Source organism: Mixophyes fleayi, chromosome 2 (genome assembly GCF_038048845.1).
Source record: "Mixophyes fleayi isolate aMixFle1 chromosome 2, aMixFle1.hap1, whole genome shotgun sequence".
Taxonomy (NCBI): domain Eukaryota; kingdom Metazoa; phylum Chordata; class Amphibia; order Anura; family Limnodynastidae; genus Mixophyes; species Mixophyes fleayi.
This window is the reverse complement of record NC_134403.1, coordinates 85,614,812-85,686,900: the sequence shown is the minus strand read 5'-3', so window position 1 is coordinate 85,686,900 and position 72,089 is coordinate 85,614,812. Positions and strand designations below refer to the sequence as shown.

Below are 72,089 nucleotides of genomic sequence, written 5' to 3'. Positions count from 1 at the left end.
AGTGCATCAGGAGCTTTGGTTCTTATGAGTGCCTGCAATCCTCCATAACAGCCTGATATAGAGTAGGGATGTGCATCGGCCACTTTTGGTGTCTCGTGTTTTGTGTTCGGATTTGCTTGATGTTTTGGGTTCGGATTTGTTTCGCAAAACACCTGTCGAAAGGTTTTGGTTCGGATTTAAGGTTTTGGATTCGGATTTATTTTGAAAAAAGCATAAAAAGTTCCAAAATCAAGTTTTTGGGCTTATTTTTACTCCTACGCTATTATTAACCTCAATAACATTCAATAACAATAATTTCCACTAATTTCCAGTCTATTCTGAACACCCTCACACCTCACAATATTGTTTTTAGTCCAAAACGTTTCACCGAGGTAGCTTTCTGGACTGCATAGTGGAGTGGTCCCGATACCCAATTTGGTAGCGGGGCCACAATATATCACCCTAAACTGGTCTCAATTCCACCAAAAAAGTATCTGGACTGCGTAGTGGAGTGGTCCCCACAATATAATAAAAAATCCCTCAACTGGTCTGAATTCCACCAAAAAAGTATCTGGACTGCATAGTGGAGTGGTCCCCACAATATAATAAAAAAAAAAACAATTGTTCTGAATTCCACCAAACAAGTATCTGGACTGCGTAGTGGAGTGGCCCCCACAATATAATAAAAAAAAAACAATTGTTCTGAATTCCACCAAACAAGTATCTGGACTGCGTAGTGGAGTGGCCCCGGTACCCAATTTGGTACCGGGGCCACAATATAATAATAAAACCCTCAACTGGTCTGAATTCCAGTGCACAGATGGCGGACACCAGATGGACGTCTAAAACCAACATAGCAGTTAAGGGCGCAGTTCCTCTTTTTTGTGACTGCACAAACAATTAACGTAGTAATAGAAATGACAGTTGTTTTTTTTTTTTTAAATAGAGAAAGAAAGAAGGTAGTAATAGAAATGGCAGTTATTCGAATCCCCAGGAGAGTCTAAGTGGGGTGAGCCACAGAGAGATTATTTCTCTCAGTTTCTCTAACAGGTTGTCAGTGTTGTGCCTCTTCTTAAAACCTGTGATACATAACTACACACACTTGGCAAAGCTTTTACAAATTATCTGTGGCACAGGAGAGTACCACTGGACTGTACTTTAATAGCAGTACCTATTATTTTTGGGTACAGCAACAGTGAATGATCGTAGTTAGCCTTTTAAATAGCAGTACAAGCTAGATTTTTTAAAATTTTGTAATATTTTTTTCCAATTATTTTTGAAAAAATTTTTATTATTTTTTTTTAAATTCATTTTTTAGAATTTTTTTTATAAATTTAGATTTGTTTTTTTAGAACTTTTGGATAACTTGGAAATAACAATGCCCTTAGCAGAACAGACCACAGGACACAGGAAATACAGAAAGAAAGAAGGTAGCAATAGAAATGGCAGTTCCTCTTTTTTGGAACTGCACAAACAGTGATGAAAATGAAGGTGGAGCTGGTGGCATGCCACAGTCCTCTTCAGAGGACAATCTCCTGACCAGCAGGTCTTTGCACCGCTGTAGACTTGTGTCCGCCGGAAACAGAGACACAACATACGCTTTAAACCGAGGATCGAGAGCGGTGGCCAGAATGTATTCCTCTGACTTTAAAAGACTGACCACCCTCGGATCCTGGCAAAGCATACGAAGGGCTTCATCCACAAGAGCTACATGCTTGGTGGAATCGCAATGGTGTACCAGCTCCTCCCTCACTTTCTCCAGCTGCTTGTGCAAAAGCCTGATCAGGGGAATCACCTGACTCAAGCTGGCAGTGTCGGAACTGACTTCTCGTGTGGCAAGTTCAAATGGCTGCAGAACCTTGCACAACACGGAAATCATTCTCCAGTGCGCTTGACTCAGGCGCATCCCCACTGCTTTTCCTATGTCGTAGGTGGCTGTGTAGGCTTAAATGGCCTTTTGATGCTCCTCCATCCTCTGCAGCATATAGAGGGTGGAGTTCTAGCACGTCACTACCTCTTGTTAATTTAGATTGCAAGGCTTGTAAATACTTTGAAGATAAAAAAAAGCAGGCTGCTCCTTCATTTGATGATTTAAAATAACTCTTAAATTTTTTGTAGGGGGGGGAGGAGGGCTTAGTTCCTTGGGTGAAGCTGAACCACTAGTCATGAACACGGGCCAGGGCCTAATCCGTTCCTTGCCACTGCGTGTCGTAAATGGCATATTGGCAACTTTACGTTTCTCCTCAGATGATTTTAAGTTTCTCTTTTTGCTACTTTTACTGAACTTGGGCTTTTTGGATTTCACATGCCCTGTACTAGGAGATTGGGCATCGGGCTTGCCAGACGACGTTGATAGCATTTCATCGTCTATGTCATGACTAGTGGCAGCAGCTTCAGCATTAGGAGGAAGTGGGTCTTGATCTTTCCCTACTTTATCCTCCAAATTTTTGTTCTGCATTATATGTAGCACAAGAGAGTGTACCCCGAAGCCACACACACTCGGCAAAGCCTTTAAAAATTATATGCGGCACAGGAGAGTACCACTGGACTGGAGTTATACAGCAGTACCACTGGACTTATACTGCAGAATCAGTGAAATTTGTAATATGGCAGTAACAACAATGGACTTATACTGCAGAATGAGTGAACTTTGTAATATTGCAGTACCACTGGACTTATACTGCAGAATGAGTGAACTTTGTAATATTGCAGTACCACTGGACTTATACTGCAGAATGAGTGAACTTTGTAATATTGCAGTACCACTGGACTTATACTGCAGAATGAGTGAACTTTGTAATATTGCAGTACCAATGGACTTTTACTGCAGAATGAGTGAACTTTGTAATATTGCAGTACCAATGGACTTATACTGCAGAATGAGTGAACTTTGTAATATTGCAGTACCACTGGACTTATACTGCAGAATGAGTGAACTTTGTAATATTACAGTACCAATGGACTTATACTGCAGAATGAGTGAACTTTGTAATATTGCAGTACCAATGGACTTATACTGCAGAATGAGTGTACTTTGTAATATTGCAGTACCACTGGACTTATACTGCAGAATGAGTGAACTTTGTAATATTGCAGTACCAATGGACTTATACTGCAAAATCAGTGACCTTTGTAATATAGCAGTACCACTAGACTTATACTGCTGAATCAGTGAACTTTGTAATATAGCAGTACCAATGGACTTATACTGCAGGATTGTTTTGGGATATTTTTTTTTTTTATTATTATTTTTTATAATTACTTTTTTTGTAATTTTTTTTAATTTGGGAATAATGGGGAAATAACAATGCCATTAGAAGGACAGAGCACAGGACACAGCACCACTGGACTGAACAGGACACAGCACAGGACCCAGCAGCAGCACTGAACTCAGAAGGACAGAGCACAGGACACAGCACCACTGGACTGAACAGGACACAGCACAGGACCCAGCAGCACCACTGAACTCAGAAGGACAGAGCACAGAACACAGCACCACTGGACTGAGCAGAGCACAGAACTGAACAGCACAAGATATAGCAGGACAGAGGACCACCTAACACACCCTCCCTCTACCCTGATCAATGCCTGATTGAAGATGGCGGCGACTAGCGGGGAACTTATAGGGTCCGAGTATCGCGAGATCCGACAGCGGGATTATGACTCAGAGCCTCGGTTTTAGTTTTGCAATTGGCGGGAATACCCGGATCTGGCTCGGATCTGGCTCGGATCCGCAACGTTCGGGTGGGCTCGGATTTCAGAAATCCGAGTGCATTCATCTCTAATATAGAGTGACCACCATCAGTACAGACACCAAAGCACTTTGTCCAGTCTAAGTTGTTTTCACTCATAAAAGTGTCAATGATCTGAAATAAGTCTTGTGCCTTTGTACCTGCAGTGATACTTTTACAAAAGAGAAGGTCTTCCACAATATTGTCACCATCAACAAATCGTGTATTGTTATACACGTTTTGTTGATGGTGACAATATTGTGGAATACCTTTTCTTCTCTCAAATGAGCATCCTTGTTACTGTCTGTTGCCTCATCTAGTTGTAGTGCAAATTCCTTCCCTTTCATTTTTTCAATCAGCTGGTCATTCAGATTTTCAGACATATGTTGTATTCTGCGACTCATGGTATTGTTGGATAAAGGTACCTTTTCCGCTGATTCCCCAACCATAATGGTGACCATATCCACTGCAGCCGGTAAAATCAGTTCTTCTGCGATGGTGTGAGGCTTTTTACACTTCGCAACTCTATATGCCACCTTGTAAAATGCTAGCAGAGCATTGCTTGGTATGGATGCTTGTTTATAAAATGTACCTTTTTGGTCTTTCAATTCTTTTAACTTTCTGATGAAGTAATCGCGTGATTTATTAGCTATGTCAGGGTGATTGGTCTCTAAATGGCGTTTTAGTTTGCTTGGAATTATGCTTTCTGGCGACAATATTTTCAGGCATAATACACAGTGGCCGCTCCTCCTGGTTGACATCGACAGATGTAAATCCGAAGTCTAGGTAAGTATCGTGGTATCTGCGATGTTTCCTTTTCTTCACAACTTTGCCACTGGTGTGTGGTTCGCCATCCTTTTCTTCACTAGCGCGCTTCTTTCCAATGTTCAAAAAGTTTTCTATTCTTGTTGCAAAAAAATAATTCTGTCCTGAAGCAATCACCAAAAAATAATTATTATTAGTTCAAGTCAAATCCTGTGTATCTTCTATAGAAGAAGTATTTCCCAGAATAGTGTTGCCACAGTATTACTGAGTATTACTGTATAAGTACAAAGTATATCACCTACTGATGGCTCTCATCCATCTGCACCAGTTACTGGTCAACTAAATTAATGAGCGTCTGGGGATACCTACATTAACGAGCGCCTGGCGATACCTAATAAATGAGCGCCTGGGGATACCTACATTATCGAGCGCTTATCTCACTCAATACAAAATAAACAGTGGCCTTATGTGTTAAAATGTATCTCAATCCCAAGCATCTCACTTAAAGGAGTGACAAGGTATTCATAAAGCACCATAAAAATATATAGGAATGTTCAGGGAACAAGAATATATATTTTTTTAATTCAATGACTTTTGAATCATATTTAAAAAGCTATAAAACATTTCATAAAAAAAATATGCACATACAATCATATTGTGATGTACATTTATAAGTAGAAGATATAGGTAATAATAGTTATTGGTAATGGAAGAAAAATTACATGTACAAAAAGGCTGTTTAAATAAATGCAGAGTATGTCCATCACACTGTGCCCCTTCATCATCACATGTGCCCCTTTATACTTTCAGCATGTGCCCCTTTATATATAGTCTTCTGTGACCTGTGCCCATTCATTTATAGCTCTGTGAGCTGTGGCCCTTTTTTATGGCCCTCTGTACCTGTACCCATTCATTTATAGCCCTCTGTGACCTGTACCCATTCATTTATAACCCTCTGTGACCTGTGCCCATTCTTTTTTAGCCCTCTGTGACCTGTGCCCATTCATTTATAGCCCTCTGTGCCCCTTTTCTAAACAGCCATCTGTGACCTCTGTGCCCCTTTTCTAAATAGCCACCTGTGACCTCTGTGCCCCATGGAGAATCACTTCTCCTTGTTTTGCTCTTCCCCTTTCAACTTTTCCGTTTATCTTCTTACCTTTTACTTGCCCTTCTTTCATCTGTTCTGTTTTATTCTGTCTTCTGTTCTGTTTTGTTCTGTTTTATTCTGTCTTCTGTTGTTTTCTTCTGTGCTCTTCTGTTGTTGCTCCTCGCTGCACTGCTCTTCACTGAAGATGTGCAGTGCACGGAGAAGTTTTTTTGTTTTCCGGATGGAAGGCCGACGACCAAGCAGGGGGAGTGTGGCAGGCAGAGGGGGGCGCTTGGCGCCCCTCCACCTTGCCCATCTGAGAAAGAACAATGCAGCTCACCGACGGCCCGCGCCACCTCTGTGACCTCAGTTTGGGAAACGCCGCTCTAATGTGAAGCTTTTTTTTAAACCCATTGTTATTGCCCAAGTGTTCAGAGTCACTTATATACTCTTTGCGAATACCTTGTGAACAGTTACGTCTTACATGGTCAAACTTTAGGCATGCATAACATTGCATATTCACCCATTTCTCCGGTAGTGAAGCTGTAGGGGTGATATGTGTCTGTCTGTGCACACTGTCATATGTGTAATGGTTATCTTGTGGTCTGCCATTTACCACAACATATTCCCAGATCTTCAGTGACTTCCTATTTTTCAGCAAATCTTTTTTGTACTCTTCTATAACCATTGCTGCGTCTGCAAGCGTTGGTTCCTTAGCTGCACTTAAGTAAATTGCTGTGTCAATGTATGAAAACTTTTCCACAAACATGCGTATCATGCCTTGTGGAACTTCTATACCTTGACCTTTGGTTACTTTTCTATACATGGCTTCAAACCTACCACATAGAGACAATAGCTCATCGTGAATGGTTGGTTTAAAGTTATATAGGCTCTCTGGGGTAACTTCCACATGACCAGTTGTCAATTTCATGAGGACAGAAAGTCTCTCTTCCTCATCGTGAAATTGACCATTTTTGTGAGTAGTTTTTCCAGCTGCTGCGGGGAGTGGATAACCATAACTATACTATAATGGAAACATGCAATCATGTGTCATTACCATAACTTGTGTCACGGGCACTAGGAGTCTTTGCCCAGGATATCACCAGATGATGTTCTTACCAGAGTAATATAGCTGGTACTATGGTCCTCTGGTAGCAGGGTGACAACGGAACAGGAGAATCAGCAGATGGTGAGAGAATGCTCAAGGAAAGTCTATGACTAGCAGCAACTGGTAATGACTTAGATGTATGTACACGAGGAACCAGATGGACAAGTAAACGTGAGGAGAGTCAGAGGTCTGCGTATAGCAAGTTGTACCACTGCTATAGTGAGGAGGAATGTCCAGGAGTAGAGAGGAGGTAGTGAAAGTCAGTGGTCTGCGTATAGCAAGTTGTACCACTGTCTATAGTGAAGGAATGGATTCCAGGTGCAAGTAGGTAACGGGGAAGTCAGTGGTCTGCGTACAGCAAGTTGTACCACTGCTTATGTGAGAGGGTACTTGAAACTGGTGCCACAGGGAAACAGGAGTCAGTGGTCTGCGTTCAGCAAGTTGTACCACTGCTATATATATGTGAGGAGGGGCACGAGGAGATGAATGGAATGGAATGCAGAGGATACACGGGCACACGAAACTTGATCCCACGATGATAACCACAATACAATAATAACTGACAAGCGCTGCTTGAAGTATACAAAGTCACTATAGAGATCCAGGTAATAGGAAACAAAGTCAATAGTAACAATAGCTTCAGTAGATGGAAGACTCCGGAGATTAACACAACACAGTCCAGACGGATATGCAATACAATAGCAAAGTCAATGGAGAGTATGCATACCGCGGTTCAGGAGAGCAGGCTGTCAAGGAGACGTGCAGGGATACCTGAACGGCTGAACGCCGGCAGGAGGAGAGACCACTGGAGGATGGAAGCAGTAATCAGGTTGGTGCAGTGCACGGAAGGTAACCGGTAATCAACGGAGCAATACTCAGGAAGCAGTAGTAAGTAAAACTGGAAACATGATGAACACGGGAGAGTTGAGGCTGTCTGGTATCCGGCAGTAGTAACTGAGGCAGCGGAGGGGAGGCACGCTGAACACAGGAGAGTAGAGACGGTCTGGAACCCGGCAGTAGTAACGGAGGCAGCGGAGAGCAGACACGCTGAACACAGGAGAGTAGAGGCGGACTGGAACCGGCAGCAGTAGCAGATAGGAATCAGCTTAGTGCAGACACGATGAACACAGGAGAGTTGAAGTGGTCTGGAAACCACAGCCGTAGTAGACAGGAATCAGCTGGAGCTGAATACACGAGGAAACACAGGAACACCTTCAGAGGCTCATGGGGAATGAGACTCCAAGATCAGGCAACCAGGTAATGATCACAGGTGGTTTAAATAGGGAGGGTTGCCTGATCATCCAATCAATTAAAAGCAACAAGTACTGAAGGTTTCATAAGGGCTGCACATGCGCAGACCCTCAGGATGGCGGACGGCGACGGTTCCTGAACACAGGAGAAATGGCACTCACAGTCCGGTGAGTGACAACTTGTTTGTGGTATAGTAGCGGCATGTACAGTTTCCCAACTGCTGCCTAGGCCAAAAACTTGATCACAACAAAAAATTATTTCTACAAATTATAACAAACCAGTGGACTCTCAATCATATCTTCATTTTAAGAGTGGACACTTTCGCCCTTGGATTAATAATATCCCCAAGGGCCAAATGAATAGAGTCTGTAGGAATTGCACTAAGGTTGAAGATTATTTGACACAAACAGATATTATGGAGACCAAGTTTTTGGAGAGAGGATATCCCCAAAATTTGATAGAAGAAGCGAAAAAATCCTTATTAGAGGTTGATAGAAAAGATCTATTGGTGTCTAAAGAAAAATTTAGAAATAAGCAGGATGCGAATGGGCAAAGAGAAACCCTTCCAGTGTTCATCTTGAAATTTAACAACAAATCGTATAGGGTTAGAAGGACCATCAATGATAATTTTACGTTTCTGCAAGGTGATGGGATTCTTATAAATGTTCTGGGGGATAAACCACAAATAGTTTTTAAAAAGAACTGCAGCTTAAAGAATCTACTGGCCCCCAGCTTTCTGAAACCTATTGATAATATAAGGACATGGATTCCATCAAAGCCCAATGGATGTTATAAATGCAATAGAAACACTTGTTTTACGTGTGGATTTATTGAGAATGGAGCAAAACATGTGAACATGTTAACGGTTCAGAACATATTATTTCTAAATATATCAACTGTGAATCAGTGTTTGTGGTGTACGTATTGAAGTGCCCATATGGCCTTCAATACGTGGGAAGGACCACCCGCTCCTTAAAAGACCATTTTAGGGAACACAGACTTAATATCAAGAAAAGAGTATTAAATCATGGAGTCTCAAGACATTTCATGGATAAACACAATGGGGACCCCACAGGGATTAAACTTGTGGGGATTGAAAGGTTTGAGGCCACCAGTAGGGGTGGAGATAGATTCCAGAAACTCTGCCAAGGAGAAGTAAAATGGATATTTAAACTTCAAACCCTGTTCCCTGAAGGCTTCAATGAAACTATTGAATTTAATAACTGGTATCTTTAATTTAAACTCTTTAGGGAATGGATGTAGTTTTTTAAAAATATCTAGTGACAATAGATGGTATATCCAAATGTTGATCTGTGTGTATATTTTGATATTTGGGGTTCATGTATGTAATCTTTCTCTATCTCTTCTATTTAAAACATATATCTATTTAATCAGTCTATATTATGATTATAATATGGGTATTTAGTATAGATCATATATGGAGCTATTTATTTAAATATCAATATCCTTTATGTATGGAAGATGATTTAACTATTGAAATTTTTGATAGTACTTCTATTCATAATAGAACAATCTCCTCCATATTTGTATGTCAGCATCAATGTAGTCATCTAATTAGTTGAAAGAAGGGGAAGATGACTACTATCAGCTGGATTATAAAGGTATTAAGACTTCTGGTTAAAAGAGTTAAATTTATTAATCTCATCAAAGTCTCATATGAATAAGGTTATCTGCAACGAATGCAAAATAATACTACCAGAATCTTTTATAAATGTATGAATGACTATATTGTATTGACTCGAAAAGTTAGAACAAATTACTTAACTGTTTTTATTGGAGAATAGTGTATTTTCCCTTTAAAACTGAAAAATGCCCTAATTAGGGGTCTATTTAAACACGGTGATTAAAGAAATAACGATGGCTATGAAAAAGTCCTTACTCAAAGGACGAAACGCGTCGCTACTTTATCACTGGATCATCTAGACCACCCAGAGTAGATCCTGTCTCATATACTCCGCAATTCTGACCGTTTATTCTTGTAACTATACTTACCGAATAGCTCTGTGGACTTCAAAGCGGAACACAGTTTGAGCTACAGTGTAATCATCCGGACATCTGAGAGGTGCACACCACATTCCGACGGAGATATTCTGAGTACAGAGATGCTGAGACCGAAATCTGAACTTTCCCCCATGTGGACATCTAGAACTGCAAGTATTTGCTAATACCCACTGTGTGAGATTTGCAACACATTATTGGAGGATATATGTTCCCAGGAGATTTATCGGGTATTCATCTCAGCAATCTTGACATTATTACCATATATTGGATATTGGAATATTTCCTGGTCTAAGAGACATTTATTTGGGATTCTATTTATGTGGTCATATTATGTGATATACTGATATTGAATATATATCATCTGTTATCAGTTTGTAACTATTTTTTAGATGATTTCTGGAGATTATATGTATTTTATACATTTCCACATTTTTTGCAATCGTTGCAGATTATATATCCAATTAAAGATTTATTGGACATGCCTTGTTTCATATTACCCACTGGATGCCTCTCGATTGCACTGTCATTTTTTGTTGTGTTTAGTTTCTACATAGGGGAGTGATACTATCCCCAAACTAGCATTTCTGTGACATCCTACTGGGGTTTATAAATATCATTAGCGCCAGGTATCTGTTATTTAGTAACAAAAACTTGATCATCCAAAAATTATGCATGACCATTAGATCTATTCCACATGGGTGCTGGGGAATAAGTTAATGTGCGTGCTACAGGGTATCGAGGGTCAGCCACTGGAGTGGTAGGAGTAACTATGGGCATATTATGTCCCATACTCTCTGTTTCACTGCTTCTCTTATCTGTTATATATACCTGCTTTTTAGACATGGATTTATTATGTGTTGTGGAGAGGGGTGATAACTCATTGATAATTTATTGCATATTGGTTATCATCTATGCTCTATTGATTAAATCACTTTGTGATTCGGCAATCCCTGAATACATTGATCTCTGTATACAGTTCTGCCAATTCCTTATCAACATCTGTGTTATATTTTTCTCTCTCTAATAATTGAGAATTGAGCATACAAAGCTGCTTTCTCCTATCTATATTGGCCATATCTGTCTTCCAATTGTGCTTCAAGTATGGAAACCCTTTTAACCTTTTCAATGCAGCACTGGCAATGAAAATTTCCATCAGCGCCCTTTTTGTTTTTAACAAATATCTCAGTATGTTCACATATCCAAATCCTATCTTCGTAAGCATGTACCAATTTAACATTTGGAGATGTTTAGCTTTTTTTTTGTTGAACACTGTTCGCCTGTTAATACACAGCATATCATGTGTATAAGCCTGTTCTAAAAGTGTTGCCCATAAATTTTCAGCAGATGTGAATGTTATTGGGTATCACTGGGTTAAACATACTATTTACTGACAACTTCTCAATGGTAATACTCACCTGTCCAGATACAGAAGTCATTTTTGTTCTGTGTTCAGTGTTACTTCTCCCTACTGTAATACTGGTCCCTTTAAGGTTCAGAGACTTAAAAATGGTGCATCCAGTAAGATCCTCTTCACTTCAGGAACGTCTTTCTACACTCAGCAGGACCCTTCCAAAGGACTGTTGCAACTTTGAAAAGTGAATCCACATTTCTCACAAATGCTCACAGTGCGACAATCCATACCTTCTTAAAGAAATAAAACAAGGAGTATCCAAGAAACTTTAAATTTTAAACTAGATTTGTTGTAATTAATTGTATTTCTTCTAGGCCTCAAGTAAAACAATGTTATCTGTCCAAACCTCTTTTCAGAAAAGGCGTACGCTAATAACACATAAGTATCACTTCCTTTGTGTACCTATGCTATTCGTCCCCGCCCCTCTCCTGAATTAGGTTTACAATATAACAATTGTCACTACTATATCCTAGTATGAATACCACAATTAAAACAGTTGGCCCAATGCTCACCAATGTAAAAGGATCCGTATTTACGCCTTCCTCTTATTCTGTTCTCAGATTCACTCGGTATAAAACTCGCAATTTTATGCACTTTTCCTTAAACAATGTTGCCTTACTCAGTCTTTTAACCACACTAAATAACACTTAAGCTTTACAGAATTATTTATCCAATAACCACTGTATATTAGCAGTACTTCACAATATATATTCGTTATATATATTATATTATGTTATTATAAATAACCAATACTCACAACATATGTATGTATTCAAATCAAAGTATTTACTGTTAACAGAGAAAACCCTGCATTCACAGTTCACGCATATATATCATTAACATTGTTCAACATAACATAGTATATCAATATAAAATTAACCCTAGGTTCACCACCTTTATTCCTTACACTATCCTTGCACTATTTTCTTTACATGTTTCTTAAATAAGAATTAGTATTTAGTATTTATAATATTGATTTAACTATCACAGATATCAACAATAGTTATACAGTTAGCTAAATCAACATTACAAACACATATAGCTTTCTAGATATATATTATGTTAGATCTAAAATTCTGATCCAAGTTTGCCTGTGGTGTGTCAAGTATATCTGGAAGCGCTTCAATCAGCTGGAGAGAATTGACACAGACCAAGTTCTGTATACAAGGAATATTCTCTGATCTATTGATACAAAGATACAAGTTTTTATAGCCTACTGAATAAATGAATCCTACTTATAAGCATACAATAGTCTATGGGAAACGCTGCTAATTAACTTTCTCACATATTCTTGAGGTGTTTACTTTCTCCCCCTTCTAAGGACAGATGAGTCTATTATTCTTATCTCAAGGGGAGCTGGAGGTTTATCTCCTGTGCCATGTCCAACATCAAGGACACAGCTTCCACACTATGAGCTGAAAATGAAGCTACTTTTTGTTCTCATATCTTGATACATTATTCAGGAGTTCTCTATGTCAGCTTAACCCCAAGGCCATGGGCTTACATCTTGTAAAACTGCATATCAGCAGAAAATAATATTTCTACGCAAGTTACAATAAATGGCTGAACAAAGGCTTTATGAGGCCTCAACAAAAAAATCATATTTAACAATTATTATCAATGATACTTATCAAATCCTTTTATCCTGGATCCAATTCTTTGTCTGTAATGTAGGGAACATTCTTGTAGTATAGAGTCCTTTTCTGTAGTGTAGTATATATATTCTGTAGTGTAATTTATTCATATAGTATAATATATTCCTATCCTTTTCTGTAGTGCAGTGTATATTTTCTGTAGTGTATTCCTATAGTAACCTTTTCTGTAGTGTATATTTTCTGTAGTGTAGTGTATTCCTATAGTATAACATATTCCTATCCTTTTCTGTAGTGTAGTGTATATTTTCTGTAGTGTAGTGTATTCCTATTATAGTATCCTTTTCTGTAGTGTAGTGTATGCTCATTGTCCAGGAGCAGGCAGGCAGCAGAGAGCAAGGAGGAGTCCCGGGTCTGGCTTTTCTAGTTCAGACCCGGAAACTCCCAGCCTCCCCAGCTGCAATGTGTGTGTGGTTATTCACCACACACACGTGGACGCTGTGTGTGGGCTAGGGGTAATGATGTCATCACCCCTTGCGTCTTTCCCCACTGTGTGTTCCGACTCATGTTGGCACGCACAGTTACTTGACTTCGCGTTAGAGTGTCCATACACGTGCCGATCACGGCGCGTGAACTGTAGGTACTGCGCAGGTGCATGCGCAGTTAATCCATGTACGTGTGTGCCCGCCTTCACAGTGACATAGTAGGGAGATTGAGCCTCTGCAGTGGGGAGGGGGGTAGAAATACATGAATGCTCATTGTAAAGCTGGGTACACACTACAGGTTTTGTCCAATAATGGGCTCCACCAGCCGACATAGAACTGCTCGTTCAAAAGTCGAGTCAGTGTGTGTAGTGACACGATGGTCAAAAGTCTGTCCAAATGGACCAAATGCCTCATTTGGTTGGTTGTACCGGTCAATATTTTCGTTCCAATCTCCTTTCCGTTGTGTAGTGTGTATAAATTTCCGACCAATCCATGATACTTCCTCGACCTGGGGGGCGTGTGTATGTAAATTTGTGATGCCTGTACCAGTCCCACGTGGTGCGGTATCCGCACATCATTGACTTGTTTTTTTCTATACATGTGTATTGCACCTGTCTGGTTGCAGACTATTACACTTGTGTAAAGCATGTGTGTTATTACCCTTTGCATCTATATTGGGAACCTATTCATATTTACCCTTTATAAACTTTTACCTTTATAAACTATTAAACTTATAAAGTCATATTAACCTTTATTAACTAATATTTATAAAATACCCAGAATAAACCAAACAGTGGTAATGCAACAGTTTTAATGCAAGAAAAAGTATCAAATTTTTTATTGTAGAATATGACAAGTGAAAAAAATAGTATTACACTTAAAAGGTGCTAGTGGTTTGTGGCAGAACAGTTCCAAACAGCACATACATTTCAACAAAAGTATTCTCAAGCTTTTTAAAAAAAATTCTTGATGTCGGTTATATTTCTTTTCATTTCTTTAAAATAACCCTGGAGCTTTAGAACGTTTTTTTCTCCCTCTGAACTTTCATTAGATATGACGATGGTATCTAGCAAACAAGAAAATAAAAAATGTTTACCATTAAACTTCTATATCTGTAATAAAGTTAATAAAAGTCTTAATCCAACACCAGAAATAGTCTCAATTGCTCACCTTAGACCCTGCTCGAGATCAGTTTGTGTTGTGGTCCCTCTGGCACAATCGGTACAATAGTGGGCTTAACCTCCATAGATTCTGGAAAACAGGCACCATTTTGATTTTTACAACGGTACAGGTATGTGCCCAAAGCATTTGTCTACGCATGTTCATTGAAATACCTTTGTGTATAACTTGTGTATAACTTCTTTCATATCTTGGTATTCGACATCAAATTTTTCTTGTTTTATAACAGGTGTTACATTAGTGGAACCAGTGGCATCTAAACAGGCCTTCACACCGTTAATTCTTCGTTCTGACAAAAAAAATGTATGTTACAAATCAGGCGTTTGCATTGCTTCATGTGAAACTATAATGGAATACATAAAGTCCTTCAAATAGGTACACTGCATATGCTACTCACTTTTTTTAATGTTTCTACGAATTCGCTCCAGCCTCCTTTCCTCTTTATTTTAAGGTCTGACCACCTCTCCTGGACTTGGAATTTATTTCTTTTCTTTCCAAGTTTTTCCTTCAGTTATCGCAGTAGTTTTTGCATTATCAGTTCCTTTCTATTATTAACTTTTCTGTACTTTCGCTTTTGACAGTCGTAATCATACTGGTCCAGTACTTTTACCATCATCTCCACCTCTCTTGGGCTCATTGACTTTGCTCTTTTAACTGCAGTACATTTTATTTCTTCATCTTCTTGAACAGTCTGTAACAGTGAGCACGTGACAGTCTGTAATTAAATTTATCCCCCACCTAACTTTTTCAACATTTTTTGGCCTTTCCAGCACCATCTCTGACTGGGTCTCCGTCTCCATAGCTGCTACACCCACTGTCACCTTCTCCTCACCCACCATCTTCTCACATTCCTCTGCGACAGACAGGCTCCTCTGTAATTTTATACACTCAGACATGGGCGTTCGTTTCTGCTTTGGACCAATCAGCGATGATGCCCGCAGAGAATGGAGAATTGTGGGTGATGCCTATTCGTGTATAATAACCTTGTGTATGGAGATTTTTTGCTATAGCTTTAACCCGTACAGGACCATTATATACGGAGGGATTTTACAATCGTTATTAGCTGTACATTCGTTCACATATGCGGTAAGTTCTTTCTGATAGGTGCATACATGTGTACTTGCATTGCTTTATTGTACACCAGAGATGTAGAATATGTTTATTTTTATTGTAGCCAAACAGAACACAATGGCTTAGGAAAGAAATGCTGAACTAATGAAGGATTTTATTGAGACCTACAGGGCTCACTCATGTTTGTGGAAAGCCAAATCCAAAGATTATTCAAACAGAATGATGCCTAACATGGCGATGCAAAAGCTTGTAAAAGCATGTCTGCCACATCACCCTGGAGCAACTGTGGAATGGGCAAAAAGCAAAATCCAGAACCTCAGGACTGTATATAAAAAAATAATAAAATAAGGTTGATGCCGCCAAAAAATCAGGAGCTGCAGCTAAAGACGTGTATGTGCCAAAGCTATGGTACTTTGATCTGTTACACTTTGTGAGGGACCAAGAAACACCACGTACGTCCACTAGCAGCATGCCCACAGACAGCAGTTCATCCACAGAGGTAGAGCAAGCATATCATATACCTGCAAGCGGCACAGTAAGTACAGTACATTATGATATTGTCATGTAACAGGTTTATTCATGTTAAAAGATTCAGCAAAACAATGAAAATACATAACATGTATATAAACACTTGTCATAAGCAATCATTCTGCCATGGCACACACCATCCCAGTTGAAATACGTAAGGTACGCCTCCCGATTTAATTTAGCCAATGTACTACTATTTCTAGAGTGTCCACACTCAACTAGCACGGTTTGGAACAAGTAGTAAATTCTGGAGAGGACATTCAGCTTTACCACATTAATTCTACATATAAACAATACATAGTGCTTTTTTCAATGGGCTAAATCTTGCTCAGTTTTGTTTATTAGGGATTGGGAAGTTGGCTTTATATAGTTAATCATACGTTTTGGTTATGTTAGTGCCTAGATATTTTAATGAGTCTCCTTTCCATTGATAACTCTTCTATGTGTTTTTAACATATAATATTGTCATTGAAATAAAGTAGGTTGTTTCTGAGATAAAGGTTAAAACAGTTTTAAGATTGCTGTCCCGCACCAATGAGACAGTTATTTATACATATCTTTAACTGCTATGTACTCAACTTCCAATAATACTAATTATTCCTAAAAGGAAATGAAGGTAGAGAATATAGCTTTCTTTGTAGAGATTTGATTTATGCTTTAATACATTTGGCTTTTACATTTTATCGGGTCCTCAGCTAATTATTAGTGAATAATTCTTCTTGCTGACTATTATTGAAGAAGGGAGTATGTCATTTATGGCATGCTTATATATGAGGATTCTCAACTTCTCCAATTAATCTCTAATGAAATCACCGCTAACTGATGAAACACATTAGATGATAAGGATTGCTTTTGAGAGAGGAAGAAGTCTAATTTGTTTGCTGAGAACCGCTAACAGGCAATGAGCGTGCACGTTTTTTACTGCACAAAGACAGTGAGCCATTAAAGGGTGGCTACCCATACTTTATTGTTCAAGATATTTATGAAATCATTACTTCTGAATCTTACCACTTAGCAGAGGATGTATTCTTCACCCTTCATATTCTTTAGAATTCATAATACAAACTGTATCAGGCTATTGTTTTCCAACTGAATTCTGTATAAAGGACTTCCTGTGTTTTATCTTGGGGCACTGGTAGTTCCTAATTAGGAAGTAATTTGCTATTTCTTTGTGGTTTAGAAATTTGCTGTAAGATTTTAATTTGTGAATACTACACATCCCCATTTGACTCAGCCTGTGATTGTATGGGGTATATTTACTAAAACGTTGGTTTGAAAAAGTAGAAATGTTGCCTATAGCAACCAATCAGATTGTAATTATCATTTATTTAGTACATTCTACAAAATGACAGCTAGAATCTGATTGGTTGCTATAAGCAACATCTCCATTTTTTCAAACCCACAGTTTAGTAAATATACCCTTATATCTCATATCTAATTATTTTTGGTGTTTATTGTATTGTGTTTTGTGCATATGGTATTTTTATTAAAGCTGTTTATTTTCAAAGTCAATTCAATGTTGTTTATATGAATTCAACAAGTTTGGTTAATTTTTACACACACCTTTTATGTATGTTTTATTTATTACCACATTTAGTGCTGTTCTTGTTGAAGTTTTTAGTGGCGTTGCTGTAAACAGTGTTGGACATAGTGTTATGTGTAGTTTAGTGGTGTGTGCAATGCATATTACTGTAGAAAAGATATATTGTTATAATTAAATGTCTACTAATGAATGTAGATCAGTAGTACACAACAACTTTTCAGCTGCACTCACAAGTGTTTTAGATCACAGAACTATGGCACACTAAGAAGCTTCCCAAAAAAATGTATTACATAACTGACAAAAAGAGAACTCCCAACCCATATTGTCACTAGGCATCTAGTAATGGATCAATCTCTAACATTTCTAATTAAATGATAAAAGAGTGCCCATAGTGCAGAATATAGTAACCAAATTGATTAATAAAAATTGTCAACTTCAATGGATCTTCTGGGAGATATTCTCAAAATAGGCAAATCAATGGCAGAAGTTCTTTAAGTATTAGTAGCCCTAGAACAAATGGGCCATCCTTATAAGGAATGTAGCAAAATAATTTATAGAGACAAAAGATTAACAAAAAACTGCCCACAATTAGAGTAAAATGAGAGTCTTATCTGTAATCTCCAATCCAGCTGGAGATGGATGATAACAGTTGTTGTTGGCATTCACACTGCAAGGTAAGCAGCTTAAGGGATCCATTTCCACAAGAGCATCTCTTCATTAAAACATGTCAGTAAAAACAGAACAATGACAAAGAAATGGTTGGGGAGGTCACCTTACGTGTTTTCCCCATTCAGATTTCATTGGGGGTGTGGCCGTTCATGTTTGACAATACATATTTATAGTCTGCAGTTACATAATCAGTATATTCTTAGTACTTATAAAAGGTGAAATTTCCCTTTAAACTCTAAGCAGTTTTAATGTCAGTTTAACCTGGTCTGAATATTTTGAAGATTTTTTTTATCAATTGAATCTTAATATGTTCACTCTTAAGCCTCCTTGGCTCAAAACTTATTGCAATATTTTCCCTGCAATACTCTTCTATAGCTAGTTTATCAATTCACACTTGTTACCTGGTTGCTCTCTGTACCACTAATTCAGTTCTTGTCTAAAAACTCCCTAAATCCCGTACTAGGTATCTCATATGCCATCAAAGCTGGCATATGGCACTGGCAATGCCCGGGGGGATTTTGGTGCTGCAGCCTCTACACAATGAGCCACAGACTCAGTTACCTACTACTACTGCACACTTTTTAATTTTCATCTGTGTAGAACTGCTACAGGTAATGGCATAATGACCTGCTGCTAGTAATTAGTTGCCAGCACATGAGGCTTGTTTCAGGCCACATAAGCAACAGCACCAAACACTGCAAATTTATTAAGTTTTGTCTTTGTAATATATATATATATATATATATATATATATATATATATATATATATATATATATTGTGGCAAGAACCCGCTACTGCTGAAGCACACACAAACAACTTCTTCCTTTTTATGTAGCTTTATTTGTCAGGATTGTAAATGTTTTGACACCGTATACTTTCACAGCAATTATGGAGACCCTAAACGCTAGCTATACATAGACCAGCTCTCTCTCAAGACCAGCCAGCTTCACCAGCGTTGGTCTCAGTGAACAAATGACACAAACAAGCTTTTATACATGATACTCCTCCCCCAGCCTTAGCTTGATGGACAGGGGACACACCCACCTTCTCTTTAAGAGAAAACGCCCATCACTGGCTCTGTTTGAACTAACAGACATACTCTGTCTGTTTGCTGAGAGGAAGCAGCTTTCAAATCATGTAAGTTAACCAACTTTAAACTACACATAAGTTTTTACTTGGTTTAACCTGAATTTAGGTGCATAACTGCGCCAATGTCTTACTCTGCTTGTATGTTTTCTTTGCATCTTGTCAGATAAATGCCTCCCTTTGTTACAATATATTATATATATATATATGTTTGTCTTTAAAATATATAATATTATATATAAAATAAAAATGGAGGAGGAGGCGCACAATAGTGTAGTATATTGATATAATATTGGGATCACACAAGAACCCACAGTAGGACCGGAAACACCAGTGGAGAGGAAACCAGGAAACAAAGACTGTAATATAACATCCAATGTGCAGATGTAAAATACAAGTTACAGCTTGTTCTCAAACAGAGTCACAGTGAGTGAACTTGCAGAATTTCCATATATTAAACACCCAGGACACACTTATGCAGATGTATGCGTACCAGATAGCAAAACTTTTAAGCTTTGTGTACGTAGATATCCTTCATCTGGTCATAAATGGGTCACACGACTGGATACATAACTGTCAGCCTCAGAAAATAGGGCACACAAAGACCAAGGATGTAATAGCGGTAATACACTTTAATAATAAAAAATGTAGTGACTTACAAATCAAGTAGCATTCATAAAGATCAGCTCCCAGTGCAGTAGGGATAATAATAGCAGCTTCTCAACGCGTTTCGTCTGTCTCCACAGACTTTTTTCTCCTGATGAAGTCTGTGGAGTCAGACGAAACACATTGAGAAGCTGCTATTATTATCCCTACTGCACTGGGAGCTGATCTTTATGACTGCTACTTGATTTGTAAGTCACTACATTTTTTATTATTAAAGTGTATTACCGCTATTACATCCTTGGTCTTTGTGTGCCCTATTTTCTGAAGCTGACAGTTATGTATCCAGTCGTGTGACCCGTTTATGACCAGATGAAGGATATCTACATACACAAAGCTTAAAAGTTTTGCTATCTGGTACGCATACATCTGCATAAGTGTGTCCTGGGTGTTTAATATATGGAAATTCTGCAAGTTCACTCACTGTGACTCTGTTTGAGAACAAGCTGTAACTTGTATTTTACATCTGCACATTGGATGTTATATTACAGTCTTTTTTTCCTGGTTTCCTCTCCAGTGGTGTTTCCGGTCCTACTGTGGGTTCTTGTGTGATCCCAATATTATATCAATATACTACACTATTGTGCGCCTCCTCCTCCATTTTTATTTTATAGGTTATTTCCATGCTACACCGCTTGGTAAAGAGGATTGGCAGCCGCCTGCACATGGGAAGTGTCCACTGAAAAGAACATAGACTTTATACTGGACTATTGGTGATTTGTTACAAGCGCCAATTGCTGTATCTTGTATTTTTAAAATATATATATATATATATATATATGTAAATTAATCATACAAGTTAATTAATGGAATGAACTAAACTGATAACAGAATGTTATACTTACTAACCTTAAGCAATTATCTATAAGGTTTCATGATGTCATACATGTTTACTATTCTTGTAAGATTTCTATTTACTTATGAAGTCTTATGAATTCCTAGCTCTGCTTCTCTTTCAACTTAAAATACTATTTGTTTAACTTATTTAACTAATTATCTACATTTATCTAAAACAAACTTTTCAGGATATCTCCTCTTAATTCCAGCAAAACATACACACTCCCTAAAAGTGTTTTATGACCTTCTTCTTATAGACGTTCTGCCGATAAAATATAAAAAAATAAGTATTTAAAAGAAACCTGGAGGCCATACATGAAAAATATCTAGCATGTATGTATGGCCTCAGACATAAATGGAAGGGAGTTGCCATTCTGATAGCAAGGCATCTTACTTTTGACCCCTGAGGGCAAATACCTCCTTAATTTTTCCAAACACTCAGTGAAACCTTTGCCCAGCATAGGAGAGGCAAGGTAATCATTGTAGGATATTTCAACATAATCATCAATAGCAATTTGGATAGGTCTAGATCCCTCCAGTGGGCCCTTCAACAGACCGCAATTAAAAATGCCTACATGAAGGGACTATACTTTTTTCTCTTCAGTGCATAATGTACACACTAGCTTGGATATAATTTTTCTTATTTGTGAACCAGCCCAGAATATAACTGGCTCCACCGTATTACCATGTTCCTTGGCAGACCATTCTCCTGTTACAGCTGACATTATATGGCCTCTCTTCTAGATGCCATGTCCAATCCTGGTGAAATTTGCCTTAATGTGTTTTGCTCAACCCTCAAATGAAAATACAATTAGAAACAGATCCGTAGACCCACTTTGCATCTCATTCATCCCCAGAGACCTCCCTTATGCTGCTGTGGTATGCTGACAAAGCATTAGTTTATTATTAGAATTATCTCTTATTTATGAGGCGCCAGAAAGGGTCCGCAGCACTGTACATAGGGCATGGGACAAAACAGTACATGGCATAAAGGGCAAAAAAAACCAAAGTGCAATAAGTACAAACTCAGCTGAAACTCAGCTGAGAACTGGTGCACAGGACAAACACGTAAAAGTAAGCTCCAGTGCAAAGATAAAATGGAAAGGGGTGGCGGTAGGTGGGGAGAGAACAAAATAAGAGGCTGAACCTGTGCCCAGTAGTGTGGGTGCCACTAACAGGATCAGAGCAGTGATGGAGATGTGAAGGCAAAGGAGTGGAGGAGAGACAGGGGCAGGAGTCAGAACTTGAGGTGTAGAAAAGATGCTGGGGGGCCGAAGGCAAAAGTAAACAGGAGGAAGAGGATACAAGGATAGAGGGCACTGCTCAAGGGAGCTTGTAGTATAAAGGGGAGGAGGAGACTGACAGGAGACACAGAGAGGGAAGATAGGGTGAGGGGAGGAGAACTCTGAGGTAGAGAGTTGAACAAGAGTAAGTAGGAGTGGAGGAAAAATGAGGTTGAGGTATAATACAGTAGGGTTAGTAAAGAAGGATAATGAATATAGGATAGTTTGGCAGACTAGGAGCCTGATAGAATGGGGGGAGATCGTTCCAGAGAAGGGGAGGCAGAGAAGTAGTTTGAATGGAGATGAGGAAGGAGAGATAAGGTGCAGTGGATTTAGAGAGGTCTTTATAAGTGAGGGTGATGAGTTTGAAGAGGATTTTATAACAGAGGGGGAGCCAGGGTAGAGCTTGATAGAGAGGGGGGTTCATGAAGAATGGTGGGAGAGGAAGATAAGTCATGCTGCAGCGTTGAATATAAACTGAAGAGGAGCGAGATGAGTGTGGTGAAGGCCAGTAAGGAGAAGGTAGCAGTAATCAAGGCGGGAGATGATCAAAGAGTGGATGAGAGTTTTGGTGGCATCAGTGGAGAGGAAGGGTCTGATCCAGGCTATAGTGAGATGATCGAAGCTGCAGGATTGGGCAAGGGATTGTATGTGGGGAGTGAAGGAGAGGGAGGAGTCAAGGGTGATCCCCCCAGTGATCGAACTTGGGGAGAAGAGGAGATGATGATATTACCAATAGTGATGGAGACGATAGGAGAGAAGGAGTCTCTTCACAGAAGCAAGATAATAAGTTTAGATTTGGCCATGTTGAGTTTAAGGAAATGCTGGCATATCCAGAAGGAAATGATAGTGAGGAGGAAAGTAACAGTAGAAGAGCAATAGATTTGGGTGTCATCATTTGGGTGCATCAGCACTATATAAAGGCCACATTATAACCTAAGCATCTTTCACACAAAAAGAGAATGCTGAAAATCTTGAATCTCTCAAAGTTAGACTTTTAGATTTAGCACACAAAAAACTTCACCTCCAAGGACTATGCAATGTTGACAGCAATATGATTTGAGTTAAATATTCTGTTAACAGCTAGAGCATATATATATATATATATATATATATATATATATATATATATATAATCTATATATCCCCAGACATTAATCCCATTGAGAACTTGGGGTCAAACCTCAGGAGGCCGGTGGACAAACAAAAACCCACAAATTCTGACAAACTCCAAACATTAATTAGGCAAGAATGGCCGGCCATCAGTCCGTATGTGGTCCAGAAGTTGATTGACAGCATGCCAGGGCAAATTGCAGAGGTCTTCAAAAAGAAGGATCAAGAGTGCAAATATTGACTCTTTGTATAAACTTAATGTAATTGTCAATTAAGGCCTTTGACACTTACGAAATGCTTGTAACTTTACTACAGTATATCATAGCAACATCTGACAAAATGGTCTAAAAACACTGAAGCAGCAAACTTTGTGAAAACCAATACTTGTGTCATTTTCAAAACTTTTGGTATGACTGTATGTTGAGATTTACATATATATATATATATATATATATATATATATATATATATATATATATATATACCGTCTGTAAATTTATTCCATTGAATTTATATGATTACATTATTGTACAAGTGATTCATAGATATAGATTATGTGAGGTTTGTGTAATTTGGCGTGGTTAAAGGGCTGCAAAGGCAACATCATAAGAGGAAAAGTATAAAGCTGCGTGTGGATAATGAGCGTATCTAGGAAGAGAATACGAAGATAGCGTGAGCAATTAAGGCATTACTGAAGGGGCTTTTTTACCCTGTCCTCTCCACACACCTCAATACCCTAACATGTAGAAATTCTAAAGATTCTTTGCTCAATCTTGTGGCTGGATAAGTGTCCGTTTTGGTCCTGCTCTGTCCATGAATTAGGAAGCAGTTTGGTAAGATGTCAGTACCAAAAGGAATTGTCATGATTTGCTGTAGGAATGCCTTCGAAACCCATAATTAACTGAGTGCAGCCACAAAGGGGTGTGCCTTGTGGATTACATATGTGGGGAATACTTTGTTGTAAATCGCTGTTTTGGTTCACAAACATTTGATGTTATTCTACAACAGTGCTGCATGGTTTTTTTTTGCTTGTTTATATAGTTTCATATGGATCGTCAATGAAAGAAGTTCATGTCAACATGGAATTATTAATCATTTGGACCCACAATAAAGTTGAACACCAAGGGCTAGATTTACTAAGCTGCGGGTTTGAAAAAGTGGGGATGTTGCCTATAGCAACCAATCAGATTCTAGCTTTCATTTATTTAGTACCTTCTTCAAAATGACAGCTAGAATCTGATTGGTTGCTATAGGCAACATCCCCACTTTTTCAAACCCGCAGCTTAGTAAATCTAGCCCCAAAAGTTTTTCAGACTGTTGTTCCTTTTTCTTTTCTGATTGATTTTCTTATTGTGAAATGCAGATATATTAGTGGTATGTAGAAGACTTTTGTGCTATATAGATTAGTGAGAGGGCCTTAAGTTTAAACTCATTTTATTTGTCTGTTGGCACCAGGGCCGGATTTACCGCTAGGCAACCTAGGCACCTGCCTAGGGCTTAGCAGTAGCAGCTCTCGGGGGGCCCAGCTGGGGGGGGACAAGAGGAAATAATAAATAAAATAAAAAAATCAGCCCCTCCCCCCCCCACACGGGGCTAGTGTGGTGGCTGGTCTCCTCCCTCCTCTGTGTGTCACATGGGACGTGCACCACATGACAGGTGCCGTCCCATGTGTGAAGGGGATGAAGACTCCACGGCTCCTAGATGGAAAAAGGTAAGTTGGGGGAGGGGTAGGGTAGTATATTGTGTGTCTGTGTGTATTATGTTTGTGTGAGGGGCCACTGTGCATATTATGTGTGTGTGAGGTGCCACTGTGTGCATGTATTATGTGTGTGTGAGGGGCCACTGTGTGTGAAGGGGGGGAACAAACTGATATCTTGCTTAAGGGCCCCATGAGGTGTAAATCCGGCTCTGGTTGGCACTTATACCTTAGGCAGTACATTCCTTACAATTAAAGTTTCTACAAACATAGTCTCCCTCAAACTACGTGTCACCTACTCTTGTTACTCTTCTTAAATTTTACTATAACTTCGCTTGGAAGTCTAACATAAAATATCTTGAAATATGAGGCTACGAGACCCATTGTAAAGAAGAGTTTACCCAGGTTCTCACTTCCATTAAGACTGGCCTATTCACCTGGTAAAGATTGAGACTATAATGGATAGGGAGGATAATAGTGATTAAAAGGACACTGCCAAGTCCTTTAACTCTTTTGAGACATTTCTGGTGCAAGCACCTAATTCCTTGGGTTCAAATACATAAATGGTTGGTACAATTCATTTGGAGGGATAACCCCCCGAAAAAACCCCCTAACATTTGCTGTCTTTAGTATTCATCCATAAACAGAGGTTCCACTCACATAAGATATCATTTGACTTCCCATCTAAGCCACATGTTTTGGGTCAGATTGATTTGGAGGCATCACTTAGTGGTGTATGTTCAATGGTCTCAGTTCTGGGCATAACCAATAAAAACAGATCATACTCACCCAGTTATTCTTGCAGAATTTTATTTTCCCTGACAAAACAAGTGAGTTGGGACAATAGCAGAAGAATTAGAATGAATATTGCACATAGATATGAGCTATGGGAAGCAGGACCCTTTGTATACCTCCAACATTAACACTTTAACTGGCTTACAAGAGAGGAAATATCCAGGCACTAACATTTTTTTTGAGGTGATCGATCATCGCATCCTCTTAAATAAAGGTATGATTTCTACTCTACAATATACTGTTGATACCAAACCCCTAAACATTAACAAAATTGGGAAATTGGCACTTGTCAGCCATGGATAAAATCACAGCTTATCTAAACAATAAAACTCAGAAACTTATCCATATTTGGGGAATTTTTTTCTGTTGCAAAACGAATAGTCCCCACGGTGGCTTTCTGATCTTATTTTATAAGTCAATGATTGTCAGACATCTCTTTTGATCAATTGACTCTATACCACAGTTCTACATTCCTGCTCTAACCCCCCCTTCACCCATACTAATAACAAGTTCAAAATAACTTGATTTATTAATACCACTCTTCTGAACTATTAGCAATGGAAAATGGTTATAGGGCTCTTAAACATGTATTTTTTTTGTACTTGTCTATAACCTGTAATTTACATGTAGTACCCCTGTGAACTAGAGTAATCATTTTATTCTCACATATTACAATGAAAAGAGATTAAAAAAGGCAGTGTATGAAAGCTACCATTCACTAGTATCCTGAACAAAAACAAAACATGTGAGCAAGTGGTCAAGCTGACCCAGTTGAGTATTTTATGCACGCATCTTGAACAGCTCTTATTTACTTGCTCAAAATAGTAAAGAACGTCTCCCATAAAGTGGCAGCGCTCAGAAATTTAACATCTAGTTTGTACACTTAATATTAGTCATCAGTTTTAATGAGATGTTTCAGATTTCTATATACTTGTTTAACGTTGGAAAAATCTTTAACACACCATTCAACTTCATTCTGTTATAGTGTGTTCCTAGGTTAAAACAGTTTCATTTACTGTTATAAATATGTCCACAAATTAATAACATTGTTAAAATAAAAATATGCCTGAAAAAATGAAACCATGTTCTTTCATGAATAAGCCTAATAGTCCCATATGCACTCTCATAATATAGCGATTTGTTTAGAAATAAGTAAATGTAAACTATTAGGCGACAGACAATTTATTAAATGTTTTGCTTCCATTGCTAGCAAGGAGGAAATCCTTGTTGGAAGCAAGCACAGACCTGCCAATCAGTGGTGAAACTCAACACCATTACTAAATCTTTCCCTTAGGGGTAGATTAAAAACAAAAAAAAAAAACCTTCTAAAAAGCAAAGGTGGAGGTGTTGTCCATTTCAAACAATCAGATTCTTTCATTTTTTTTAGTACTACATAAATGAAAGCTAGATTGGTATTGGATCCTCCTCCATTCTAGATTGAAGACGACTATACACAATAAAATATGAATTCCTCTGTCATGCAAAGGTCAGTAAATTTTAAAAATTATTGCCTAAAATTTCCCACTTAGAGCTCATATGGACCCCAAGAAGCTAAATATGAATATCAGAGTGGGGAATTATTGTACCTGCTGCCATGTATTAAGCCAAGAAAAGGGAAACTATATACTTAAAAATTATTTGGTGAATAGCTAAATGTATAAATTAGTAGTAATGGGAGATTTTTTTTTTTTTTTTTTTTTTTTTAAAGTCACCATATACAGAATTACATAAAATTTGAAAAAAAAGTGGGCCTGCAGAACAAATGACATTATGCACTAATTATTGCACAATTAAGCCTAATCATTTTGAAGGCCTTTAAAGAATATTGAAAGCAAAATACTTAGGTGAGTTTTTTATTCTACAGTATAATTTATCTAACAATGTATTCAACGATTCACATTGGCTGTTGTGCACAATACTAGCTTTTGAGCGTTTCATTGGCTGGAATAAACATAACTGTTGCTGGGTCCTTCTCCCTTTCGATGCTGCAAGAAATGTATGGCCCCCAAGAGGAATTTCAGTTACTGCAACTTTTGGGACCACCTACATAAATGTTTAGGAGAGTTTTTATGTTTCTGCTGCCGGAGGTGTGGTTGTGCCACATTGAGAGCATGTTTAGAAAGCAATGGGGTACGTGTATTGCCACTTACCCTGTTGGTAAGAGCACATGGCAATGCAGAGCAGCAGCAAGAGGAACACTGCACATATAGGCCTAGTACTTTGTCTCTAGTTCCATGTCAGGAGTCCTAAAAATTGGAGATGAGGAGTGCCAGAGGCTTATGCAATAGAGCAAGACAGGTGCTACTGAATACGAGACAATTCTACTGGGAATGCTCCTGAAAGTCAGTCGATTTGGGAGATCTAAAGAGAAGATCCCTGGATGAGACCCAGGAGAAAAAAAAACAAAAACACAAATGGTTGGCAACCTGGATAAATGGAGATATACACGTTCTAAAGCTCTAACTGGTGCATCCCCTTGCAATACCTGCAAACTTTAATGATCTTATTTTAAACAGTAAGATTTATTTATTGGTTAGTTATTGAACATTCAACATGCATATTCCCACATGCATTTAAAACATATTTCTTCCCATTCTTTACAAACTCCATCATACATCTTCTTCTTACTTCATTCTGCCACTGAGATAAATCTGTGCCTCAATCTTTTCCTCCAACATGTCCACTTCACATTACAGGAATGCACCAGTTCAAACGTATAGAAATCCAAACAGGTTTTTACAAACTGCAGCATGATTAGCTACCAGCTTGACCAGGAGTACTTACTTGCCTGTTGTGACAGTTCCATTGCCGTCAGCGCATTTCATCACAAAAGAGAACCATTACTCACAGAAATCACCTGGACCAAAACTTTTCAAATGCAAAAAAATGTTTATTTAAAAAAAGGTAATAAAAACAAACCATCAGGTCTGTTAAAAGCTTTACTAGTTGCCCACCACAAAAGTGAGGCACTCCATCAGAATAGCTCACTAAATGCCACTTTTTTTTTTGGGTGTGAAACCAAGTTGGGCTGTTGACAAACTCACTGGTCCATTTTCTTTAATGATTGACCCCTGATCATATTCAATCACAGGTTCAAACTCATCAATTATAATCTGTAAGCTGTCTCCTTTCAATTTCCATCTTTTCATGTACTGGCTATCCTAGTCAAACTTTGCTTCATCCTTCACCTTACATTCTGTTTATGTCCCTTCCTTGATCACCTTCTGCTGCCTTTGAAGCAGTAGACCATTACCTTTTTTTTTTTTTTTGTAAAAATCATGTGCCAATTTGCCTTGGTTCGTATGCCACATATCCTACCACCCCCCCTCACCCCCCTTAACCTTTTTCTATGCTTTCCACCACTCAATTTTCCATCAAAAACTTGGTACTTAATTTGTACTGCACCTTTTATCAGTTTTGTTATGGTATTTACCTGTACAAATTGTATTTTAGCTGCATCACTTGTAGTCTTTTTACATTTGTTGTGCTTTTATTACCTCATATGTTGCATAACATGAACTAATTTGTAATCTGCAATTTCATTACTTGTGGAATTGGAGTGGGATTCTAGTAGGATTCTTGCATCCATTTAGGAGCACTAACGTGGCAGCATCACTTAAAATAAATTGTATGGCCTCAGTTATCATTTGCTTCTCTAGATTAGTGGTTTAAACATTCTGCCTGTAGTTTGTCGTCTTCATTGGAGGTTATTATTTAAATATGTCCCTTCCAGGACCCCCTTACCTTAAGTCAGCTCACCAAAATCATGTTCTCCACCCCCTCCCAAGAAGCATCTGTACAGATATGACAGGACTTTAGATTGCAGTATGCGCTTGCTCATTGCTTCATGTAACCCCTTCAGATGTGCTATACATCGGGAGCATATTAAATTAGGAAGAGTGGTCCTTTGGCCTGTACAAAACAGTCTACAATACTATATACATTCTGCTGTACTAGGCACCATTACCACGTGTTGTGCTCATTTAAACCATTGGTAGGCTTTAGGTTAAGTGTATGTCTGCACGGTATGGTGACCATATCCTGCCTTATACCCAGAACATAGAATAAGTGCCGAAGAGTTCTAACAATTACTTTATCGTAAACTCCACAACACACTTAGTGAAAGCTGTGTACAGTGCGAGATATGTGTCTTCACATTGATAAAGAGAACCCCTGTGACATCATGATGGATTTCAATTTGGTAAAGGAAGTAGCTGAAGCTGCAGGAGACACCCATCTCTGATCTCTTCTTCCCATCAGCACGTAAACATCTAGTATAGTAGCTGCTATCTCTGCTGTCCGATGCAGGTAACACAATCTATTAAGTCCAGCATTAGGGAACACCGTCTTTCTTGTGTAAAATTAATGTGGGTACATAAAAAGGATTAAAAATTTTCTCCCCTTACCCAAAGCACCACATATGTAAAATGTGGTGCGGTCACAAAGCCTAAGTGTTTTTGAGGTTAGAGCATCTTCAATAGTCCTTGCTTTAAAAACACAAATTTCAAGAAGTAAATCACCAACAATAAGCCACAACTTTATTAAATCAATAGAAATAGTATAAATCTCAATTCCAGCTGCACCGACCCAAGAGCATGACGAAAGCAGATCACTCCGAGGGAAACTCACATCGTCAACTCCTACGAAGGAAGAAAAATATTGTTACAAGATAGAATAATGTATTAGCGAGATGCAAAGTTTGAATTGTGACATTACCACTCCTACAGAAATTATGAACACAGTTAATGCAGACCTGGGCACATGGGGCAGGTAATTGGCCCTATAGCATGCAGGTTTTTGCTTGAAAACATAAGCATCTTGTTGACTGATGCCCGGAGGCAGACTAAATGACTGCCCTCAGTCATATCATGGCAAGTTATGTGGAAAATGATTGTCAAGAGTGTGATGTTCTTCGTTTTTAAATCATTCTGAACAACTGTTCAATGCAGTGAAAATCCCCCCCCCCCCCCCCCCAACACACACACCACCTCTACTTACTCCCAAAATATCACCGCCAGGGTGACAAAAGGAAAGCCCCCAGGTGTAGCAAGTACTCTGCCCCTACTTATAGGTCACTTACATGTAAAGACCAAAAACAAACCCAATATATCTGTGTGTGACATTCTGGATGATCTTTAGACATACACATTTTAGCCTTATAACCGTTAGCACTTACCATGATGGCGTTTACTATGTCGTTGCTGTTGTTCTTAAGAGCGCGCACAGCCTTCGCCCGGGACACATTAGCCTGTGACATTACAAGCTCAATGTCCTTTACTTCCACTCCAGTCTCGTCAACCTGAGAGCAAAAATAAAATGATAAAAGGGTTATATACTTGCAGACACAAAGGGGTAACAAATGTTAAGCGTATACAATTGTAAAACAGCATTCAGAACTTGACAATGCCGCTCTTTACTGCAAGTCATTTGCTGAAATATCTACAGTGACAAAAGGTTTAATTTAATTTGTTTCCCAATAGGTCAGTAATAAAAGTAATAAAAGATAAGGGGTTCTTTCAACATGTCATGTTTGTACTTTGATACATTTGAGATGTGTAGATATATATACACACACACTGTCCGCTTGCTACATTATCCTTCCACGGCCTATAGGAGGATGTGCTTACGCGCAAATACTATACTGCGGGTCAAGTGAGATTATGGGGGACATTTATGAAAACTGTTCTATAGGTAACTGTAGAGAAAGGTTGTGTTGCCCACTGCAACAAGATCACAACTTTAATTTTTTTAAGCTGTACAACAAGAATGACGGGGGAAAAAAAATAATAATATAAGTGACCTGATTGGCTGCTATGGACAACTCCTTTTCTATAGTTACCTCTACAACGGTATTCAAACATCCAGGTATTACCCAGGACAAAGCTCATAACTGGGTACAATAAAGGAGTAAACCTAATAAAAATCACTGGTTGATGTACAGCTACCAACATCATGGCAGTAGCAGTTTGTGTATATAAGCTCACTGTTGAAGAGTAGCCTTATTATCCTAAACATTCCACTGCATGTTCGTAGAATACAAATGCACACCCCTGACCACACACTACCAGTGATAACAACCTGTTGCATCATTTTACAGCCCTCTAACATTCAAAATGGACGCACGTTACCCGTAATCTCCGTTATGTGTTAAGACAATACATTCCCCAAAGACACATACACCTATCTGTAACATGTCAGCAGGCACTTTAAAGATAAACAAGTGTTTCCAGCTATAAGAAACAAATCTAACAATAAAGCAGGAAAGAGCAGAGGGCTGCCCTTTATCCATCACTGTGCTATGCTGTACACTGCCATGATGGTCTGCTACAGGTGTAACCAATGATCAAAGTGGAAATTTAATAGTAGGGAAAGTGATAAGTGAATGCAATTCGATAGTGTTACAATGAAAGCAGTAGGAGTTGTGGCAACAAGAGCATGGAACATTTTAGTGTTGCACTTTCATTTCCCTCCCCCAATATGCAATCCCTAATTATAGGGTACACCCCAGCTTTCGAAACAGATACCCAGAGGAGATCTCACCTCTTCCTCTTCGCTCTCCTCCTGTACTGTGGGAGTCTGTGTGTTTTCCTGTATGTTCGATACGGCTTCTCCCTGTACCTTGAATTTTTCGGCTGCTGCCAGCTGGGCTTGTTGTGAGAGATCTTCAATCTATAAAAAGCAGGAAGGTAGCATAGAATAAAATTACATTTCTTAAAATCTAGCTTGAACCAGTGCATTATATTTGAATAATGGCAGCAAACTTAAAGATATTAAGGGGCATATTCAAATGTTAGTTTTTCCGCTGCGCGGAAAACTATTACCGTTAATACGGTAATAGGTAGCTGGATTTCAGCTCGCGGCTCAGGGAGCTGCGAGCTGAAATCCAGCGAGAAAATTACCGTATTAACGGTTTTTACGCGCACTATTACCGTAGTAACGATAATAGTGCGACGAGCGTGAGATTTTGGGCGTTTCCGCCGACAATTGAATATGCCCCTAATAATCTTATAAATGCTGACAAGAAAATAACACCACGAAGCAGCAATAAAGCCATGAAACCCAGAAAAATAGATCTCCTGTGGCATCACACACCTTGGCCTCTCCAAAGACAATGTAAGTGTCCGATGCCGGGCTCTTGTAGACGTCTGGCTTTGTAATGACAAACAGAATGTTTTTGGATTTTCGGATAGTGACTCTTGTGACTCCAGTGACCTGGCGAAGCCCCAGCTTTGACATAGCCTGAAACGCAATGGAGAAATATTTTAACATTCTATGATTTAAATGCAAAAATGGCACTATCATGTTGTCTATTAAGTTTTGTATTTTCATTCAATCATTGCATAAAAAAATGGACTTAATAGGATTTTGAATTGAAACCTTTATTCATCCGAAAACGCATTTCATAGGACTAATGATTATGTCATTAGTATCATAACTAGCTATAGTTTTTCATTAACTACTGTGTTTCATTTGAGACAGTAGCAGATATAAGTGGCAGATCCTAAACATAACGGTGGTGTCAGATGCGTTTCTAAACTTAGAAAAGCACTGCACTATGCAGCCCATGTACAAACACGCTTGTCCATTCAATTAGACTTGTTGATCCCTCTAACCCGAGCACTTTAAGCACTGCAGATAGAAACGCTTGTCCAACTGCAATATGAATAGCTATTACGGACCACAACCTTTGTATTGATTATAGAAAGGCTTCAACCAAAGTTGTTGTACATTTATAAAAACAAAACAGTGGATGTCAAAAAATTATAATGAAAGCATAGGTAGGTTCTCATTTCATATCCTATTCTTGTAAAAAAAAAAAAAAAAAATGGTCAAAAAGAGGATTTATGTACTTACGTTAAATCCGTTTCTCCGATTCCGTCTGCGGGACACGGCTTACCATGGGTTGTGGAGGGAGCTTGGGGAGTTGGCACCTAACTAGTTAACTTTTAGTACTGCCGACAGACCCCTCCCCTCTACAATCCCCCTGCCTCTTCCTTTTCCTATCAGTTAATTAAAAAGCCCCAAGGAGAAAGGTCAATCAACCAAGAGCATACAGAGGAAAAGCAGAAGGGAGGGATCGCAGTGTCCCCCAGACGGAATCAGAGAAACGGATTTAACGTAAGTACATAAATCCTCTTTTCTCTTTCATCCAGTCTGGGGGACACTGCTTACCATGGGGACGTTCTAAAGCAGCCCCTTAAGGGTGGGACTACTCTGAAAATCCCGCTCGTAAAGCACTACGAGCGAAATTTGCATCCGCGGATGCAAATACATTAAACTGGTAAAAATTTGTAAAGGTGTGGACAGAGGACCAGGTGGCTGCCCTGCAAAGCCGGTCTGCAGAAGCCCCATTTCTAGCTGCCCACGACGCCCCTATCGATCTGGTGGAATGGGCCTTAAGTCCCTCCGGCACAGGACGGTTAGTCTTTATGTAAGCTTGCTTGATGGTTGACGTAATCCATCTTGCAATGGACTGTTTTTTGAGGCTGGCCAGCCTCTCTTATTAGCATCATAAAGGACAAACAGAGAATCAGTACGTCTAATCTGAGAAGTTCTTTTGACATAAATGCGGAGAGCCCTTAACCACGTCTAACTTTTCCATAGGACTGTTGATCCGAATGGGAAGTAGATGAGAAGACCGGAACTACAATTTCCTGGTTAAGATGGAAAGCCGAAATTACTTTTGGAACGAAGGAAGGGAGGGTTTTTAACACCGCTCTGTCCTCGTGGAAAACCAGGTATGGTTCCCGACAAGACAGAGCTCCTAATTCCGAAACCCTACGTGCAGAGGCAATAGCCAAAAGAAAAAGGACCTTCCAGGTCAACCACTTCAAATCTGAAACAAGTAATGGCTCAAAAGGAGGCCCTTTAAGCATATCCAGTACCAGGTTGAGATCCCATGGTGCTGTAGGCGGAACATAGGAGGCTGAATATGCAAGACTCCCTGGAGGAAAGTCCTAATATCTGGTAAATTCGCTAATTTCAGGTGAAAAAATACTGAAAGTGCCGATACCTGGACTTTTAGGGAACCTAACCGAAGCCCTGCTTCTAGGCCATCCTTCTGGCTCGCATCATAGTGTTCACTACGCTGGAGGAAAAACCTCTAGCCCTCCAGAGGCTGGCTTCAACAGCCATGCCGTTAAACTGAGCTGAGGTAAATTCTGGTGTCGGAAGGGACCTTGCAGAAGAAGGTCGTCTCGAGACGGAAGACGGAAACCCTGTCCTTCCGCCATAGAGATTATGTCCGCGTACCAGACTCGGCGCGGCCATGAGGGAGCTATTAGAATTACTGGCAGACCGCCCTGCCTTACTCGTCTGAGTACGCAAGGAAGCATGGGAATCGGAGGAAACAGGTATCCAAACCAGAACTCCCATGACATCGTCATAACGTCCACTGCCACCGCTAAGGGGTCTCTTGCCCTTGCGCAAAACCTTTCTGTTGTGTCTGGAGGCCATGAGATCTATGTCCGGAAGACCCCACCTCTGAACCAGAGACTGGAAAACTTCCGGATGGAGTGACCACTCCCCCGGCATCATCTGGTTTCGACTTAGGTAGTCCGCCTCCCAATTTCTTATTCCTGGAATGTATACTGCCGATATTGCTGGAACATATTGTTCTGCCCAAACCAAAATTTGAGCTGTGCACTCCTGGTTCCTCCTTGCCTGTTGACATATGCCACGGCCGTGGCATTGTCGGACTGAACTCTGACTGGGTGGCCCTGGAGGAGGGACTGGGCCCCCCGGAGCGCCAAAAGACTAGCCTTCAACTCCAGCACGTTTATTGATAGGGCTGATTCCTGAACCGACCAAAGTCCCTGGAGCCAGAGGTGCAGGATTACTGCCCCCCAACCTTTCAGGCTGGCGTCCGTCGTGGCTATGATCCATGGCCATCGAGCGAAGGATCTGCCCACTGTCATGTGATCCTGAATCAGCCACCACTGAAGCGATTCTCTCATCCCTGGAGATAGAGAGATCCTCTGGAGATCCAAACGTAGGTGGGATCCTGACCATTTTGTTAATAGATCCCACTGAAAACATCGAGAATGGGCTCGACCGAAGGGGATGGTCTCGAATGAGGCCACCATCTTTCCCAACAGCCGCATGCACAAGTGCATTGAGGGGCTGGGAGAAGACAAGACCTGAGTTGTTATACTCTGAATAGAACTGATCTTCTCGACAGGCAGGAACACCTTTTGCTGGCTGGTGTCCATAATGAGCCCTAGGAAAACCATGCGTTGACACGGAACCATCTGGGATTTCCTTACGTTTATTAGCCATCCAAGGCCCTCGAGAACCGCCAAGGTGAGGGATAAGTGATGACGTAAGCAATTCTCTGTGGAGAATTTGATGAGCAGGTCGCCCAAATAAGGCACGACCTGAATTCCTTGAAGGTGAAGACATGCTGCCATAACTGACATGATCTTCGTGAAAACCCTCGGAGCTGTTGAGAAGCCGAAGAGGAGGGCCCGAAACTGATAGTGGGAGGATCCCACCGAGAATCTTAGGAAAGACTGATGGTGGATCCAAATCGGAATGTGGAGGTATGCGTCCTTTAGGTCTATGGACGCCATAGACTGATCCTTCTCTAAGCCGTTCATCACCGACCTTAGGGACTCCATCCGAAAATTGTCCACCCATAAGTGCACACTGAGGCCCTTTAAGTTTAGGATGGGTCGAAAGGAGCCATCCGGCTTCTTGACCAGAAACAGGTTTGAATAAAACCCCTGTCCTTTCTGGTAATCTGGGACCCTGCAGATAACTATTTGAGAAAGAAGAGAGGCGACACAATCCTATATTGCCTGACTTCTTGAAGGATCTCGGGGTAGCGGAGTTATGAAGAAACGATGTGGAACCGGGCCCAGCAGGTCTATCCTGTACCCCTCTGATATAATGCCCCGAATCAAAGGATCTTGGGAGGATGCTGCCCACTGTTCCTGAAACAACGACAGACGTCCCCCCACTGGTGCCCCCTCTAAAACAGAGTGGCCGTCAGGACGCAGGCTTCTCCTGGGTCTTAGAGGCCTGGCGCCTAGCTGTAAATGAGGATCTCCCCCTGGCAGAGGAGCCTCAAGAATTGGGCTGTCTGCCTCTAAAGGAATGTCCTCTAGGTAAGGAGGTCCCCCGAAAGGGCTGACGAAATGAGCTGACCCGAGGGTTTCGGCTCCTGCTAGGGAATACTGGCAAGGAAGAGCTTTTACCCCCCGTTGCCTGGGAGATCAGGGTATCCAATTCCGGGCCGAACAAACCTGCTGCAGAAAAAGGAATGGTTTCCACTGACTTTTTTGATTCCGCATCTCCTTCCCAGTATTTCAGCCATAACGTTCTTCTTGCCGAAATAGACGCAGCCTGAATAGAAGAGGATACAGCCGCTGTGTTCTGGGCCGCCTCATAAAGGTACCCCGATGCCTCCTTCAAATGCAAAGCCAGGGGAAGTAAATCAGAGTCCTGCAAGGCCTCTGCCAGCTGGTCTGCCCATGCTTCCATGGCTCTAGCCACCCAAGCTGAAGCAAATGTGGGCCTAAAGGAAGAACCAGCAGCCGCAAATATAGATTTCAGCTGGGATTCCACTCTGCGGTCATTGACATCCAGCAGAGATGCAGAACCTGGAGCTGGAAGTAAAGTGTGCTTGGCCAATAGGGCTATTAGAATATCCACTTTTGGAAAACTCTCCCAGCGAACCACATCTTCCTCCTGCAATGGATACAGGGAAGAGAACCTTTTGGGAACAGAGAACCTCTTATCAGGCTGTTTCCAGGCTACTTCTGCAATATCCTTCTAAGTTCTACGGAAGGGGGAAAACGGATAGCCTTTCTTTTGGCCTTCTTGAATAGACTTCTGTCTCTAGGAGTAGTATCCTCCGGTTCTGGGAGGTCCAATGCTTGTCTTATTGCTAAAACCAAATCATTAAAAAATTGGATTTTAGAGCTTTCTTCATGTCCCAAAGGTTGAACCTGGTCAGGATCAGAATTAATTTCCCCCTCTTCCTCTGAAAACTCCTGAGTCTGAAAACACCATTAGGGTATTATCAGATATAGGCCTCCTTCTTTTAGCAGGCGGAATGTTTGGGGATTCAAGTAACTGGTTTAGTTTATCCAAACACTTTATAAATGCTGCAGACTATGCCGGTTCTATGGGAACAGGGGCTTGGGCTGTATGAGAAGAGAAAGGTCCTGGTATAGACATTCCAATAGAACCTGTGTAACAGGGAGGCCCCACTGAGTACTAGTATTATTAGCCACCGAAGTAGCCACAGTAGATAGCAATTGATTAGATTGAAAAACCATCTGTGCTAAAGAGGAAACTGACTGTGTCAGGGAGGTCACCCAGGCCGGTTCCTCAGTAAGTGGGGCTGAAATATGCTGGGCCTGCGCAGGGGGGACCCCTGCCTCGCAGACAGAGCAGAGCACCAATGGGTCCTTCTGCCCACAAGGTAATTTTACATTACATTACAAGGTAATTTTACATTACATTTAGAACATGTAAAATATTTTGCAATAGGGCCCTTTCCCTTATCTGACATTTCTTAATAAAGGAAGGCACACCAAACACAGACTTAAATTGTTAAATTTAGCTGAATAGAGAGAGATATAAATGTGTGGAGAGAAAAATGTAAAACTACAACTCATCCGACAGGGTAGTGCCTGCGTTGCCCTGCTGTGAGTGTGTTCTCTATATTAGAACACACTCCAGCTCTGCCACCTGTAGAAAAAAATTAAAAGAATAAAATAAAAGTTAAAAATTACCTACAGTACTAAAACACTGCCCAACTCCATGGGCACCGAAAAAAAACTGACAGGAAGAGGAAGAGGCAGGGGGATTGTAGAGGGGAGGGGTCTGTCGGCAGTACTAAAAGTTAACTAGTTAGGTGCCAACTCCCCAAGCTCCCTCCACAACCCATGGTAAGCAGTGTCCCCCAGACTGGATGAAAGAGAAATTATATTTACAGCAAATAGTGTTGCCATTTCATTCATACACATGTATAAATGAATAGTTAACCGTTTCCCAAACAGTTGAATGGTGGTAATTTATTTTCCTCTGAGATTTTTGTTCATCAGTGCACAGATGCGATATCATCTCAAAACAAATGAACATGTATACAATGCACACATTTAATTTTGTGGTAAACTTGTGGGGTTACACTAATTATCTGAAAGTAGTTTTCGAAACAATAATGAAAAAGAATTCCATATATAAACATCCCATATAATAAACCTCTTTAAGGCAATAATCTACTAGTCGGCTTGGAAGTTCTCTCTCAAGTTTCTAAGAGTAGTCTAAATTGACTTTTTTGCAGATTTCTAAACTTATGCAATATACCTACACTAATTTATACAAATTGACTAATCTGAAAACTAATCACATTGGGCACTAGTTAGGTGCTAAAGAACCAGAAGTTAGAATGTTTTCAGCATATGCGTTATAATGAGCACACACTACCTTTCTCGCTTTCTTTTCACTCCTGCTCTGTTTTGCTTTGCTGACAGGTTCCTCGTCTATCTCTGCTGCTGCTGCAAGCTGTTAAGAAAAACAATCAAACAGAATTAAGTGAAAAGTGTTTGCACACACTGAATACACTATACAAGCAGAATACTGAACGAATGTACAGCATTTCAGAAGCAGATATATACATTTGAAATATGATCTTACCTGTGCTTGCTGTGTGGAAGTTAGTGTGGAATCCTGTTCCAACTCTGGAGGAGAATCATCACTGTCAGATTCTGTTCCTGAACCTAACAAATAAAGCATCAACATATTAATCTTATGACATGCCCAGGATTCTGGTCCATGGAAGCCAGGTTCTACTGTTGCAACCAACCTACATGGCAAAGAGGGGGAAGACAGAGTTTTAACATTGCAATACAATCTATGCAAATTAAGTGTGGACAGCATATAAACCAGACAGACAACTTTTGTACAGGTTTATTAAAAAGGAAAATCCCCCACATAAATAAAAAGCACAAATACACAACATGCGCTCCACTACATGAACAAATACCAACAATTCCACAGCCTTCAGTAGTGGGAACATTATATGCAATCTTTACTGAATTTTAAGAAGACTTGTCACAAAGTCCCCCCACCCCTCGAACCTGTTAACACAGGAGACTTATTTTAGCATGCTCTCTATGCACTGTACTCGTGGGTCTGGCATCCTGCAGACAACACAGCAGGGATAGCTATAAGCACAGAATGGCCACCCCGAAACAAATCCTTTACGATTCACCTTCTACATAGAACTACCTAGATTACAATTATGCACATTCCAAAACCAGCTTTCTCTATATCAAACAGCTTTCCCGCTGTCCCAGGAGGGAGCAAAGCACATATAAAGCACACTAGGATTTAATGCTCTTCCAGGTGAATTAGGGAATTTTCTTTTTGCTAACTAAATAGTGAACAAGGCACAAAAATATCAGAGACCCAGTTTACAACAGGTCCTCTTCGCAGCATAAAGGCTTTGTATTACAAGATGTCAAACAATACTTTCCTTATAAGATCTCTTTAATGAGCATGTTCAATACAGAAAAACACTAATGTGTTCTTTGAAGAGCTCTTCTTGCTAAATGCAACAAGGATAAATCCATGTCCATCGTCATAAAAGAAAAATGGTGTTCAAAAGCAGTGAAACCATGTTGACACTTAACATTGAATGGGTAAAGGCGCACACTAAGTACTCAGACTGTGCTACTTGCGTGCAAGGCTTAAGCCTTGGAACAGTTAAAGAGTAACACTATTGTTGGGTAGATGGAAAGACAATGCTCAAAAAATGCTTATGTGGCACAGTTCTGGGAAGGGAGTCCGAAAACTTAAGATAGGCATTTATTCTACCATTTCTTACTTGCATGAAGAGGTTTAGTTCTGCTGGAGTCTACATTTGCCATTTCATTTCAATTGAAGTGGTTCAAAGTGAAGGGAATATTAATGCAAATATATTTAACAAACTGTGGTCTCTGCAGAATGACATGATCATGCTTTACAGGTCACTTCTAGTAGAAGTTTATTTTCCACATGGAATACAAATTAAGTATACTTTTTTTTAACAATCTAAAACTAGGCGATGTGCATTTCCTATCAATAGTCTGACTATAGCATCTATGGCTAACTAATGAGAATATAGAGGTACTCAAAAAATAACAAAGAAACATGGAACATTTTTGTGCCAATGGACACAACATACATGAACAAAGACATCCATGCAACAAACACATCCACTTACTCATTGTACCCATGTCCGCAACTAAAATATTTGTTAGCACTAAATAACAAAGGTTAAATGTTGAGTTGTTTTCCTTCCAGTACAGACAATAAGGTTAACATATAGGTAAAACATGGACTAGCTTTTTTTTTGCTTTTTCTCCCTTCTTTAAATGCGGACGACAAAACTTTTTGGGGATAATATTTATACAAACAAAGTACATTTGGATACCTAGAAAAACTCGACTTAGAAAATGTCCATATACTTAAGTAATTGCATTGTAATTAAATTTCCTTTTTGAGAGGAAAAAATTAACTGCTGTAAATAAAATATTACAAATTAGAAGCACATTAAGTTACTGTAGGCTACCAATACACGTGAAAAAATAAAGACTTTCTAAAACCCTTTCCCATATCAGCAGGTAAACAAAAATCTAAGATCTAAAGCATTTAAAAGTACTGAGTATAAGTTTGCAAAATAAATATTCTGTAAAATATTTTTTCTTCAATCTACTCCACTTATCCCATTTATAACTGCAATGCAATTGGCAGACTAAATGGAAAGAAAACTACCCACATTTCTAATTAAAAAACAAACAAAGAAACATTTAGAATAAATAGTAAGGTTAGTTGAATCATAAATGGCATTAAAGTGGTAACCTTAAGCCTTCACACCATGCACTGCAACAAAGTAACGGGAAAAACCAAGTAAGATACCCTTGTCGTTCTTCAGCACGGGCTCCTTCACAGGAGGAGCTACAGGAGGTTTGGGAGAAATGAGGTCCACCTCAATAGGCTGGAAGACTGTCTCCTCAACAGGCACCTCTGCAGGAATTAGAGGTGGCATTTCCTCCTCTTCAACAGCAACAGGTAGAGGTGCAGGTGGGGAAGGTAAGGTGGTTGTTTTGGAGGCAAGGGTTGGGGAAACAGAAGCAAGCGGAATAGAAAGGACAGGTTCCATGGCAAGCAAAGCAGGAGGAGTTAGCTCTTTTGCAGGACTTGGTATATCTAGCTCTGGTGTAGGCTGCGGAGGAGAGATCTGAGAGATGTTCTCAGCTTTATTAGCTAGAAGGGGAGAAGAAGACAGGTTAGGAGCTGTAGAGAAAGAAACGTCTGTAGATAGAATTAAGTCACTGCTTATAACTGGAGCAGCAGAAGCAGGCATAAGTAGGGAAGTGGCACAAATCATCATTAGGGAGTTCGGTTGCATAGATTCTTCTTTACAAGTAGAAGATTGAAGTGAAATCACATCAGCAGTCAATGAAACAGAGGAGTCAACGTGCTTTGGCTCAGAATAATACGTACTGGTAACAGATGTCTCATGCTGACATAGGTGGTCAATCATAAGTGGGGATTGCAGGTGTGGATTAGTTTCATTAGAGTGCACAAACTGCTTTTGCACAAAAGGAAGAGAAACAGATTCATTATTTAAATTCTCACAAGTAACATGCAGCATATCCTCAAGGACAGTTAATTTTATATCAGTTTTGGGTCCTTCAGACATTTCTTCTTCAGTTTTCGGAGAGGTTAAACCTCTGGGCTCTACAGTCTGCAGATCATTTTTTAATAAAGTTTCACTAAAAGGAGTCTCCAGAATCTCCATTGTTTCACCAACAGAAAGTGACACAGCATCATATTTATCAAGAGACTGAGAAGCAGGGACTTGTGCCTTTTCAGTGGGAGCTACTTCTGAAGCAGACACAAACTGTGAAACATGTTCCCGGAAGGAATCCGCAGGCACCACCTCAGAGCTCATCATAGGTACAACCTCAGTTGTAACCTCCCCAAGACCACTTCCAAAGGATATAGCCTCCGCTTCAGACGAAGCCTCCGAGTCAGCAGAAAGAGCCTTAGTTTCCAAGAGAACCTCAGAGACACTTCCAATCACAACCTCCTTAGAGCCCTCAGCTGGTGGCTCCTCTGAGGCAGCTGTAACCACACCACTCAAAGGCGACTCTCCTAAGCTATACACAACTACATCCTCCACAAATGGCAACTCCAAGCTAGCTAGAAGCGCTTTAGCTTCCACTATGGTGTCAGACACACTTCCCTCAGCAGTCAGCAGTTCTGAACTGTTTTCATCTACATCCCCTGTATGTGATGTCTCAGAGCCGATTAGTGCTTTAGCTTCAAGCTGAGTGTCAAAAACACTTTTAATCACTGTCGCTTGAGTCCCCCCTGCAAACGGCAGCTCTGACACCCCCTCTACCACTGACATTGAGTCATCTGCATTCATAATCTCCACAGACTGTACCTCAGAGTCATCCACAACTACATCCTCTACAGGTAGTGTCTCCAAGTTGGTCACAAGTGCTTTAGCTTCTAGAAGAGTCTCAGACACACTAGTTATCACTAGCTCCTGAGACCTCTCTGCAGGGGGCCCCACAGATCTTTCCCCCAACATACCCTGTGCGGAAGGCTCCTCTACCGGTGGTGCATCTAAGCTTTCCGCAGCTGCATCCTCTTTAGGAAATGCCTCAAAGCTGGTTGCAAGTGCCTTAGCTTCCAGTGCAGTTGCAGAAACACTTGCGATCGTGAAATCTAAAGAACCCTCAGCCGGCGCCGCTTCGGGCCCTCCCCCTACTGCATCCTCAGCCGGCGTCGCTTCGGGCCCTCCCCCTACTGCATCCTCAGCCGGCGTCGCTTCGGGCCCTCCCCCTACTGCATCCTCAGCCGGCGTCGCTTCGGGCCCTCCCCCTACTGCATCCTCAGCCGGCGTCGCTTCGGGCCCTCCCCCTACTGCATCCTCAGCCGGCGTCGATTCGGGCCCTCCCCCTACTGCATCCTCAGCCGGCGTCGATTCAGGCCCTCCCCCTACTGCATCCTCAGCCGGCGTCGCTTCGGGCCCTCCCCCTACTGCATCCTCAGCCGGCGTCGCTTCGGGCCCTCCCCCTACTGCATCCTCAGCCGGCGTCGCTTCGGGCCCTCCCCCTACTGCATCCTCAGCCGGCGTCGCTTCGGGCCCTCCCCCTACTGCATCCTCAGCCGGCGTCGCTTCGGGCCCTCCCCCTACTGCATCCTCAGCCGGCGTCGCTTCGGGCCCTCCCCCTACTGCATCCTCAGCCGGCGTCGCTTCGGGCCCTCCCCCTACTGCATCCTCAGCCGGCGTCGCTTCGGGCCCTCCCCCTACTGCATCCTCAGCCGGCGTCGCTTCGGGCCCTCCCCCTACTGCATCCCCAGCCTGCATCGAAATAGAACAGTTATCCCTCACTATATCCTCCGCAAGCAAAAGCTCAGAACTATCTGCAACTACATATTCTACAAGTTGGGTCTCCAAGCCGGTCTCAGGGTCCTTTGCCTTAAAAGGAGTCTCGGCAACACTTACAATCATAACCTCCGGAGACAACTCCATAAGCGACGCCTCAAAGTTGCCCCCTACCACATCATCAGAGCCAGTCGCAAGTGCTTTAGCTTCTAGTGGAATCTCCGAGACACTTATAATCACTGCCTCCTGAGACACCTCTGCAGGCAACACCTCTAAGCCTTTCCAGAGCAGGGATGGCTCAGAGCAGTCTCCATCCAAACCCTCCACAGGTTGCATCACCTCTTCAGGAAGCACCTCAGGGTTGCCTATCAACAACTCTGCCTCAGAGGCAAAATCTGAGGCAGTGCCCAGGATGTTCTTCAGGGGAACCACACGCAGGTCTGCAACCAAGTGCTCACCAGCAGAAACAGTCAGTAACTGTGTCACCTTCATGTGACCCGCGTCTGAGGCAGGCACAAAGGCTTTGTTAGCCGCTGAGTGCAGTCCTTTTTCAGTATCTAATTCTACAGTAGACTGTGCCTGTGAAGAAACCAGCATCAAAGATGCCTTTTCCTGGAAAGCTAAACCTTGGATAGCCTCGGAAACCAGGTATTCCTCAGCTACACAAATGGGTGAATCAATGACATCAGGTTCTCTTTCATCAGGAAGAATATTAGAAGCATCAACATTCAATTCATTCATGGGAACTTCAGAATTGTCCTCAAGTAACCTTTTTTCTTCAGTATTTTCATGAAGTGTATTCACTTTAGGTACCATTTTATTGGTCTCTGGTGGATCTACAACAAAATTTACTTCAAAGTGATCACAGGTAGGGCAGACCTGAAAATTATCAATAGCATTTGATTCAATATTTTGCAAGTCATCAGAAGCAACAGCTGTAAGAATATTTTCATTGTGTGTGGTCTCAACAGATTCCACATCTGTAATACAATATTGATTACAAACATGATCAATTATGTCACTTGGTGCAGACTTTGAGTCGCCAGATTCTGCATCATCAACTGCTTCAGTAAGAGGTGTAGGAATCTCCCACTCAGATTTAAAACTGGCTCTTTCAACAACCAGACTGTCAGGTAACTCAATGATTTTAATCTGCTTAAAGTCTTTTGATGCAGGTGTCACATCTGCTGAAATAAAATTTGTCTTGGAGGTTTGTTGAGCAACTGAAGTCCCTTCAGAATCACTGACAAGTGGGGCATCTACTACATCTGCCACATAAACATCTTCCCACAGTGGATCGATCAGGTTAGAAGCAAGCAGTTCAGAGGGACTTTCCATCTGAGGCTGGCAGACAGCACTATGAACTACAGCATCAGCTTTTAAAACCAGTGAAACAGAAAAGCAAGCTAAAGGAAGAATAGAGTCAAATCCACAAGCAGGAAAAAAAATTGGGAAGGAAGAGTTATTCATATCCATGCTAAATATGAAAAAACACATTAACAGTCCTCCACTTCTTTTCATGCAACTCTCAAATTAGCTTTAAGTCTCTGTGGGAACACATTAAAAATAAACTGTCTATATGCTCCGTTTGCACCTCTCGATACCTTACATATATGTATATTTTCTAACTCATGCTCCCTCAAGTAGAATTTTATATTGTCATGTATGCCTGGCTCAACCGACCATTCTACGTCCAGTTATGCTTTATCTACTTTTGTAAAATTGACTAAAAAAAATGTTTTTTTCAGCAAAAAAATAAACAACTAAAGATAGGAGGTGTAAAACTTTAGAAAGCTTCCCCTTTCTAATGATAAAATACATTAATACTCCACTCCGCGTCTACTATGACGGCCTTGCTTCAGACAGGCTGAGCAAGAGCAGAAGCCCTTTCCTTCACCATGAACTTCCCATTGAATCATAAGTTGAATCAGAAGGGACACCGACAAAACCCCTGCCTGTATAAAACTAGCAATCGTAAGAGAGAAACGAGGTGCTGAATCAGAACACAAGTATGACTTTACATCATTTTACCTGAATGAACTTAATCCAATACTGCATTTAAAGTTTTCAGTGGAAAACGTATAAAGCATATTGAAAGGCACAGCAGATAAGGCCAAAACTGCTGATAAGAGGTGGGGGGGAGGAAATCCCAATCTGTTACATAGAATACAACTTATTGTATGGTCTTTCTGGTATTTTACAGAGAAATGTAATAATTTATTTCCTTATACATGCCCTCTTCAACTTTTACACAAAAAAAACAATGCTTTCTTTTATAGCAGGAACAGTTGTTTTGTTGGCTTGGGAAACTACCCAAAGCGCTCCTGTCCTCTCTGCATTGCAAAAGAAATATTCAGAGAAACTGTAGAACTTATTTACTGACAAAAACTACAAGTAACAATAAAGCTATTAAGTTATCACTACTAGCAATGTTAGTACACCGACCAGATAACATTTTACAATGCACATATTCCTGTAGAGACCAACTGTAATGCTTTTGGCTAACACATTTACAAAGGGGATTGACAATTGTAGCACATGAAAAGGATGAATTTGATGGGATATTTCGGATGCTAACTGTTTAAAAGTTAATTATTGCAGCCTCAGATTTTTATTTTTTTTCTAAGTACCTGACAGATAGTGGCTGAATCCGGGTAACATATAAGACTATACATTTCTGGAAAGTTATATATACTTTTACACTTCTTGCTGACAACCAGGTGATGGAAGAGACAGATTTGTATTGCATAGGCAATATATGTTAAATAGAGAATGATCTTAAGGATGAATTAACTTGATGCTTCACAATCAACAGCCATATTTTACATAAAGTAGTTATAAGAGACACCTCATTGGTCAACCACCACTGTGCATTCTGCTAGTCTAGACTGGGTAATAAGCAAACCAAAGCCCATTAGTATATTACTGATTCAACATGCAACACACTAAAAGCTTGTAACACTCACCAACAATTTCATATTAAATACATGGTGGAAAAAACAACCAAGCAAAAAATAGTACAGAAAATAATGGGCTTTATTAGTAAAAAAAAAAAAAAGGAGGCGCAAATATAAACCATGTAATTATAGGATACCTGAAGTCTGCACATCAGAAACAGGGACCTCAGGTGCTGCAAAAGCAGCAGCAGAAATAGCAACTGGAGCTGAGGAAAGAGCGAGACTTGTTACTCTCCATTATCTCAAGCAATCTTGAGAAAGACCTGAGAGTCCCATATAATTATGCACTGTAAATCTATATAGAAAATAGTAGGTGTATAATTCTATATTTAAATAGCTTATGAAGCTACTTAACAGTACTAGTACCATGCAATGAACACACAGAGGAAGGTCTCAGAGGTTGCACTATAATACTGCTCTGCAAGTACATAGTCAAACAGCAAATTAGCCATGAGTATAATGAACATGCTTTTTATCTGTTTACCATAGTGGGCAAATGCATTTGTGGAAATGAGTATTTTTAATTCTCTGAAAAGGAGAGGAGCAATTCCACAGAACCAACCTAGGAACTATGCAAAGAACATTGTAGAGACACCAGGGGAACAGGGTTTGTATTTGGTGTGTAACTATTAAATTTAGCTCCATGTGAAACACTTCATAACAATCCAGAAAACAAAACAAAACAAAAAAACAATTCTGGAATCAGCAATCCGTGAGAGGAAAGTATTAAAGATTATTTTCATGGTTCAAACAATGGAGTCATACGTTGTTTTTTAGATTTTTTTCAAATCCGGATTGTGTCAAGAATTTGTAGTCTCAAGGCACTGCAAACCTGTAAATTGTACAGAGATTCCCACTCATAACAAGAGTGCTTGAATCAAGATGTGCCAATACATCATAATGTTTAATCAAGTCAAAATAAATAAGTTATATGAAATCCAATTATGCACCAGTACTATTGCACACAAAAAAATGCAGCATGTTTTTCCACATTTCAGGCATGAAATCATATAGTCTACACCTGGGGGTAAATGTATCAAGCCGAGAGTTTTCCGGCAGGTTTGAAAAACCAATCAGATTCTAGTTATCATTAATTTAATACATTCTACTAAATGATAGCTAGAATCTGATTGGTTGCTATAGGCAACAGCTCCACTTTTCAAACCCGCAGGAAAAGTCTCAGCTTGATGATACACTTACCCCCTGGAGTCTTGGAATCCGCAATAGGCACTGCAGAATTATCAGTAGGTTGTGTCTTTGAAGCGAAGGGAGAAATAAGCTCTTTGGTCAACCACATCACAAGTGTCCAGTAGCTGGATCTGCCTGTAGATTTAATCAAGTTGTTTTGTCTGAATGACTGCCAAACAGATCAATTTGACAACACAAGTGGGTGGCCAAATTGGACAGACCCTAGCATTCAGAAGGAAGGGTCACACAAGGTCCAGCCAGTGTAGCCCTCCAATGATAACATGCAGATGCAAATTCCAGTCACAAGTTGTGTGTGTGAATATGTATAAAAATAAATATATATATATATATATACACATTTTTTTTAAAAACACCACCACACATGCTGCGATTGATCAAGCTACTAAGACTCTTCAGATCAGGTGATTGATAGGAGTTTGCAGTCACAATATCTGAAGGTATAGAGTTTATAAGTCAGCAACACACAAAGTGAATAATTTGGAAGAAATTCTATATTTAGATACAAAATAAAGGCGACCTGCCCCAATGAAAAGGGTTTCAATTGTGCAAAAAAAAAATGGCATGCTAAACCCACAATCAGCTTACTGCAATAATACAGCAAAATGGCACAATGACAAGTGAGCTTCACATTATACAGATTAGCGTAAAAGTTTTGCAATCACACTATCTGGAGCTACAGAATGGAAAACCGGAAGAAAGCATGTGGTCTTCGTTCTTGGGAGCCACAATAAAAAATATAAATGTATAGGCTACTTCATGAATTCTGATAAAACTAGTGCTGGCCAGAAAGACTGCACCTTGGCATAGTTGTAGACCTGATATCTCTAGTGGAAACGATCAGCAAGTTCATGCAGTAAATACCTGAATCACTAAATACAACGGGCTTAGCAAGTGCTTTAGTGAAAAGCGTGTGTCTTTGGTGCTAAACAATTAACTATAGTAGGTGTAAATGCTTAAATAAAATTGAAAACCAGCATTTACTCAGTTTTAAGGGTGATGTCACAATATTGATAACCGTAAAAAGAGAAAGAAAAAATACACAACCTGAACATAACTGTTGGTATCAAAATATCAAACACTACAGTAGGGCTTGGACAACTGCAGAAGGCCATTCCACATAATGTATGTGAAGCAGTGGTAGCTGGTACAACCCTTCATTACATCCATATAATGGAGATTACCAAGCAGGTCATGCAGCCACAATACCTGAGGCTTTGGAATCAGCAACAGAAACTTTAGGGGCATCAGTGGGTGAAGTTTTTTTCTTTTTCTGGGCTAAAATAAGTAAATATTTAGTGCATTGATCCTGATACATGGGATATAAAACTGTCACATTAACATATATTAGTCCCTCATTACATCTATCACCAGCAATATAGAAGTTCTCAGTACCTGGAGCTTTGGAGACAGCAGCAGGAACTTTAGGGACATCAGCAGGTGGAAGCTTTGTCTTTGGGGCTAAATCAAATGTATAAATATGCTTATTGTATTACCAAATTCTACACAATTCTGTGTGTACCACTAAATTAATTGTAGGAAACTGGTACAATAACTTCCAATAAGCACATGCAATCATAGTACCTGGAGCTTCAGAAACAGCACCAGAGACATCAGTAGATGGGAGCTGAGTCTTTGAAACTAGAAAAGTAAATAGGCTCATTATATTGCATCACAAAACGTGTTTCCATTCCTATATTTTGGGTAAGTGCTAATGCCATGTTGCACTGGCACAAAGATTAATTCTCTGTTACTAAGATCAGATGTACACCCAATGCCATCAATACCTGGAGTTACAGCATCAGCAGTAAGGGTTGCAGGGACCTCAGAGGGAGGGCTCTCTGTCTTTGGAGCTAAACAAAGAAACACTACGCTTAGTATATGCAGACCACACAGCTGTACTGCAAAACATGACAATAAATGGTCATCTAAACTTGATTTCCAGATCTACAAAAGGAATCATTTCCAATGTATGAGACATTGCAGGACCAATCCCACATATACAATTAGTTACAGTAACTAAAGACGTTGTTCATATAAAGCTTCATAGATTAAGTATACTCAAGCAGAGTTCAATTAAGATTCTCATTAGGGAAGAGAATCAGATCCTTCAGGTTCACAGACACGTCAGCATTGTAACAACAACTTTATACTTTACTGCAGAAAAACTTTGCCAGTGACAACTTTGTCACGTCTAAGACACTATACTGGGAGTAGGTTTTATCAGGACACCGCACCATGTAACAGTAACCTCTAGATAGAAGCCTGCCAAAAAGATTATTCTGCCAGAACACCTGGAGATTTCCATGTGCTGGCAAGTATCTTATGCACTGAAAATTCAGTCATAGCTTCCAACATTAAATTGGGAATAAATGGCAGAAAACTGGTACTGTTATTCACTAAAGACATGCTATAAATACCTGAATCTTTAGAAACTGCAGCAGGGACATCATTGGGAAGGGACTTTGCATCTGGAGCTAAATAATAATTAATAGCCTCACTGTGTTGATAGAATCAGCAAAGCATTTTATATTACTCTATACTAGAAAAATATGGTAACCAGACACTACAAACTGGTACAACAGATTTAGGGCCATGCAGTCAATACCTGGAGCTTTGGAATCCGCAACAGGCACTGCAGGTTTATCAGTAGGAGGCTTTGTCTGTGGAGCTAAAGCAATAGTAAATAAGCTCACTGTGGAAAAAACTCAGGTTAAGACTTATTTTTATAGATGCACGCTAGACTCTTTACAAGAAACCTCAGTGTGTGGAGGACAGGTGAAAAAAATGTGGCTGGACAATGACGCCACCTAAGTGTGTTGGGATCACTAGTTCAGGCCTATGGGAATGCTCAATCTGAGCGCCAAAATTGCAACATCTGTCCGATTTGGCTAAACAAATGTCATTTAGCCCGATCTGCCCATATATGGACACATTCAGATCCAGTTGTTTGGTTTAACTGACTTAGGAACAGATCTATGTCCAATTTGACCACACACACGTGGGTTTTTAAACTGGACAGATCCTAGCAAAATGCCACACTAACAAGTTAGCTTCCTCTCATTAAGATTAGCAGCAGGTATGAAAAACAGGAGGGTGACTGGCGACTGCATGGACGGATTCGTTCATGAGCTGAAACACTACAGTAGGGCTTGGACAACTGCAGAAGTCCATACCACATAATGTATGTGAAGCAGTGGTAGCTGGTACAACCCTTCATTACATCCATATAATGGAGATTACCAGGCAGGTCATGCAGCCACAATACCTGAGGCTTTGGAATCAGCAACAGGAACTTTAGGGGCATCAGTGGGCGAAGCTTTTTTCTTTTTCTGGGCTAAAATAAGTAAATATTTAGTGCATTGGTCCTGATACATGGGATATAAAACTGTCACATTAACATATATTAGTCCCTCATTACATCTATCACCAGCAATATAGAAGTTCTCAGTACCTGGAGCTTTGGAGACAGCAGCAGGAACTTTAGGGACATCAGCAGGTGGAAGCTTTGTCTTTGGGGCTAAATCAAATGTATAAATATGCTTATTGTATTACCAAATTCTACACAATTCTGTGTGTACCACTAAATTAATTGTAGGAAACTGGTACAATAACTTCCAATAAGCACATGCAATCATAGTACCTGGAGCTTCAGAAACAGCACCAGAGACATCAGTAGATGGGGGCTGAGTCTTTGAAACTAGAAAAGTAAATAGGCTCATTGTATTGCATCACAAAACGTGTTTCCATTCCTATATTTTGGGTAAGTGCTAATGCCATGTTGCACTGGCACAAAGATTAATTCTCTGTTACTAAGATCAGATGTACACTAATGCCATCAATACCTGGAGTTACAGCATCAGCAGTAAGGTTTGCAGGGACCTCAGAGGGAGGGCTCTCTGTCTTTGGAGCTAAACAAAGAAACACTACGCTTAGTATATGCAGACCACACAGCTGTACTGCAAAACATGACAATAAATGGTCATCTAAACTTGATTTCCAGATCTACAAAAGGAATCATTTCCAATGTATGAGACATTGCAGGACCAATCCCACATATACAATTAGTTACAGTAACTAAAGACGTTGTTCATATAAAGCTTCATAGATTAAGTATACTCAAGCAGAGTTCAATTAAGATTCTCATTAGGGAAGAGAATCAGATCCTTCAGGTTCACAGACACGTCAGCACTGTAACAACAACTTTATACTTTACTGCAGAAAAACTTTGCCAGTGACAACTTTGTCACGTCTAAGACACTATACTGGGAGTAGGTTTTATCAGGACACCGCATCATGTAACAGTAACCTCTAGATAGAAGCCTGCCAAAAAGATTATTCTGCCAGAACACCTGGAGATTTCCATGTGCTGGCAAGTATCTTATGCACTGAAAATTCAGTCATAGCTTCCAATATTAAATTGGGAATAAATGGCAGAAAACTGGTACTGTTATTCACTAAAGACATGCTATAAATACCTGAATCTTTAGAAACTGCAGCAGGGACATCATTGGGAAGGGACTTTGCATCTGGAGCTAAATAATAATTAATAGGCTCACAGTGTTGATAGAATCAGTAAAGCATTTTATATTACTGTATACTGGAAAAGGATGGTAACCAGACACTACAAAAGGGTATAACAGATTTAGGGCCATGCAGTCAATACCTGGAGCTTTGGAATCCGCAACAGGCACTGCAGGTTTATCAGTAGGAGGCTGTGTCTGTGGAGCTAAAGCAATAGTAAATAAGCTCACTGTGGAAAAAACTCAGGTTAAGACTTATTTTTATAGATGCACGCTAGACTCTTTACAAGAAACCTCAGTGTGTGGAGGACAGGTGAAAAAAATGTGGCTGGACAATGACGCCACCTGAGTGTGTTGGGATCACTAGTTCAGGCCTATGGGAATGCTCAATCTGAGCGCCAAAATTGCAACATCTGTCCGTTTTGGCTAAACAAATGTCATTTAGCCCGATCTGCCCATATATGGACACATTCAGATCCAGTTGTTTGGTTTAACTGACTTAGGAACAGATCTATGTCCAATTTGACCACACACATGGGCTTTTAAACTGGACAGATCCTAGCAAAATGCCACACTAACAAGTTAGCTTCCTCTCATTAAGATTAGCAGCAGGTATGAAAAACAGGAGGGTGACTGGCGACTGCATGGACGGATTCGTTCATGAGCTGAAACATTATAGTAGGGCTTGGACAACTGCAGAAGTCCATTCCACATAATGTATGTGAAGCAGTGGTAGCTGGTACAACCCTTCATTACATTCATATAATGGACAGTACCAAGTAGGTCATGCAGCCACAATACCTGAGGCTTTGGAATCAGCAACAGGAACTTTAGGGGCATCAGTGGGTGAAGTTTTTTTCTTTTTCTGGGCTAAAATAAGTAAATATTTAGTGCATTGATCCTGATACATGGGATATAAAACTGTCACATTAACATATATTAGTCCCTCATTACATCTATCACCAGCAATATAGAAGTTCTCAGTACCCGGAGCTTTGGAATCAGCAACAGGAACTTTAGGGACATCAGCAGGTGGAATCTTTGTCTTTGGGGCTAAATCAAATGTATAAATATGCTTATTGTATTACCAAATTCTACACAATTCTGTGTTTACCACTAAATTAGGAATTAATCGTAGGATACTGGTACAATAACTTACAATAAGCACATGCAATCATAGTACCTGGAGCTTCAGAAACAGCACCAGAGACATCAGTAGATGGGGGCTGAGTCTTTGAAACTAGAAAAGTAAATAGGCTCATTATATTGCATCACAAAACGTGTTTCGATTCCTATATTTTCGGAAAGTGCTAATGCCATGTTGCACTGGCACGGAGATTAATTTTCTGTTACCAAGATCAGAAGTACACCCAATGCCATTAATACCTGGAGTTACAGCATCAGCAGTAAGGTTTGCAGGGACCTCAGAGGGAGGGCTCTCTGTCTTTGGAGCTAAACAAAGAAACACTACGCTTAGTATATGCAGACCACACAGCTGCACTTCAAAACATGACAATAAATGGTTATTTAAAATTGGTTTCTGGATCTAGTCAATGAAACACATTTTCAATCTATGAGACATTGCTGGACTGACATATGAAAGTAGTAACTGCCTAAAGACTTCTTATAAAAACGTCATAGTTTAATGGATTAACTATACTCAAGCAGTCAGATTGAGGATCAAGAATAGTGTTTTACTGGTGTCATTAGATGATGCTTTGCCATTTCATGTAATCAAAAGCATCCATAATATGAAACACACACTAATGCATTTGCTAATATTTCTACTACAACAAAGAGAAATAACACATTAACGGGAAATGGTACCATAACATGCTAGCACTCAGCTGGAGACGTCACTATTAAAGCCATGCAGCCACAATACCTGGAGCCTTGGAATCAGAAATGGGTAACACAGGGACATCTGTACGTAGGGGCTGTGTCTTTGGAGCTAGAGTTAAATCAACATTCTCATTAAGGAAAAGATTCAGACACCAGGTTCTCAGACAGGTCAAAACTGAAACAATCACCTTCTACTTTCTCATACTGCAGATGGAAGTTTGTACAAAATCACCAATCCGTTTAGTTATTGGCAACATCTTTGCCATGCCTAAGACACTATACTGGGAGTAGGTTCTCTTTAGGACACGGCAGCATGAAATAGTGAGCCCTAGGGACAGATAATTAGCCGCGTTGTTCTGTAGAACAACGAGGCTGCGCATTATTACCGTTACTGCGGAAAATTCTCTACTGATTTTTGCTTGCAGCTCTAAGCCACGGGAAAAAAAAACCACAGCGGATATTTTCTGCCAAATTCCGCAGCCACGCTATTCTGATGAACAACGCAGCTAATTGAATCTGCCCCCCTAGAATGGAGCCTGACAGAAAGGTTATTCTGCCAGAACACCTGGAGCTTTTCTAAGTGGCGAAATCAAAAATATTAGATACACTAAAAAATTCACACATAGGTTCCGGCAGTAAATTGAGAACAGCAGAAAACGGGTAGCGTATTATTCACGAAAGACATGCAATCAATATCTGAATCTTCACAAACAGTAACATCAATGGGAAGGGTCTTTGATGGTGGAGCTAAATAATAATACATAAGTTCACTGTGTTGATAGAATCAGAAAAGCATTTGAGATTACTTCATATTGGAAAAGGATGGTAACCAGACACTACAAATTGTTACAATAGATTTAGGACCGTGCAGTCAATACATGGCGCTTTGGAATCCACAATAGACACTGCAGGTTTATAAGTAGGAGGCTGATGCACCATAGACTCTTTAAAGCGAAGGGACCACAAATCTTAGCGTGTGGGGGACTGGTGAAAACAATGTGGCTGGACAATGACCGCCATCTGAGTGTGTTTCAGGCCTGACAAACCTAGGTCTCTCCAGGTGTTGTGAAACAAACTCCCAGCACACCTTGCAAGCTATCATCAGGCAAAGCATGCTGAGCTTGTAGTTTCACAGCACCTGGAAATCTGCTGGTTGGACAGGCCTGGTGTGTATGATCACTAGTTGAGTCATGGTATTAGGTTGCTTGGTGAGTGCCAAATTGTCACATCTGTCTGATTTGGCTAGACAAGTGTCAAGCAGTCTAATCTGTCCATGTACAGGCACCTTCATATTAGATTGTCCTAACTGACTTATCAACAGATCTGTGGTGAAATTGGACAAATCCTAACAAACTGCAACTGCGAAACGACACACTAACAAGTTAACTTCTCCTTATAAAGATTAACAGGAGATATGAAAAACAGGGGAGTGACTGGTGGCTCTAGGGACAGATTTGCTTACAAGTTCAAACACTGTAGTGCTTAGACACCTGCAGGAGACCATTCCACAAAATGTAAGTGAAGCAGTGATAGCTGGTACAACCCTTCATTAGATCCCAGTAAAGGAGATTACCAAGTAGGTCATGCAGCCACAATACCTGAGGCTTTGTAATCAGCAATATAAACTTTAGGGACATCAGTGGGTGGAGGTTTTTTCTTTTTCTGGGCTAGAATAAGTAAATATTTAGTAAACCAACTGATAAATGGATTCACGGATCTAAAACTGTCACAAACATATATTAGTCCCACAATAACATCAATCGCCAGCGATATCCGAGTTCTCAGTACCTGGAGCTTTGGAGTCAACAGCAGGAACTTTAGGGACATCAGCAGGTGGAAGCTTTGTCTTTTGGGCTAAATCAAAATGTATAAATATGCTTATTGTATTACCAAATCCCACACAATTCTGTGTGTACCACTAAATTAGGAATTAATTGTAGGAAACTGGTACAATGACTTCCAATAAGCACATGCAATCATAGTACCTGGAGCTTCAGAAACAGCACCAGAGACATCAGTAGATGGGAGCTGAGTCTTTGAAACTAGAAAAGTAAATAGGCTCATTGTATTGCATCACAAAACGTGTTTCCATTCCTATATTTTCGGAAAGTGCTAATGCCATGTTGCACTGGCAGAGAGATTAATTCTCTGTTACTAAGATCAGATGTACACCCAATGCCATCAATACCTGGAGTTACAGCATCAGCAGTAAGGGTTGCAGGGACCTCAGAGGGAGGGCTCTCTGTCTTTGGAGCTAAACAAAAAAACACTACGCTTAGTATATGCAGACCACACAGCTGTACTGCAAAACATGACAATAAATGGTTATCTAAACTTGATTTCCGGATCTACAGAAGGAATCATTTCCAATGTATGAGGCATTGCAGGACCAATCCCACATATACAATCAGTTACAGTAACTAAAGACATTGTTCGTATAAAGCTTCATAGATTAAGTATACTCAAGCAGAGATCAATTAATATTCTCATTAGGGAAGAGAATCAGATCCTTCATGTTCACAGACGTCAGCACTGTAACAACAACTTTATACTTTACTGCAGATGGACGTTTGTACAAAATCACCAATAGAAAAATTTTATCAGTGACATCTTTGTCACGTTTAAGACACTATACTGGGAGTAGGTTTTATCAGGACACCGCACCATGTAACAGTAACCTCTAGATAGAAGCCTGCCAAAAAGATTATTCTGCCAGAACACCTGGAGATTTCCATGTACTGGCAAGTATCTTATGCACTGAAAATTCAGTCATAGCTTCCAACATTAAATTGGGAATAAATGGCAGAAAACTGGTACTGTTATTCACTAAAGACATGCTATAAATACCTGAATCTTTAGAAACTGCAGCAGGGACATCATTGGGAAGGGACTTTGCATCTGGAGCTAAATAATAATTAATAGCCTCACTGTGTTGATAGAATCAGCAAAGCATTTTATATTACTCTATACTAGAAAAATATGGTAACCAGACACTACAAAAGGGTATAACAGATTTAGGGCCATGCAGTCAATACCTGGAGCTTTGGAATCCGCAACAGGCACTGCAGGTTTATCAGTAGGAGGCTTTGTCTCTGGAGCTAAAGCAAAAACAAATAACCTCACTCTGTGGGAAAAACTCAGGTTTAGACTTATTTTTATAGATGCACGCTAGACTCTTTACAAGAAACCTCAGTGTGTGGAGGACAGGTGAAAAAAATGTGGCTGGACAAGGACGCCACCTAAGTGTGTTGGGATCACTAGTTCAGGCCTATGGGAATGCTCAATCTGAGCACCAAAATTGCAACATCTGTCCGATTTGGCTAAACAAATGTCATTTAGCCCGATCTGCCCATATATGGACACATTCAGATCCAGTTGTTTGGTTTAACTGACTTAGGAACAGATCTATGTCCAATTTGACCACACACGTGGGTTTTTAAACTGGACAGATCCTAGCAAAATGCCACACTAACAAGTTAGCTTCCTCTCATTAAGATTAGCAGCAGGTATGAAAAACAGGAGGGTGACTGGCGACTGCATGGACGGATTCGTTCATGAGCTGAAACATTATAGTAGGGCTTGGACAACTGCAGAAGTCCATTCCACATAATGTATGTGAAGCAGTGGTAGCTGGTACAACCCTTCATTACATTCATATAATGGACAGTACCAAGTAGGTCATGCAGCCACAATACCTGAGGCTTTGGAATCAGCAACAGGAACTTTAGGGGCATCAGTGGGTGAAGTTTTTTTCTTTTTCTGGGCTAAAATAAGTAAATATTTAGTGCATTGATCCTGATACATGGGATATAAAACTGTCACATTAACATATATTAGTCCCTCATTACATCTATCACCAGCAATATAGAAGTTCTCAGTACCTGGAGCTTTGGAGACAGCAGCAGGAACTTTAGGGACATCAGCAGGTGGAAGCTTTGTCTTTGGGGCTAAATCAAAATGTATAAATATGCTTATTGCATTACCAAATTCTACACAATTCTGTGTTTATCACTAAATTATGAATTAATCGTAGGATACTGGTACAATGGCTTCCAATAAGCACATGCAATCATAGTACCTGGAGCTTCAGAAACAGCACCAGAGACATCAGTAGATGGGGGCTGAGTCTTTGGAGCTAGAAAAGTAAATAGGCTCATTGTATTGCATCACAAAACGTGTTTCCATTACTATAATGCCATTTTGCACTGGCAGAGATTAATTTGCTGTTACTAAGATCAGATGTACACCTATGCCATCAATACCTAAAGTTACAGCATCAAGGTTTGCAGGGACCTCAGAGGGAGGGCTCTCTGTCTTTGGAGCTAAACAAAGAAACACTATGCTTAGTATATGCAGACCACACAGCTGCACTTCAAAACATGACAATAAATGGTTATTTAAAATTGGTTTCTGGATCTATTCAATGAAACGCATTTTCAATCTATGAGACATTGCTGGACTGACATATGAAAGTAGTAACTGCATAAAGACTTCTTATAAAAACGTCATAGTTTAATGGATTAACTATACTCAAGCAGTCAGATTGAGGATCAAGAATAGTGTGTTACTGGTGTCATTAGATGATGCTTTGCCATTTCATGTAATCAAAATCATCCATAATTTGAAACACACTAATGCACTTGCTAAAATTGCTACTACAACAAAGTGAAATAACACATTAACGGGAAATGGTACCATAACATGCTAGCACTCAGCTGGAGAAGTCACTATTAAAACCATGCAGCCACAATACCTGGAGCCTTGGAATCAGAAATGGGTAACACAGGGACATCGGTACGTGGAGGTTGTGTCTTTGGAGCTAGAGTTAAATCAATATTCTCATTCAGGAAAAGATTCAGACAAACCAGGTTCTCAAGACAGGTCAGCACTGAAACAACCACCTTCTACTTTATCATACTGCAGATGGAGGTTTGTACAAAATCACCAATTGAAGCTTTGCAATTGACTACATCTTTGCCATGCCTAAGACACTACAGTGGGAGTAGGTTTTCGTTAGGACACGGCAGCATGAAATAGAAAAGCTCCGTTCTAGGGGCTACTATGTCGCAAAATGAAAAAAATCTGATGCTCCGAAAAACTCATGCATATGTTCAGAGAGTAAGTTGGGAATAAACGGCAGTAAGCTGGTAGTGTGCCATTGACTAAAGAAATGCAATCAATACCTGAATCTTCAGTACCAGTAACAGGGATATATATCATATAAAGGGTCTTTGCCTCTGGAGCTAATAATTAATAGGCTCACAGTGTTGATAGAATCAGTAAAGCATTTCATATTACTGTATACTGGAAAAGGATGGTAACCAGACACTATAAACTGGTACAACAGATTTAGGGCCATGCAGTCAATACCTGGAGCTTTGGAATCCACAACAGGCACTGCAGGTTTATCAGTAGGAGGCTGTGTCTCTGGAGCTAAAGCAAAAATAAATAAGCTCACTCTGTGGGAAAAAACCTCAGGTTTTATGAATGCACGCTTTACAACGAAGGGACCAGAAATCTTAGGGAGACTTTTAGAAAACACATTTGCAGTGTTTTCCCCATAAAAAATTGCCAGCCAGGTGGCATTAAGAAGTAGCCGGGGAAGTGTAATACCTTGCAATAATATTGGAAAATGTTGTAGGTTATTGCCCATCCCTGCCAGGACTGGTGGTCAGTAGTCTAACACACACTGCTGGCTGTATTGTTCACATAGTGTCTATTCTAATTGGAGAAACAATAGTTTATTCTATTTTAATAGGAATATGCTGGGCTCCAAGAGCCGGGTGGGCAAGTAAAAATAGCCGGGTGGAGCACCCGGAAAAAAGGTGCTGGGAAGAACACAGAAGTTTGGAGGATGACGACTTCTGAATGTGTGGGATCAATGACGGGCTACATTAATTATGTCCCATGAAATTGGGTTGTTTGTTAGAAGTGCCAAACTGCTGCATATCTCCAATTTGGCTAAACAACTGTTGAGTAGCCCAGAGCGGACCATTCATGGGCAACTTTGTTTGGTTTGACTAGCTTACGAACATATGTGTGTCCAACATGACCCAAAAAATTGGTGGTCAAATTGGATAGATCACAGCATTTGCTACAGCTTCAAAATGCCACACTTACAAGTTATATCCCAGTCATGAAGATCAGCAGATATGAAAAATAGGAGCGTGACAGGTGGCTGTACGGACAGAGTCCCTCATGAAACACTATAGTAGGGCTTGGACAACTGCAGGAGGCCATTCCACATAATGTATGAGAAGCAGTGATAGCCAAGCAGGTCATGCAGCCACAATACCTGAGGCTTTGGAATCAGCAACAGGCACTTTAGGGACATCAGTGGGTGAAGGTTTTTTCTTTATCTGGGCTAAAATAAGTTAACATTCTTAGCTTGTTAATTTTGATACATGAGCTCACTTATATAAAACTGTCACATTAACATATATTAGTCCCTCATTACATCTATCACCAGCAATATCAGCAGTTCTCAGTACCTAGAACTTTGGAGTCAGCAGCAGAAATTTTAGGGACATCAGCAAGTGGGAACTGTGTCGCTAAATGAAATGTATAAATATGCTTAATGTATTACCAAATTCCACACATGCATTCTGTGTGTACAGCTAAATTAGGAATTAATCATAGGAAACTGGTACAATGACTTCCAATAAACACATGCAATCATAGTACCTGAAGCTTCAGAAACAGCACCAGAGACATCAGTAGGTGGGGGTTGTGTCTTTGGAGCTAAACAAAAAAGTTATTTTATCGCACTACAAAACTTCTGTTTCCATTACAATAGTTTAGGGTAGCTATAATGCAGCATTTTGGATATACATGGTAACCAGGCACTGCAAATTGACACAATATATTTAGAGCCATGCAGTCAATACCTTGAGTTTTAGAATCAACAACAGGCTCTGCTGGTGTCACAGTTGCAGGGAGCTCTTTCTTTGGCACTAAACAGAAAACAATTATGCCAAAAGGTAGTCATAGTGCTTAAAATACAAATGGTTCAAGTGTATTTAAATTCCTATATGTACATAGCATAGACATTAAGGCATATAAAGGTGAACTGTAATTTTTTTCACACTGAAGAATTGTTTAGTTACTGATTAGAAGTGGTTTGGAGCCACCAGGTATATATTACAATATAGATTCATGCACAACCTCTGTATCTAATACACTGTACCATATTAAGTTAATTCTTTGCTAAAGAGGTAACACAACCACAGTACAGGAGTCTGCCATTGGAAATAGGCACTTTAAGGGCATCAGTGGGAGGAAATGATTTTGAAGCCAACTGAAATTAAATTAAAGAGAAAGTAACAGCCACCACATATCAAAGACGATTACCGAGCTGAAAATTATAGCTGAAGTAACTGGAGTTTTAGTTAACTAAATATGTCGACCATGCTCTATTTCCCTCCACAGCAGCAGGTTAAGAAAAGTGATAGCATGGCAGAATTGCATTGTGAAATACAGGGCCAGCGAGGACAGTTACTCAAATGACTTTATTCTTAATTTTTGACTTGCATCAGATCTACTCAGGACACAGTCCTTAGTATGTGTTAGGAGTGTCATCTGTCTGAGCCGAGAGGCAATACTTTTCTTTCCAAAAGAGCTTTAGTGGAGTGTCAGGATAGCATTGAACAAAGTAGATTATGTTCATTGTGCATATGAAATTTTAAATTTGGGGATGGTTTACCTCTTAAATCTTTAGAATGTTCATCAAGTATGGACAAAAGCCATGTCCATTGCTTGAATTTTTGCAACTGAAGAAAAGTTACCTTTAAAGATGTATATAGAGCTTCCATAAAAAAAACAAAGCCAGGATTTGACATACACAATATATTTGGTCACTTTTGCTCATAAGCCATTGAAGAGCTTGAGGTGTACATGTAACAATGTACCTTACAGTACTTCCTTAATTGTACAACAAAAGTTCTTTAAACTTTAAGTTCAATGAATGCCTTCTTCAAACTTTAAATGATTGGCTGACGCTGATGGTCGGAGATAACCCACCTAGTGTGAGCAAATGAAACGTAAAAGCCCTTCAAACAAATTTGATTCACCTATCCAGCTTCACACAGGAATGTTTAATTCACTTCATGAACTAAGCAGCGCCAGGACATTTCAATTGTTTCAAAGTGTCAAGAACATAAGCCGCTTGGTCTAAAAATGATTTTTAACTAAACCCTCTCAAAACAGGAAAAGTTTGTAAAGTTGTCTCTTCACCAAGATATCACCATTTGCAGGACACTCACCCCTACAAGTCCCCCTGAGCCTAAAGGCCCACAGTTGGAACAACTGAAAGCTGGGCACACAGCACCCCAAAGTAGGCACAGCTATGAGAAGAGGGTCTAATTTTTAATTTATTTTTTAATTTTAATAAAAGAGCATCTGAGTTGAGGTGGCAGCAGCACAATCACAAACATATTCTAGGTCTTTATTATCAAACAAGCAATAAATCTTAATTTAAACAGTGTTCAGCACCTATAAAGCCAAACTACTATCTACAATGTTAGAGCCTTGCTGGACACAGCACACCGTTAGTGACGGACGCAGGAATATAGTAGTTAGCATACCTGGAAGTTGAGGTTCAGGGAGTGCAGGAGCACCAGTGGATGGGGGGATAGCATCTATAGTTGAAAAGAGTTAAAGTTTTTCATCATGTATGCTTACGTTCCATTAAAGTGAGAGTTATAGCTCACATATCAATGTGTTCTCAGCATGCCATGAATATGACTCAGTTGTTTCCCTGTCTCTAGATCAGTCAATGCTATCCAGTGTGTTAGATCCAGCGAAGTGTTATAACACGTGTTCTGTCACTATGTGATATAAAATGTGTATTTTAATATGAACTTAAAAATATATAGAAATTTAACTTTTTTTTTCCTTCATGATACGTGTTTAACCATATTTTAACAAACAGTTATAAAAAAAAAAAAGAAAAAAAAAAAAAAAAAAGAAGAAATTAATTATAAAAGGTAAATGTAAAGTAGGGCACACAATAAGAAAGGCTGACATTGGATGCACTAGATTCTACATATATCCGAATCTGCCTGCTATGATCATTGGTAACCCACATACTGATGTTTAAAATAGAAAAAAAGTCACACACAAAGCGTATAACCAGTCACAAAAGATGGGTTTTGATCAGCAGACCGTACACTGAAGGAAATACTTCAATTGATGTACTAGCTCAGCACTTTCCACAAAGCAGATTAACACGCGTGGGTGGAGTCAACCTTAGTGTTGAGGAGGTAATTTTTTTTTATTTATTTATTTTTTTAAAGAAGGCAATTAGAATTATTTGAAATTCCTCCTTGGGTATAATAGAAGAGAGAAAAAAAAAGAAAAAAAAGTGGCAGAATACAAGCCAATGGACTAAAAACTAACTGTGAGTGTCCACATAACAGACAAACATATGGAGATCACACAGAAATGACTGCACTGCAGGTGAATATCGGTTTACCATGTATCAGGACTAAAACACAGCTTCCCACTACCAGTCGATATTTACATTACCAGTGAACAAACTACTGGCCTGGCAACTAAAGATAGGCTTACAAGACTGCTGGAAGCATTGATTAAGTGAGACCAGCAACATTTTAATAAGTTACACAATGTATTAGCAAAAACGCATTGTTATTTTCAGGAAAACAAAACACACAACTGAAATCTACAAAGAACTATCCACGCCTTTGGTGTAGAGATTACAATCAATTATTTTGTTTTTTAATAGAGGACTACGGTCTTTGTTTAAAATAAATTATTTACTCACAACTTGTATTAAGTTGATTAATTTAGTTCCTGCAAAATTAGTCTAACTGCTCCGTGACACTCATGGTTAGATACCTACCTGAAGGCTCCAGAGCGGCTTCGGTCTGTGCCGTCTCCGTCTGAGAAGCCTCACTAGCCACCTCGGGGTTCTGAGGGACAGTCTCTTTCTCCTTAGCTGCTACTGCCATTTCAGTGGGCGCAGCAGCCTCCTCCCCAGAGGTTGTGGGAGAAGTTGCTGTAATAGCAGCAGCAGGTGAATAAATGTGACTTCAAAACATTATGCATTGTTCCCACAACCACATGCTTGTAAACATACACAAGTCTTTAGTTAACAGGGGTGAAAACCAAAATGCAAGCTTTGATAAGTGAAAGCTGAAAAAGAAAAAGGCCCCAAACAAAACACCTTAATGAGTCAGAAGAGTAGCACTAGTACTAACTCATGTATCTGGTTTATTGCAGAAAGCGCCTAGTAAACAGCACATTAAGACCTTATAAGACCACTGACCCAGAGGGAACAGTATTTTCAAAAAGCCCTGAAACTATATAATGCTTTAAATTGAGTATTTTCAACTAGTCCAGCAAAATTTAGTCCAACAGTTACAGGAAACCACAGGTTGTAGAATTTAAAAGGGATTTAGGCAACATGGTGGCACAGTGGTTAGTACTGCTGTCTCAGTTCTGGAACCATGGGTTTGATATTTACAACGAATGGCCTTGTGTGGTCGAATCTGCAGGTTCTTCCCATGTTTGTGTGATTTCCTCTGGGTGCTCTGGTTTCCACCCACACACCTAAATTATACTGGTAAGTTCATTGGCTTCCGACATGATTTTGATGGTTGATGAGGGATTACATAGAATAACAGTTGAGGGCGCCAAAGATAGCTGCCTCACTCTATGCAACAATGTAAAGTGCTTTAGGTCATATTGGGAGAACGGCATTATATAAAGAAGAATTAATAAATCTTTGAATAACCATGCTATTTATGACCACACCCCTTTAGGCAACCCTTGCAGTCTCCTCCCAAAACTACTACCAGCCAGAAGGGAAGTCCTGACCCAACCTGTCCAAGCTATAAGCACCTAAGGGATATGTACTGAATGCCACCCTGACTGAAATGAAAGAGCTTTATTTAAATAATCAGCTGCATTTACTAACTTATTATGCATACAGAGCTGGTGGGTGATTTTTCCATTCAGTATTCACGACCAACAAAACCACTTAAAAAAAAAAAAAAGAAGACTGAAAACAAGCAGCCCTCAACAACCAAGATAAGATTTTATATGCCACTCCAGTGTTTTTCTAGAAAACCAGATAGTGTTATTTCTACACAGACAAGCACAACTAGTAAATTGCCACTGGCAAGCTTCAAAACTGTGCTGTTCTCTACTTACCCCCCATAGGCACAGTGCTTCACCAAAGCCCCACCAAAAACAGAACCAAGTGGCAGGCAAAGTGCAGTGAGTAACAAACAACGCCAGGGAGGATAAAATGTTTTTAAAAAAAAATCCCCAAAGATAACAAAGCAGTCAAGGAGACGTGAAATGTAAGCAAACAAATCAGCACAGCTCAAATGTGTACATAGGTCACAAATCCATTATTTCCCCCTCATTCATCACAGCCACTCCATTATCAAATACAACTTTAGATTCCATGTACATCACTAGTGAGAGCACCATGCATGGATAAAGATAAACACCTTTCATATTGTATTCTAGCTGTAGGAGTGGATACATGATGAATGATTTTAGGTAAGTGAGCAACAACATGCAGCACACTCAAGCACTTACCCGTCTCAATCTGAGGCTGGTGGAGTTCTTGTTCCGCAACTGGGACGGTTTCTGTGGCTTCACCAGGCATTTCTAAGAAGAAAACCAAAAACAATGTACTTTTAATATTTTAACTATAATCTCAAACATTACAGTCCCATTTTACAGTTTCTTAGCCACAATATTTTTTTTAAAACTACTAGATCAATATAAGTGGACACTGTAGCACACAGTGTAGATATCAGGTTACTCTACTTTGGGATCAGCCTACATAACAGGTTCTAATCATATACCCTATATTATAGAGCCTATAAAGTATACTGTTCAGTTATAAAGACAAAAGTCTGAGAAAATTTGGAGAATCACAATCCATTTGATTTTCATGCAGTTAGTCTACAAATGATCGCAAACCAAGTACAATGCAGTCATGAAATTACTTAACTAAATTTTAGGTCCCTACAATAATAATTTTAGACAATTTCCATAACATTGTGGTTGCAGTTATTAAAATATTAAACATTTTAAAATTAGACTAACTTGAAAGGAGGAACAAATATCACAAGCAGAATAGAAAGATCATAAAATACTAAAAGCTTTAAAACAGCACCCAGAGCACTCTGGCCAGCAACAGCCCAGACATTAAGGCACAGCTATGAGCAGAACAGGACCCTGCAGCCTGTATCTGGCACAGCTATGAGCATAGATCCCACAGCCTGGATCTGGCACAGCTATGAGCATAGATCCCACAGCCTGGATCTGGCACAGCTATGAGCATAGATCGCACAGCTATGAGCATAGATCCCACAGCCTGGATCTGGCACAGCTATGAGCATAGATCCCACAGCCTGGATCTGGCACATCTATGAGCATAGATCCCACAGCCTGGATCTGGCACATCTATGAGCATAGATCTCACAGCCTGGATCTGGCACAGCTATGAGCATAGATCTCACAGCCTGGATCTGGCACATCTATAAGCATAGATCCCACAGCCTGGATCTGGCACATCTATGAGCATAGATCTCACAGCCTGGATCTGGCACATCTATGAGCATAGATCCCACAGCCTGGATCTGGCACATCTATGAGCATAGATCTCACAGCCTGGATCTGGCACAGCTATGAGCATAGATCTCACAGCCTGGATCTGGCACATCTATAAGCATAGATCCCACAGCCTGGATCTGGCACATCTATGAGCATAGATCTCACAGCCTGGATCTGGCACATCTATGAGCATAGATCTCACAGCCTGGATCTGGCACATCTATGAGCATAGATCTCACAGCCTGGATCTGGCACAGCTATGAGCATAGATCTCACAGCCTGGATCTGGCACATCTATAAGCATAGATCCCACAGCCTGGATCTGGCACATCTATGAGCATAGATCTCACAGCCTGGATCTGGCACATCTATGAGCATAGATCTCACAGCCTGGATCTGGCACAGCTATGAGCATAGATCTCACAGCCTGGATCTGGCACATCTATGAGCATAGATCCCACAGCCTGGATCTGGCACAGCTATGAGCATAGATCTCACAGCCTGGATCTGGCACATCTATGAGCATAGATCTCACAGCCTGGATCTGGCACAGCTATGAGAACAGGACCCATCGCCTTAAGTTCCGTGGAACACCTAAGTTATAGCGGATACGTCACCAAAATGCACCATTATACTTTTACACCAAGTGGAGTCGCCGGGACATGGCCTATATAAGGGGAACACGCCGGGTTCATGAGGCTCATCCCTGAACGACCTGTAGCAGTTCAGTCAGTGCGGAGCACGGTCACATTTATAATCACTCGTGTACACACGAATAAACAAACCCATCTTGCTGCGGTTACAGACCGCGGTAACTACTACTTCAGCCATGACCCATCGCCTCACCTCTCCCCTCCCCTCACTCCCCATACCTCACAGGCTGCCTGCCGCTTCCCTGACATTTATACCGCAGCCGGAGCCCGCTCCCCAGCCAGATAATGACTACATCATACAGCACACTATCCCCTGCCCCTACGTGCCTGCTGGATGGTTATTTACTTTGATAACGCTTAGGATGGCAACGGATGCAAAAAGAGCCACTTACTGTGAGAGGAGTTCAGTTCCAAGATGGCTGAAAAAAGAACGCCCACCACCGACTGCTTCCGGAATGTGGCGCCGTACGGAGGATGTACTTCCGGGTTACCAGCTGAGGCGACACCTGCTGCTCGATATGACATGAGATGGTCTTTAGTTGGCCGTAGCTACAGTTGTTTCCCTCAGGAATGTCATATGGTGCAGTGTAGATATATTTATAACTTATACACATGGTCATTGTACAGTATAGCGGGTCCCTGCAATTTGTATCATATTTGTACTTATAAACTATATTATGTTGCGGTTCTGTTATTTAGAATTTGTCTTTGTCTCCCTTTATAAAACTTTCTCAAAGGTTTTGTTTTTATTGGTGCATTTGTAGTAATTTATTTAAATATAATCCGGGTGTACATTGCACTTGTCTGTTTTTCAAGATCGTGCTATCAGTCAGGGACAGGGGGGCATCTGCCCCCCCAGGCTGGTCCCATAACCGGCTTTCTTGGGCTGGGTCACTGGGCCACCTCTATTTTTGTCCTTTAAAATAGGCTACAGAGTGGAGACCCCGGGCTGAAATTTGCCAGCCCTCCCCTGCTATCAGTATTTTAAAAACAGAATGTCGTAAAGCGTGACTGGGTGCAAAGTAGATAAATGACAACCCTATGTGGAAATGCTAAATTTATGTATAATATACTTTATAATAATGTGTTTCAGCATCTTGACACACCCAGTGAATCACAGGGCACATCTTGAAACAGTATGAATGCTGTATGGAAGAGAAAAGGGGAGTGCAAACTAATTCACAGTAAATATCAGACAAGTTGGTAGCATGAATGCGAATTATGGCACAATTCTATTTGAAAACCTTTTAAATACTAAATCTTACAAAAATTTAAATAATTAAAAATCACTAAATTCTTTCGCCGCACTCCACACGTTAATTTTTCCCCTCTCGAATGGGTTAACATAAGGAACTCGCACACACTCCTGGAAAGGCCTTCGAGGCAAACTAAAATTTGCTTATGACTGCCGATTGAGCATCTTGGCACTCTTTAGAATCAGTAATCGAGAGGCAAAGCATCTCCCATCCAAAGCTATTGGAATCCTTTCAGAACATTTTTTTACCAAACTTTTCCAAAGGAAAAATTGTTTAGAAATCTCACCCACTTTGAGACAACCTCATTCAAGAGTCATTTTATTATATCCATATTATAAAGCATGCTTCACACTTTTTATGCGGAAACGTTGATGAAGCACAATGTTTATTAAGAACAGGATCTAGGTCCCCACCAGGTGAGGACCCCTGGAAGAACTAGAATCAGACAAGGGGTAGCCAAATTATCTATCTCCTCATTAAATATAATGTATATAAAATGTACTCAAAATGGTACATGGTTCTGACTATATTAAACAAAATCTACCCTTCTAACCCTCCCCTTTGCTGGCTAGACTGCGGTCAAAGAGGCAACTTTCTCCATATTTGGTAGGCTTGTCCAACTTGTGATCAGATATTAAAAATCTCCTAGGTGAGATTTTACAAACAATTGATCCACTAAACCCTTGAAGGCTCTCCTTGCTAACAAATTAATACTCCAATTTCTCCAAACTGCCAGATACTTAGTGACAACATTTTGAACTCAGCCACTACCACCTCCCATATACATAGTTAAAACTACATTTTGGTTAATAGCGAACATAGAAAAGATCAACCACTTTATTCACAACAAAGGGGAAAACTTTGGTCAAGTCTGAAAACCATGGTTTACATATAACTTGGAAACTCCCACCCCTCCCTAGTGATACTGGTAGGGCCTGGATACGTCTAAGGCACACATTTACACGTCTTCTATAGTACTGTTACTCATAATAAAACTCCTATACTTCAGAGTTATTATTATACCCCTGTGTTACTTTCTAACCTCTATTAGATATCTCCTAAGTTCTTCTACCCTTCACCCATACCTCCCCACTTTTTGTTTTTCCTGTCAGTTTCCCCATTAAAACTCTATTCTGACTTGGTCTCCCTTATATCACCCTATAAATCAAGACAACCTGGAAATAATGCACACTCATGAGCACTATACAAAATGTTCTTTATTTTGTATGTTTGTCGAATTGCATACTGGACATGTTCTTGTTTGCACTGCCTTGAAATAAAAAAAAATTAAAATAAAGTGTTTTAACTGCTAATCATAAAAACAATCTGCCAATCTGAGACACTGGTACATATGAAAATAACCATAAGGTAACTCTTAGCTAATTGTGGCAGAAAACAATAATGGTTTATGTATTTAATAATGAATAAGTGTTCTTTGAACTAAAAAGAAAATGTGTCACATGGAATATAAGGATGTTTTTAAAGGCAGTGTACAGCTTTCAGTGGTGGTCCATGGTGAAGTAAGTTTTAGTGTTTAACCACTTGCTGAATGCCACCTAGGGGTATATTTACTTAACTGTGGGTTTGAAAAGTGGAGATGTTGCCTATAGCAACCAACCAGATTCTAGCTGTTATTTTGTAGAATGTGCTAAATAAATGAGAACTAGAATCTGATTGGTTGCTATAGGCAACATCTCCACTCTTTCAAACCCGCAGTTTAGTAAATATACCCCTTAGATTTTTTGTGAAGTAGAATTAATGAGGTTCTTTGGGGAAGTTAACATAAAATGAATTCCTTGTATCATTTTCAATGTTTTTTTTCTGTGTTATGTGTGTACTTTCCCATAGAGATCAATGATCCTGTTTCACACGGTGTCTAGGTTATATTATGCTTTGCACATTGTTACTTTTTTCAACCTTTCAAATATTGACGTAAAAATAGGGAGGGCAAAATGCTTCTGAATTGCTTTAAGGCACTGATACATTTTGTAAATTCAAATTAACAACAAGAGTGTCCACTTTTGCACAACTTGTTAGTATAACTTGCCCCTGTTACCTGATCCTGCCTGCCGTGCTCTACCAATGGCATTTTATCAAGCTCTACTAAAAAGGTATGGATGGCTTATAGTGCTCATGAACATGAGCAGGTTGCAGTGCTATCCATATCCAGGTAACATGAGCTTTCTAGGTTGAAGCATGTTATAATTAGGAAGGCTTTTCCATAAATATTAAACCTTTTAAAGTTACAAGTAATCAGTGAGACCTTGAAGCATTTTATGTGCTGCTATTTTACCTAACTTGTAGTGTAAATAGGCAGTTCTTTTAGAGCTCTGACCATACAAATTTTCAGTGAAGTTAATACAAGTTAATCCCATAGGGAAAGCAGGTTGAACTGCAGACACAATGCTTGCACACTTTGCAGTGTGGAGATTTATTCACACATGTACTTTGAAAAGTGCATAAACAATAATGCACACTTTAGAGGTGTTTTCTTCATGCATTTATAATGTGGTCCCTTTGTGCTGCAAAATAATCCAAAGGATTGGTAAAACAAATTATAAGTATGATATGTTCATTAAGCTTTGAGGATGTATTACACAATTAAATATACTACATATTGCATCAGCATCTATAATTAGCAATGGTAATGTTCCTGGGAATTATTCTTTTTGCCATTTATGGTGTTAGGAAGTTGGCAGCTGTCTCACTTGGGGGCTTGTGCTTTCCTCTGAATTAACACTGTTACAATTTAGACAAGGTTA

General features: G+C 40.0%; 1 protein-coding gene across 49 annotated transcripts; it reads right to left on the bottom strand.

The window, feature by feature from the left end:
* Positions 1–30,412: 30,412 nt before the first annotated feature.
* Positions 30,413–68,565, bottom strand: NACA (nascent polypeptide associated complex subunit alpha). 49 transcript variants are annotated; one of them, XM_075199454.1, is made up of 44 exons: positions 68,464–68,565; positions 66,393–66,464; positions 64,684–64,839; positions 63,407–63,460; positions 61,712–61,777; positions 61,509–61,565; positions 61,120–61,188; positions 60,195–60,257; positions 59,578–59,643; positions 59,087–59,146; positions 58,903–58,959; positions 58,706–58,771; positions 58,520–58,588; positions 57,860–57,922; positions 57,672–57,728; positions 57,013–57,078; positions 56,810–56,866; positions 56,613–56,678; positions 56,423–56,491; positions 54,868–54,933; positions 54,369–54,434; positions 54,142–54,222; positions 53,937–54,035; positions 53,784–53,852; positions 53,126–53,188; positions 52,938–52,994; positions 52,305–52,370; positions 52,103–52,159; positions 51,914–51,979; positions 51,728–51,796; positions 51,068–51,130; positions 50,880–50,936; positions 50,247–50,312; positions 50,044–50,100; positions 49,855–49,920; positions 49,669–49,737; positions 47,391–47,459; positions 41,809–45,702; positions 39,544–39,626; positions 39,334–39,411; positions 32,989–33,135; positions 32,437–32,565; positions 31,073–31,195; positions 30,413–30,536 (listed from the first exon to the last, which is right to left on the bottom strand). In XM_075199454.1, the coding sequence occupies exons 2-44, from the start codon at positions 66,460–66,462 to the stop codon at positions 30,522–30,524; spliced, it is 6,906 nt and encodes a 2,301-aa protein (XP_075055555.1). In that variant the 5' UTR covers positions 66,463–66,464; positions 68,464–68,565; the 3' UTR covers positions 30,413–30,521. The 49 variants fall into 49 exon arrangements, with proteins under 49 accessions (XP_075055555.1, XP_075055557.1, XP_075055556.1 ...); XM_075199456.1 differs by having other exon boundaries at positions 53,970–54,035; XM_075199455.1 differs by having other exon boundaries at positions 54,166–54,222.
* Between the last annotated feature and the right edge of the window lie 3,524 nt (positions 68,566–72,089).

Excerpts from the sequence above, each read along its gene's own strand:
- NACA (XM_075199454.1), bottom strand. The coding sequence starts at position 66,462 with ATGCCTGGTGAAGCCACAGAAACCGTCCCAGTTGCGGAACAAGAACTC. Across the intron at positions 56,492-56,612 it reads TGTTGACTCCAAAGCTCCAG|CCCAGAAAAAGAAAAAACCT; the intron begins GTACTGAGAACT and ends TACTTATTCTAG. Across the intron at positions 50,101-50,246 it reads TGCTGATGCTGTAACTCCAG|TTTCAAAGACTCAGCTCCCA; the intron begins GTATTGATGGCA and ends TTACTTTTCTAG.